Source organism: Eublepharis macularius, chromosome 3 (assembly GCF_028583425.1).
Source record: "Eublepharis macularius isolate TG4126 chromosome 3, MPM_Emac_v1.0, whole genome shotgun sequence".
Lineage (NCBI taxonomy): Eukaryota > Metazoa > Chordata > Lepidosauria > Squamata > Eublepharidae > Eublepharis > Eublepharis macularius.
The window spans coordinates 154,617,906-154,689,740 of record NC_072792.1 but is presented as its reverse complement, the minus strand read 5'-3'; the positions used below and the strand labels follow the sequence as shown (position 1 = coordinate 154,689,740).

Sequence of the window (71,835 nt, the reverse complement as noted above, 5' to 3'; positions counted from 1 at the left end):
CGCAGGGCGGCGCCGGCGGGCCCTGGGCCGGGTGGTGGTGGTGGGCGTGCGGGTGGTAATCCCCGGCCGGGCTGTAGGCCAGGCCGGCCGCGGCAGGTCCATGCACGGCGTTGGCCGCCACCCCGGGAGCCGCCGCCTGCCCGTAGCCGTTCCAGTCATCGCGGAGGGGCGCGCCGTAGGCTCCGGGCCAGGGCGAGCCGGGCGACTGCGCGTTGTCCAGCCCCAGGCCGGCGGGCACGTGGTAGGCGCCGTAGTCCGCGTACTGCGGGGCGCCCACGAAGTTCTGGGCGGCGGCCAGGTTCAGCCCCCCGGCGTGGCGCACCGAGCCCGGGTACATGGAGGGCCCCTCTTTGTCCAGCAGGTAGCTCACGTACATGGTGGCCGGAGGCGAGCGGCGCTTCTCTGCATGCTGCTGGGGGGGCGGGCGGCGAGCGGCTCCCCTCTCGGCCCGGGCCTGGGACCCCCTCGGGGCGCAGGAGAGCCGAGCCCCGGTGCGCCTCCTTCAGGGCTGCGGCTCCCTCGGCCGGCGGCGAGGCTGCGCTGGGCAGGATGAGCGAGCGCTCGGCAAGGCTGGCCTGGGAATGGCTGGGCCGGGCCCACCGCGAGAGGCAGGTGACGTGGAGGGAGGGGGAGAGGAGCAGAGAGGCGGGCGGGCGGGCAGCAGATCAAGAGAGCCAGCGAGGCTCGGGGGTAATATAGCTGCTACTAGCCCCCGAAGAGGATTTGCATTTAAAAAGATAAGGGAGAGGGCAGCGACCTGAGCACCGCCACATAGTCAAGTCTTTATTGTTTAAGAGCTTCCTTCTTCCATTGCAACCTGGTGCACTTTAACCTCCAATCACAGGTTCAAAGAACTGAGTCCGAAGGACTTGCAAAAGAGAAAGAAAGGGGGAGGGGGCGGAAAGAGGAGGGAGGGAGGGAGGGAGACCTGGGAACGCGCCGAGTGACAGCGGGAGTGCCAAGCAGCACCTCTGCGAACCACAACAACAAGAGCAACGGGGCAGGGAACACAAGCAAGGCCGCCTCTCCGCCCTGCGCCGAGGGAAGATGACCCCTTCCAAGGCCTTCCGACTGGTCACCAGGCTCCAGCCGGACTCTGTCTCTCCAGAGGCCTTTCCACCCCCAACTGAGCGCGGGGAGTCTCCTGGATTTCAAAGGGAGAGCTTTCTGCTCTGCCCCTGCTATCCTTCGGGCTTTAAAACCGTCCTGGAGGGCCCCCTCCTCCTCGGAAAAGCGCTTACTCAATAACTAATTCCCCGGCCTAATCCAGGCTGAGGGGGTGGTGGCAAAAAAGTGAATTCCGAATGTAGAGGGATTATCTAAATTTCTTTAGGGTTTGGGCGTGTGCCAAGAGAGACTCCCCCCCTTCCCTTATCAAGTCTGCTAAAGTGGACACATTTAGGAAAGCCCCTTGGAGCGCGGCCTCGGTCTTTGGTGGGGTGAAAGTTGAGGGGGGCTTCTCTCTCTCTCTCTCTCTCTCTCTCTCTTTCTCTCAGCTCAGCTCAGCTGGCAAGGTCGTGGAGGGAATGCCCGATAAATCAATCCCGCTTCCGTGTTCTCGGAACATCCATACTGGAGACCGAGGGAAAGAGTGGCCTTTATTTTATTTTTAAAACCCTCCGAAGCCACGGCCTCTTCGGGACGGAATCCATGGCGTCTCGAGTCAGCTGCGGTGAAGGGGTGCGGAAGCGAGAACAAGAGTACCAAGAGGGGAGGGGGTTCTCCCGATTCAGGCTCATCCCATTTAAACCCAAGGCCAGCTGCTGAGTGAGAATGGCCCCTGGACCCATTGGACTCTGCTTTGATGCCCACAATTTCAGCGATACGTGCAGGCGAGGAGAAGGTTACGGGGGATCAATGGTTTCAATGCGCCTGGAGAAGAGCCGGCCCGGCACCCGCGGAACAAGATTCCGCTCAAATCCTCTAATCTGGAAAAAAGGAGTGGTTCCTTCGGTGAGAAAAGATAAAAACTCGGGTCTCCGTGACACTGACCCGATCTCTTTTGTTAACCTTAGGGACTGAAGCGCTCCGGGCACTTTTCCAGCACGATCCAAATCGCAGCGCCTCTCCAGCAGACACGAAAATGTGGCTTTGATATGAGAATTCCCCTTTGGCCCTCCAGTGCGCCCCGCGCAGACACAACCCGCCCTTTGAAGCTGCCCCGGCCCCCTCCTCGCCCCCCGACCCCCGTCAGATTCACTGGTTGCTTTTGTGCTTTAACTTTTCACCTGGGGTCGGGAACAATGCAGGAGGCGCGGGATATTTGCATCTCTTTATACACACAGCAACCGAGTCTTTTGGCCCTGCAGATAAGCAGCGGCGGAAACTTTCCCATTCCAGCCTGGCTTGACAGAAGCGCCAGGCAGCCCCTGGTCCCTCGCAACCGCGGCAAGAAATTCAGTCTGGGTACAACCAGAGGCCGAAACAACCCGGGAGGCCTCTGGGGCTCTGAAGGAAAGCGCTCTAGAAATGCTCAGGGCACGATCCAGCCTCAGAGTCGGTTGCTGTTCTTTGCTGAGCAGGACCCAGTCAACTTGATAGGCATTTAATTTCGCACAAGCTTAACTTTACCTTTCGGCGTAAATGTGTCCCTTGCTGGGCCTGGATCATGGCCTCTTTTATTGCCACCTCAGCTCTTTGTGGAAAAGATACAGATATGACATTGTCTCAGAACCACAGATGTTACACGAATATTTTGCAGAGATGAGTCTTTATCCTCTAACCCTTTCCTCTGTCTGTCTGTCTGCCTGCCTGCCTGCCTGCCTGCCTGCCTGCCTGTCTGTCTGTCTCTCTCTCACACACACACACACACCACACAGAGCCCCATTGATTTCAATTGGATTCGCTTCCAGGCAAATGTGCTTAGCCATATCATTAAGACTTCAGTGACCTTTATGAGTTCAAAGAATATATCCATATCGATCTGTGTATACAGACACAACCGTTCCTATCTATATTGCATGCACACAATACAACACACACGCACTAGGCTATTAAGCGATCGACTTTATTAACCGACTAACTTTCAGCCGATTAATCAAATCCAATTAACCCCTCGAAATAAAGGATACGATCTCTCAATACAATTACAAGCCAACAAACAAACATGGAATGCAGATAAGAGAAGCCCTTTCTGCTTACTGCAAGCATCCCCCAGCGGTTGTAATAGGGCTGTTCTGGAGGAAATGAACGGTGAGGTGCAAGCAGGGTTTCCTGAATGGAGATCATAAAAAAGCCATGTTTTGCAGGGGGATAAAATATGAATAAATTGTTGGAAATTGTTGCGATCAGGCTTTGTAGCCCCAACTGAATCTGGATTGCATTGGGAAAGCGATTTGGTGTTCAGTTCTCCCTCCCCCCCACCCCTTTTAGATGTCCCCCAAATTAATTTTCGTTTGGGCAACCAGAATGCTTAAAGTTCGCTTTTGTCTACTATACGGGGGAAGCTACCGAATTTTCCAAAGCGATGGGAGCAGTTTGAAGGATCGATTAAATTTTAGGGGGTGAAGAAGGAAGATCAATCCATCTTCAGACCTATAAAAAGAGAGGAAGGTTGTGTGGGGAGACAGAGAAGTTAATTCAGCCAAGGAATATGCAATATGGTGATTATACTGACCAGCTTTATAGGGCAGCTGCTGTCGAGATAACCCTAAAATAATGCCTGTGGAGAGAAGTCAACGAGGAAAGCGCGATATAAATGCATAATAATAGCGGTTCAATGGTTCTTCCTACCCGGGGACCTGTAATCCTGAAAGTGTGGGAACAGAGACCCCTAACGGAACATTCTCAGCACCCCTAAATTGACTGGATTCCCAGGACCGGGGAAGGCAGGACAGTCGAAGTGAAATAAAAAGCTCCTAGTTATTTTCACAGCATTCCAGTTCCCCCAAATGGAAAGGATGGCAGAGATTAAATTATGTCTTCATAAAATGTAGCCATCTAGCGAATGCAAGGGCACTAACAGATGAATGCACTATATCTCTTAGGCGCCTCGTTCTGAACCGTTCCTTGAACTGTAGTTCGCTGGGCAGGAAGGGAGTCCGCCTTGAGTTTTTTTAAAGGTGGACTATAACTAATGGAAATAATTAAATAAACAAAGTGGCAGGTGGCTCTCTGGACCACAAAACAGTCGCCTGCCCCCCTTCAGGAAAGCGCCCGCTCTCCTGGCTTTCTGCAAACTATGCAAAACTGAATGACTGGAGTGGGGGGTGGGGGGTGGGGGGTGAGACAGGTAAGAGGGCTGTGCAAGCGAGGAAATTGTTTCACAGGCATGCCTTGGTAAAGAGACGAGAGACCGTAGACCATTTGCCAGTTCTGTAATGCATCCACTTTGTTTATGTCTTGGTTCAGCAGTGTTTTCAGCTCTGGATCAGATGTCTGTCTGTTTTCAAACTTCTGCAATCTGATTCCTTACCCTGTTGTCTTATTTATTGAATGTACCAGCCTTTGACTGAATTAACCTACACTGCGTAATCCTCCTTGAGTCTTCCTGACAAAGGCAGACTGTAAACAGAATAAATGTATAAATAAGTAAATACCATAAAACAGTCACCTGCCCCTTTCCCTTTTTTTCCTGACCACCTTTCCCTACTTTATGATAAACGAGGGACACATTTCAGCAACAGAAGCTATAAGCTGTCCCGGAAGTAGGAAAAAATGGTTGCCAACAACTTGGAGGGGGAAAATGCACTGACCCTTTAATGAAGGCAGGATGGGGCGATATTTACCAGGTGATGAGATTTACCTCCATGCTATGAAAAGCATTTGGACGCAGCGAGCCTCAATACGCCCCGCCCCCCTCTAGGGACCCACCAGCGAGCCTCACACACAGGCCAGGTTCTTTTCTCACAACACAACTTATTTTGAATTGCGACCTACAAACTAGGATAGTTGCGTGTCTACTTGTACCTCGAACTGAAATGCTACTGGACTTCTCATTGCACTTGTTTCCCCCTTGGAGCCAACCCCATTGAAAACAATGGGACACGGCTAAGCTCGGCCTGCCTGACCCCACTGCACTCTGCCGGACTTACTCTTTCTGGATAAACAACACGGGGTTCTGCCGATTGTTGTGTTTGGAAGGCGGGCGAGTTTGTTAGTCAGTCCGGCTGGGGGCGTGTGGTCTCCCAAGTAAGATTCTCAGAGATCATCTAAATGGAACCTCCATGCACAAAGGCAGCATACCCGTGAATATCAAATACCCCCTTTACAGGGGGTCTAACTCGGCACTCTTGGGAAACAAGCCTCCGGAGCTTGTTTGTCTCCCCCCCCCCTGGAAGGGGGACAGACTTTCGCCCAGGCTAGGACAGGCCCCCACTGAAAAGAATTTGCTTGCGAGGAAACCGCGTTGAGTTCACTAGGGTTGGCCTGCAAAATCCGCGTCCCGGGCCAAAGCGGTCTGGCGTCAAGGAAAGGCCTGTGGCTTGGGGCGGATCCCTCGGAAACGTCACCCCCCATCGAGATGAGCGACTGGCCGAGCGCGCGTCTGGGTTGGTGGTGAAAGGCGGCAGCTTCGGGGCTTTCTTTTCAACCGCCGCGTCAACACCTCCCCGCTCCCTGAGCGGCTTGAAGACCAAAAGCTTCCCCCAGCCTTACAAGGCAGAGGCCAGCAATCGCCTCTCTTGATAAGCGCCTGCAAAGCGGGCCTACGAGTATGTGCATGTGATGAAGCAATAAACGGGACAACGAGGCCATTAACCTGGCAGCGCTCCGGAGGCGTCGTCTTAAAACGGCCCCTGCACGCTTCAGGGCACCTGCGCGGGGGCCTCAGTGCCAGCCCATCCAGAGGCAAACGCGCGCTCCTCCCGCCCCGAACACGGGAGAAGGACTGGGGGTAATACAGAAGACAGCCCAGGGGAAGAGCGGGGCGGCTTTTGCGAGGCAGTGCTGTGCAGTGGTTACAGCATCAGACGAACATTGGCGGGTCGGGCTTCAAATCTCCCCCCCACACACACACACACGCCACGCCCTAGACCTAATCCGCCTCTCAGGCCTACTGGGCGACTAAGGGAAGGGATCCAACGGGGAGATACTGAAGAGTCTCAGGCAGGCTTCCTTCAGGAGAAATGGGGCTGAGCGAAGCGGCATGTTTTACCCGGGTCTGTGCCTTTTAAAAGGAAAAAAATGCCGAGGCTCAAGTCTTCCGCAACAGTGTGGAGAGCATAGAGAAAATGCATTCTGTCTGTGCATTTACTGGCGCTGGCAATGACAACAGATACCCGTCCAAGCCCTGGGACGACCCCCGTGGTTAACGAATGATCCCTTCCCAGTCCATTTTAGGTTGCCAGCTGCTCTGGAGAAAACTCTCCTGGCCCTTTAGTAGAGTGTCCAGATTTAGACAAACGGATCCAAAGCTCGATGAAGGCCTTGCTGACCCCAATGGCTCTGCTGAAGCCAGCCGGGTTTTGCCGGGAGGGGGCTTCCAGTCTTAAACAGACTTATTTGTTAGGAAGGACATCCCACTGAAATCCAGGAGTTTGTTTCTCGGCAAGCGCTTAAAATGCTCGGGACTCTGCAACTCCCTTCCCCGGCACATTCCCCGACGCCTTACTGGAACTTCGGTCTCGGAATGTCGAAAGATCTCGGGAGGGGCTGGCGCTTGTCAAGGAGCATAGAGACGTGCAGGCCTCTGTGTCGCAAGGGAGAACTACGGGAAGGGGTTGGGCAGCTCCCCACATCTCCTGACTCCTGAGCAAGTCAGCCCTTCGGGAACGATTTATTTACTGATGTTTATATCCCCCTTCCTTTCAGGCACTCAGGGAGAGACGCATCGTCCTCCCTCCTCCCTTTTACTCTTACAATAACTCTGAGGTGTAGAGGTGTGTAACTAGCCCAAGGTCACCCAAAGAGCTTTAGGACACAAGGGTCATTGGGGCTAGTCTCCCCGAGCAACACCTGAGCCAAGCTGGCGGCTCTCAGCCGCTTGGCTTCCTAGTAAACATACTTCGATAGAGCTGTCAGCTCGCGGCCCTGCCATAAGCACGTTTACTGACGTTTCATTTACTTTAATGGAACTGCCTGGCATGTTAAAAAAATTCTCAATCCGTCTGAATAGGTAATAACTGACAAAATAGACACGCAGCTCTTTCTTACGCATATTTGCCCGTAAAAACGTCCCAGATTGCTCAGGGAGGTTTACTTCCAAGTAAGCGTATCAGGGACTGAAGCCTTGCTCGGGAATGAGTCGCACTCAGTGGAACAATGGATTTACTGGTGGCTCCCAGCCCGATTCCAAAGCCCTTTCTTTGGAATTCGTTCCATGGAGGTCAAGTGATCCGCCGCCGACTGCAAGAAAGATGGGCCGTGGGGAGGTCTGGGAGGGATATAAAAAGCATTCGGGTAGTTCCAGAACAGCTGAAAGCCGAAGTTGGATACAGGCGAAGTTCAACAGCCACGGGAAAGGAGTCTGCCTGGGAACTGCGCGTAGCAGGCCAGGGAATGGGGGGGGGGGGCATTCCGGGCTGCAGATTTCTCTCGGCAACCTCCGGACAGAGAGGAGAAGGGCGGCACTGTCGGAGTTCTTTCCCTCGGATTCGTGAACGGCCCGGGTTTTTCCTGCGGCGGGGGAGCTCGGCCAAGAAGGAGGCCTGGCCCTGAGGCTCCCAGCCCTGACCTCGGCCAGCTCTGGAGAGAAGAACCCGCGTGGCTTCCCGGAAGGGGCGATTGCGCTGCAGGCAGCCCCCACCGCCGGTCCACTGGCTACGGCGGCCCTTCTCTGGTCCCGTCGCCACGGGATGACCGTGCGGAATCCGCGCTACCAAGACGCGTCGGGAAAGACCTGAACTGCTTAGCGCCCGCAGCTCCCCCCCCTTTCTGCCTGTATGGGGAAAGGCACGGAAGCCAGAGAGAGAGAGAGAGAGAGAGAGCCCTTTAATGCCGCCGGCACCCAGGTAACAGAGGGCTTGTGATAACTCCAAAGGTCCTGTTGTACTTCACGAAGCGATCCTCACCTGTAGTGGAGGGCAAAGGGCTCTCTGGAATAAAGCGGGCCGGGAGCGAAGAAAACTCCGGCCGAGAAGGATATTTTAAAAATCGTCGAGTATTTTGCATTGGTTTTCATTCATTCATATCCTGACCCCAATAAAAGCCGTGTTTACTTGGAAAACAGGTCTGCCGCTTCCGACCCAGTTTGTTTCCGAGAAAGAGTATTTAGGCTTGGGGAAGATCCCGAACACCTTCACTTGACTGTTAAACACCACCTGTTTCAACAGGGTTTATTTCCAGTACGGTTATACTTCAACGGACAAGCTGGAGGTGAAATCCGTCTATAGGCAACCCATTCCGCGAAGGTCAATGGTACTGAAACCTGACCCCCTCCCTCCCCAACCCTTTCACGGCACCAAACGGTGGGTAAGGCAAGCGCCCATGATATGAGGGGCACCGATATTCTTCGGGTTCAGTTTAAGCTAGTTTGTGGATCGAGGCGACATGTACCGTTGCATTCTCTACTTATCCTTGGAATATGGGGAAATTATGGCTTGGGCCAAATGGAGAGGCTGGTGGAAATGCGTATTGTACACACGTACTATATAATCGGAATGCTTTTTGTAAAATACGTTACGTACACATTTTTGTACATCGTACAGGCGACGTGATCAAGGCCTGCCAGATATCAAGTGTAGGTTTTGCGCTATCAATATATATGTTTTTATAGTTTATCTTTCGCTTCTATAAAAATCCTGCTTTCCGTCAAAGTTTGACAGGATTGCAACCTACCAAAACAGTAATGATAAAAATAAGTAGTTTAAACAGATTTAAAACATAAGGATGCAAGCTTTGCTCTAATCTGCTGGAAAGATGGAATCGTATGTGCGCTTACTTGGAACTAACTGTAACAGAGCTCCGCGGGACTTTCTTCCAAGTAAATAAGCACAGGACCAGACCACACGTCCTTTGTGCCTAAACAAATAATTTATGCTGCCATCCTCGACAGAGTCACGCCTTTCTAAGCCTCTCTGTCCTCAATGGACTTAGAAGGGTTTCGGCTGCAAGTTGCCCGGACCATAATTCATAACGTGCCTGTTTAGCTGATGAATGGCAGGCCAAGGGCAAATGTTAAGCGGGGGAGCGGAGAGGCCCGGCCGGGCTAATTGGAGGCTGCCTTCCAGGGTGTTTCTGTCATACAGAATTTATTTTTTAAGAAAACACCATTCTAATAGGGGCTGTTAGCCTTTGTTTGCCGATTCTCCCTCCTTCAAAGGCGCGCCTCTCTTTTGCCGTGATACGCACTTGTAGGCAGACGTGGTCAATTGATCGGCTAAAACACAGCTGATTCTCCAAGACGAATGAATAACGGCCAAGTATACAAATGACTGTGAATTATTTTGGCATAAATGTCTGTGTGGGCGGGAGGCGGTATTAATATGCGGTTATCTGTGAAACTGAATGTTAAACTGCTTGTGCAAAAGTGTTGCAAACCAACTGAAATCTTTGCCACGAGCTTGCACTTGGGCCTCAGTCAAATAAGAGTTAAGACCGTTTGGGATCCAGTGTTTGTGTTTCTTTGTGGATAACAAGCAACAAATCTCACCCTGTATGTGTCCACATGCTGCTGCAGACGGAAAAAATCGGCTGGGCAGAATTTCATTCACAATAGAGAATTAACTTTACTTGGAATTAAATTCATTAAAATCAACGGGGCATATTACAGTCATATAATATAATATAATATAATATAATATAATATAATATAATATAATATAATATAATATAATATAATATAATATAATATAATATAATATAATATAATATATATTAGTTCACGCACGCACACGTACTGGGGAGTAAGTCTAATTCAGTTTAGCGGAATTTACTTTAGGGAATACATGCGGAAGGTGGGGATAAAGTGACTATTGGACTGTACCGTCTCAAATTGAGCTGGGAACAATAACTCTAAAAAAGCAACATCTGCACTTGCAGTCTGAAGTGGTATAGCCCTCCCTCCGTCACCCCAAGATTCCTGGGGTAGGGCAGGCCTATCTTACATCAGTCGCCCGTGGAAATGTCTCTGCCCACTGAAAATTCCAGTGCAAACATAATGCAATTTCAGACTCTCAGGCTGCAGTCCTAAGTACACTTTCCTGGGAGTAAGCCCCATTTAATAAAACAAAGGGGGGGCTTACTTAGGAGCGCTTCCTCGAGTCTCATAACATCTGTGATATCCCATTTACATCCAAGTATCTCCTGCTGGTATCAGTGTAAAGTATCTCTGTAAGGTCTGCTTTCTGATTTAGAGAACATTGACTTCTCCAGCTTTGCCCCGATATTAGCAGGATCCCAATCAGGATCCCAAACCAGGTGTGTTTCTTTCATTTTCTTGCTATCCACCAGCCTATTAGGTGTCGTCGCCAGTTAAGAAGGAAACTTCCCTTTACGTAAATTCATTCCCCCAAATAAATTCCGTGCAGTGGTGACGTCAGCCAGGACCGGAGGGGATCTCAAAATGTAACCCAATTTATTTTATTTATTTACTTTATTTATATTCCATTTTTTCCACCCAATGGAGATCTGAAGAAGCTCACACAATTCTCCTCTAATTTATCCTCACAACGGTCCTGTGAGGTAGGTTAGGCTGAAAGTATGTGATTGGTCTAAGGTCACCCAACGATCTTCCACCTCAGAGCGGGGAATGGGTTGGAACCTGGTCCTCCCAGGTCCTAATCCGTCACTCTGCCCCCTACAGCACAGTGGCTCTCACCCAAGGGCTGTGATGGTTCGTCTGCTATTTCATGACAGCCTGACTTAGATTTCTTTCATAGGAACCAGAAAAATCTGAATCAGGTCGTTGGTCCATTGAGCTCGATATCGGCTGCTCCGAAGGGCAGGGGCTCTCTGGGCTCCGGGAGGAGATCGACCAATCCCCAAACATCACCGATGTGTTGCTTACTTGTTTCATTTATGGTCTTTCTCATTGAGACTCAAGGCGGACTACAGAAATGTATGGGGAGAGACCAGTATAATACCAACAATAAGCAATGCAAGAAAACGGAATTCAATTCCTTCCTTTAAAGAAATGAAGACATTATAATAATCTACTTAACGGGGTGGGGGGACTGTGTCAGTATCAACAACTGCTGGTACAGGCGCCTGCTTTTCTGTCCCCACCCCCAACGGCCTCCCTGGGGAGGTCAGGAGCGATCCCTTGCTTCTGCCATTCCACAAACTACATAAAACGGAGTCGTGCAGGAGGGCATTTCTATAAAGGTAAGAGGGCTATATTATAACTGAATGGTTCAGGAAAGGAATGGAACTGTGGACTGTTTGTTTGTTAGATTTTTATACCGCCTGTCCCTCCCACGAGGCCAGAAGCGGTTTACAACGGCGTGGACTGTGTTAACAATGCCTAGCTCCTGTCCTGTCTGTTTGCAGTGAAATAAAAAAAAATCATAGGCCATTCAAAACGACAGCCCTATTCCCAGTGTAAGACGTGTCCTGACGCACAATTCCGAATACAAGGCAAGTGCCCAGTCCCGCGGCCGAAGGGTTCTCGGTCTCTGTGGGACCCTCTAACACCTTCTACCCATTTCCTATTCATTACCTGCCCCCTTTGTGCTGAACTGACTTAACAGCCTGACCTGCTCTCTGTTTCGTGTTTTTGGTTGGTCCTTAGAAACCCTTAGAACTGTTTCCTCCAACACTGTCTGCACGGGCTATACTGTATTTAAGGGCATTTCTTGCATGTTCCTAACTGCTGCAAGGACTTAAAAAAAACTTTTTATTTTATGGCTGATATAAAATCGTATCTGAAATATCCGCAGCTTAATATAGATTTTTTTAAAGACTATTTCTCCAAAGTGATTAGGGAGGAGAATTCAGGCAGCCCCCGCCCCCATTTTGTGGAGCGCTGCTTGTGCCAAGCATTCGCCTGCCAATTCAAGCCAAGTGAACCACGTTGGGGGCTCCCCAGCAGAGGTCAAGGGCTGCCTACAGAGAGCGACTCCCTTCCAAAGCCATTGCTTTCAATGGACTTCGGAGGGTGTCGCTCTCTTAAGGGCTGAGCTGAGAATCTCTTCCATCGAAATAAAGGGCATTTTTAAAACGCTTCGGAACTGGAGGATGGCAGCAGTATCTTTTGCTGGAATGTTTCAAAAGTGCTTAACGGGGAGAGGGAGTGACCCTTCTTTTTCCTGCCTTTCTCCTTTAAGTCATAGATCCAGAGGAGTTAGCCGTGTTAGTCTGTAGTAGCAAAATAGTAGAGTCCAGTAGCACCTTTAAGACTAATCAACTTTATTGTAGCATAACCTTTCGAGATCCACAGCTCTCTTCGTCAGATGCATATGAGGAACAGAGCTGTGGCTCTCAAAAGCTTATGCTACAATAAAGTTGGTTAGTCTTAAAGGTGCTACTGGACTCTTTATTGTTTTCCTCCTTTATGTGTTTCACTATGACCCAATTTAAAAAGTACGATAAAAGCGAACAGCTCTGAAAAGAAGCCTCCTGCGGGCAGGGGGCCGGAGGAGCCTCGTGCGAAGTCAGAACTCCCCTCCCCCCCTCCAAACGGGGGGAGCCATTTGGGGTTCCCTGTTCTCGCTTCCCCGCGGCTTTTCGAAGGTAAGAAATTTGTTCTAGGGAGTCCAGTAAAACTCCTCTCGGGGCCTTTACACCCCTAACCGACTTCAGAGGGCTGTTGTGCCATTCAGAGGGAGGCTGCCACACACGAACTGCAGGCAAAAGCTCCCTCTTTTAGTGATTGATGTTGGTTAAGTCGAAGCACTTGCTCGTGCTACTAAAACGACAAAGAGGCCTCAGCCGAAACGGTCTCCGTCCCATTGATCTCAACGGGCAACGTCTCCGCAGGCGCTGGATAAAACATCTTTGAGATCAAAACGACCCCCGGGTGTTAGCATTGGGCAGATAACGCCCATTTATTCTAGAATTGCTTGAAAAGTAAACTTCTCATGTCTCTTGGGAGAAAGCTCCATTTGCATGGAGTCGCCCTTCCACGCCGAGGGTCAAGGACAGATCGCTCGGCCTCTGAAAGGGCAGTCCTGAGCGTTTACTTAGAAGCGGCTCTCCTTCTGTTGAATGGATTTACTCTCTTGTTTTACCTAAGGGGGTTTAGAACCACGAGGCTGCATTCAGGCAAAGCCGCGTCCTCTTGGGCCGGGATTGCAAGAAACTGTTTGTGGCCCCCGCCCTCTCTTCGCTCCCCACCTGCTGCAAGCCCCATTCATCCACACACCTATAAACCGCTTGCTCAAAAGCTAATGTTGCCCACAAGCGGCTTAGAAGAAAACAACAACCGTCAAACAAGTCATACCATTAAAAACTAAGCCGCTGCCAGACAAATTATGCACCGGCCGCAAAACAAAAAGCGTTAAAGCAACTGGAGCAGAGTGGAGTCTCGCTTTTCACCTGATGCATCCCAACAACATTTAGCCTTAGCCCGAGCGCAAGCAGTTTTACTCTAAAGACCACCTCACGCAAGACAACGGGCGTCAAGCCCAAGTAGGCAGGCAAGGATTTGTTCTCTTCAGGCGCTCGGAAGTTTTGCTTTGAGCGGATCTGGCGCCGAGGCAGGCGCGGCCTTTCGTGGCCGGGGCGCTTCGCTCTTTTGGGCTGCCTGTTAAGCCCGGCACCCTTGGGTTGCCCCTTGAAGACTGTCCAGTTTGGAGCCAGAAATGTCGGGGGGGGGGGTTTACAGGTAAGGAGAAGGGCCTGCAGCTGCGCTTGTGGGTCAGCTGGAGAGCGGGCGGCTGGTCAGGCCAGAGGGGCAGGCTCGTTGGGGCGCTTCTGACTCCGGAGCGACCTGCTGGCCGCTGCCGCCTCGGGTCTGCATAGGAAGGACGCTGACTCGGAAGAAACTCTTCTGCGCAACTCAGACGCCCCTTGTCTGGTTTGGCGGCTGCTCCGGAACCTTCCGGTCCTAGGAGGGAGCAGCTAACTCCCGCCGCTTCTCTTCGGAGCGAGCAGCGAGCGAGCCTGCCTTCCGCGGGGCTTCCCTTGCATGGCCTGCCTAGGCGGCTGGAATTCGGACTCCATTGCACAGGAGGGTTCCGACAGGCCTGGGGAGAAGGTCCCGTCCCTTTAGCAGGGGCTTCTGGTGTGGTCCACCAACAACGCCCCCGTCCCTGCTGGAGATGCAGAGGGAGCCTGGGCAGGCGCCCGAACCCAGGCAATGGCAAACCACCCGTAAAAAGTCTGCCAAGAAAACGTGCTGATGCGACGCCCCCCCCCCCCAATCCCCATGGGTCAGTATGGATTCGGTGCTTGCACAGGGGGACTGCCTTTATCTTTTTTATTGTGTGGGAAGGGGCAGTTGAAGCTTTCCCTGGCATAGAGGCAAATCTCCTGGGCCCATTAAGCCCATTCAATGGCCAGGACTTTTTTCCCGCCAGGCAGTTGGCAACCCTGCTTGCAGGGCAAGACAACCTGTCACCTGTATGCCAAGCGCCTTGAAACTAATCTTGAAACGCGCGGCATAAAATGCCAGGCTGGAAACCACAAGGCGAGTGGTAAGGCTGAACAAACCAGCTAGTCCGTCCAGACCCGCCGCGTCCCGAGCGTGTGGTAACCCGCGGCTCTTTTTAGGCACCGCAGAAACCGGGTCGAGGCGGTGGGGCTCACGGGCGCGCCCCGGCAAGGGCGGCTGCCCTGGACCTTGGGGTGCGCGTAGCCTCCGGTCCCTGCCCGCGGACGCCCTCGCCGGCTCTCGTGATCTCTGGGCGCCCCTTGCTTCGCACACGGCCGCCGTTGCTCTCCGTTCGCGGCTCCCGCCCGCCCCCGAGCCGAGGGGTCTGAAGTCCACCACCAACGCCCCGTCCCTCCCGGCGATGCCCAGGGCCGGCCCGCGAGCGGAGCATTCCGCAGAAGCCGGGCTGGGAGCGAGGCCCGCCCGCCAGGTCGCCCCCCTTCCTTTCGCGGTGGCGCATCTCCTCCGGGCTCGAACCAGGCGCTTGCCCCCAGCAGCTGGAATGTTTATGGCCGCTGCCTTCCGGAGCCTCCCGGGTTATGGTTGTCGGGACAACCCGAGCCTTTCCAGTTAATATAAAATGGGGCCCGCTAAGCTTTTGGCAAACTAACGCAGGCCAAAGCAAGAAGGGGGGGGGATGAAGGTGGCAGACGCCGAGCCCAAGAGGCACTTTCTGCAACCAGCCTTTCCCCTTGAAAAGAGGCGGGGAGAGGACCCCACTCTTTTCACCCCGCTTGGTGCTGAGAGTTGCACTTCTCGAGCATGAAAAAAGACACAGAGAATGAATGTTCTGGAGACATTCATCGATTGCCATCCTTCGCGCCAGACTGGGTGGAGGTTCGCCAGAGCCCGAACCGGAGCATTTTCTCGAAGCAGTGAAAAAGGTTGCTAGTGACTGGGTGGAAGGAAAGTCACAGCGTTTAAGAGGCCGTTGCCATCGCTTTCTTTTGAAGCCTTTCGTTTCATTTCTAGCCACTGTGAAACGTGTTCTGAGTCCCAGGTCTTTATAAGCGCCGCTAGCGAAACCAATCACCGGGAGCGGGCTTTGGGTCGACCCCCTCAATGAACGTCCAAGAAGCAAGTCACACTGGCGCCCCTAAGCCGCCGCCCCACTGCTGGACATACGAGAGAGGGGCTTATAATTCTGAAAGGTTGGGGAGGGGAGAGGAAGAGGAACCCCCGCGGAGGAGCTCGGGCTCCCCCCAGTCTTACCAACCTGGCTGTTAAATGGTTCAGGACGGAAGAAGTACAATTTATTCATATGACCTCTGGAACGCACCGGCACAAGATACAGCTGGGCTCCTTTTTAAAAAAAGAGATCGGCCGGATGCCTGAAGCCTCCCATTTGTTGTCTGGCATAAGGGAAACGCCCCTGTAGTACGCCGCAGGGGGCAAACCACGCAGCCCAGGTTCCCTCTGGAGAGGGAGAAATTCGCGGGCCCTGCACTGAAAGGGCGCTTCGCAGTTTACTGTTCCGGCCTTTCGAGGCATTCTCGAAGGAGAGGCGGATCGTCCACACCTGCAGCGACGCCGCTGGGAAGGTGGGGGGGGGAGGGGAGGGGAGGAGGAGGCCTTTCTCCCTCGGGCGGTTTCTTTCCCCTGCTTTCCTGTCCACGAAAGAGATGGAAAACGGGGTTGGATTCGTGCTTGGGGTGCGGAAGGAGGAGAACTTCCGAAGCCGCCCGAATCCGTCCCTTGCCAGGGGCCGCAGTTTTGCTCCTGGCTGCTATTTAGCTACTATTTATAAACCGTTTTATGGGACGTGAAGCGCTTTCGAGGTTCTTTCGGGATTGCACAGAAAACACCTCTCAGGGCAAACTCCGGCCAGCTTCTCATTTTCTGCTGCAAATATTTTCGCCCTAAGGAGGTATCTGGCACACACGGGCGCCGATACACGCAGCCACCCCCGTTGTGAAATTGAAATACCTACTCAGGGGAAAGGGCAATGGAGCAAGGGAAGCCTTGCGCCTGAGAGCAGCAGGGGTTGCGCTGGGAATGCCGATTCCCTCTGCCGGGGTAGTAGCCTCTTCATGGACATCTGGAGCAAGCCCCAATATTTTCAAAATATTTCAAAATAAGGCAAGTTTCTAGCCCTCGTGGAGGAAGAATAATGTTTTGCATTTAGAAGGGTTGCCACTTTTTGATGTCCTTGTAACCTTTCCTCCTCCAGCACAAACAGACCAGTGCACGTGCATAAATTGCAGCCTTAATCAAACTAAAGGAGGTCACACTTGTTTTGAAAAGAATTTCTAGTCTTTTGGGTTGAAGAAAAATTGTTTATTTTTGTAATACTTGCCCTTTCCGGATAGCTTTGCAAGTCCTCCTTCTATTCCCAATATTCACTCATCCAGACAGGCATAAGTTCCTCTGGATCAAATCAGTTTCAGGTGGGTCTGCACTCTTGGTCTGCAGTAGAAGAGCAAGATTCGTGTCCAATCGCACCTTATAGACCAACCAGATTTTCAAGGTATGAGCTTTTGAGAATCAGAGCTCCCTTTTGAGGAAGCCTTGATCCTGGAAAGCCCATACCCTGGAAATCTAGTTGGTCTTTAAGGTGCTACTGGATCTGAACCTGCATCAAATCAGAATGCCTTTTTGTATTTATAGCACTCCCAACTGCAAGATGCTTGGTTCTTACTGAGATAAATTGTGAATAGCCATCTGGTTAATATTTTAACAACTGGAAATGGTTGTTAAGGATGTCGGTTCGCAGTCCTCACCACTGCAGGACAATCCCTTGAAACCCCAGCTGTCTGCAGCTCTGCCTAGCTCTACTGCATATCAATCATGGGTGGACGGAAGCGCAAGATCCCTAAAGTGATACCTTCAGCTCAGTGGCCAGAAGAAAAGGCAACAGAAGAGGGTGGAAGGTGGATCCCAGGGCTGTTCCACAGATGGTGATGTGGCCAGGCCAAACATAAGCCTATATCTCAGTGTTTGCTGCAAGAGTGACGGGGATCTCTGTAGGAGAGAGCAAGATTATCTCCTGTGAGGAGTTCCTCCAGTCTCTCCAGGAGCTCACACTGGAATAACTGGATCACTCAAGCTATAATAGGATATATGCAGAGCTAGGCCGTTGCAAACAACAACAACAACTCCAAGCCAAAAAAGGAGGTTATTCTAAGAGCATTTGTTGTGTTTGCTTCTTAATATCTCATAATGAATAGCGTCCTCCATACAAGACAATTACTTTCCAGAGAGAGAGAGAGAGAGAGAGAGAGAGAGAGAGAGAGAGAGAGAGAGAGAGAGAGAGAGAGACTCTGTGCATTTACCAGGCATTAGATAAGCCAATTTAATAAAAAGAGTCACCCAGGGCCAAGTGGTCTTGTGATGGAGATGTTCCTGAGAAGTAATCAGAGGTGATCTTAAACATGGCTGAGGGGCAACTGAAGAGTGTGTGTGTGTGAAGAGAAAGCAGGGGGTTCTTAGTTTGCAGACACACATCCACACATTGTGTTGTAGTACCTTGAAAAATGAGATTATGTGGCTTTCGAACCCGAGTCCAGGCGCGGAAAGGATCAAGGCAGCCCAGCTCTTGTCTCAGGCATCAGGGCCCTCCACTCACCCAGCCTGGGAGTCCTCTCCACCAGTCATGTTGTTTCTTCACCCCTGGGTGCTTAGCAGAAGGGAGCTCGGCAGGGTCTTGCAGGAGCTGTCTTCCCCTCCCCCTTCCCTCAAGGGCTTTGTTTGCAAGTTGGATTTTTTAAAAAAAAATCTCTGTGAATGCTTTTGGTGGCCAAGAAGGAGGAGGGGGAAAGGCAGGGACCCTGTGGGAGAGCGACCTGTGGAATTTATGGCTCCCCTTAAGCACAGGCCCGATAAGAAGTTAAAAAGCGTCTTGGGCCTTTTCAAGCTGGTTAGCCCCAAGGCTTTGATGTAGATTACATTGCAGAATAAACCAATACTTTTGTCCTGGAGATGATACTGGGCTTGTTGGAAGACATGCCTCTGGGAATGCAGGGCCAGTGGATCCAGAAAGAGCACTGAGTGGGCCAGGGGAGGCTTGTGGTTGGCACAGCGGGCACAAATTAGACTGTGCACATGTGTGGGGATAAGTCTGTGTGTCACCTCCTTAATTTGTTTTTCCCAAACTCATAGACTAGCATGCTGTGATGAGAGAGAGGGAGGGAGAAGAAAGGATGGGCTAGTATCTCCCCTTCCTCTGGCTCAAGCAATCTGCAATGCATTTTTAGCCCCTAGTTTCTCCAGGGAGCACCAGGCAAGGTATTCCTAGTTCCCCGGTCACTCTTAGTCTTATGTTTGCACCACATGGACTCTCCAGGATCCGCCCTCCTCCAAATATCCATCCTACAAGAAGAGAGATGCCACCATAATTCTGTTCATATCTGATGCTCTTTGGTACTGTTTATGGGCATGTGTGGACATGATTAATGGGAGGCAGCAAGAGAATGAGAGACTTTTTTAAATGAATCAAATCTTCTTGGTAATACAGCTTTCTTTAAGGGCTGCTTTATAGTAGCAGACCATGATTGCAACTCAATACTGTGGACACTGACTGGTAGCAGCTACCCAAGATCCCAGGGCGTCTTTCTCAGACCCCTTAAAATGTGTTTTGAAATGGAAATGGTGTGGATTTGACTGAGCACCTTATCCGTGAGCATGGTGTGATCTATCACTGGGTAATGTATTACATAACAGATGATGAGGAAAATACTTCAAAAAATTGTTCAAAACTTGCTGTAAGACCACAAGCTAAACATGGTGGCTATGATCCCCCCAAACCCTTAAATGTGCTTAAATCCCATGGACAGAGCTGTTCTCATAGAATGGAATCCGTTGGAGATGCCAAGGAGAGCTCTGTGCTAATTTTTTTGAGTAGTATTTATTAATAAACCCATCCACGTGTGTGGTTTGCTGCCTGCCCATTTCCAAGGCCTCATTGCTGGATTCCATAGTCTCAGTTTTTGAGCAGCATGAGTGTAGAATTTAGAGTGTTGAACTAGGATCTAGGAGACCCAGGTTCAAATCCCCACTCTGCCTAGGAAGCTTGCTGCGTAATTATGGGCCAGTCACACACTCTCAGACGAACTTGCCTCACAGGGTTGTTGTGAGGATAAAATAAGAGAAGGTGAAAATGTTGTAAGCCACTTTGGAGTCCTTGTTGGGAGAAAAGTGGGGTATAAATGAAGCAAATAAATAATATCTGAAAGTGATTTGCCAATGAGGAGATTATTATTTCACTTCATTGGCTACCTGCCCTTTAATATTTGTATTGAAAGCTCATCATCATTCTCAAATTATAAAACTGGGAACCGAGGCCTTGTCTTGTCCCAGGTTGCAAAGAGGGGAGACTTGAACTCATCTCTCTCTCCAGCCTAGCAATAGGGTATTAAACAATCGTATCCCTTCCTAGTTTAATAAATTGGGAGATGGGAATTAGTAGATGAAAAACAAACTGCATAAATGAGTCTGTTTTTGAAAGCTAATTTGTTACTGACACAAATGCCCTGCTACTCCTCTGTGCTCCATCTCTAGTCAAAGGCCTGTAGCTAAAAGGAAATTAGAGAGCCATCTCGACCCCCCCCCACCCTCAGCATAGCTTAGTCCCTCCAAAAAGATGTTCCAGGTTGTTTTGTTCAATTTATGGCACCTCTGGCCTAACCTCATTTCCCAGGAAGTTGTATTGATTTCAACCAAGCCTACTTTGAAAGCCAGCCATGGGGGGGGGGGGATTACAACTTCAGAGCTGAGCTGCCCACAGAGCAACTCGGAGGAAGGATTGTAGCCCTGTGATATTCATCCCCAAATGATCTATCCTGCACAAATCCATGAGCTTTACTCATATTTTTCCTGGCTAAAAATCTCAGTTTGTGGAACACCAATCTCTCAAACACTCCTTTCTGGAGCCCATTGCAGGGATTTCACTCTCTGGGGGGGGGGTCTTCCAAACCCACTTCCGCCCTGTCTCACTTCCCCAAGGCAAGGAAACTGACATGATGCAAGTTTATTTGATTAAAATATTGGTGTCCCACTTTTCCTTGCGATTCAGGGCGTGTTTTACACTTGACCATTATAACATTATCATTTAAAACAATAGATTTTAACCCCCACCCGATACCCCTTCCCTTTGCAGCATACAAACATTTCCAGTGACAAATTGGTGCCCTTTCAACATGAGATCTCCATGGAAGTACATGCCAGTCTGCTATTTGATCCCTGCAAAGATGTGTGTTTTAAAGGTGGCAGGGGTAGTGCAGACTATATCCCAGAGAATCCCAAAGAGCCTAATCAGGGGCTTATTGCTGCACAGCCATTCCATAGAGTGTTCCTTCTTGCATCAGCTTTGAGTTTCCCTGTGTCTCATTCCATCTGCATGTATGCTCACCAAATAACATGCATCTGAAGAAGAAAGGGCTTGTTCAGAAGTCAGACAAACTGGTTCTGAGTGCTACTGAGTAGATTGGGTTGGCAAGAAAATGTAAGTTATCCAATATTTAACTTTATATTCTTCCTGTTGTGGAGGGACCATTTGGATCCTCTGCCTCAGGTGTCAAAAGGTTGTGGAACAGCTCTGTGCTATTCATGGAACATGCTGATCTTCTTGTAGATCGCTGTTAGTCCAGGCAGCAGGTCAGGAGCGACTGTTTCCAGCAGTGGAGTGCAGAGCCCACCAATACAGTGACTGCAGCACCTTTGTTCAGACTTGATTATGAACACCTACACAACTCATTGCCTGAGGAATAAAACTCATTTTGACATGACTAGGCAGAGAATCTTTGCAAAAAACCCCCTATTTATTTTGTATATGCCTCATCTTTCTCCCAAAGTAAGGATTCAAAGTGGTTTATGTTGGTCTCCTGCTCTCCATTTTTTCCTCACAGCAGCCCTGTGAGGTAGGTTAGGCTAAGAGTGTGTAACTGGCTCAAGGTCAGCCAGTGAGTTGCCATGGCAGAATGGGGGTTCAAACCTGGCTCTCCTAGATTGTAGCCTGACACTCTAACCACTGCACCATACTGGCTCTTACATTATGGGTACATAAACAAGCTGGCCAGTCATGGTCTAGCAATGAATAGGGACTCACTGAAATGCTACCCCAACTGGAAACCACCACCTACTACTCCCCCACCCCATATATACTTAACACTGCAACACTGTCTTAGAGGAAAGATGGTGACCAGGTTCAGTTATTTTCTAGTCAGCTGGGTGGTAAAGAATGACACAAAGTTCCTGGCCTTCTGTGTTTTGCTCCATTCAAGACATATTAAATTTTATCTCCAAAACTCAAGAAGCATCATCATCATATTTATTTATTTATTTATTTATTTATTTATTTATTTATTTATTTATTTATTTATTTATTTATTTATTTAATGCATTTCTAGACTGCTCTCCCCATCTGATGGGCTCAAGGTGGTGTAACAGCATACAACTTGCAACACACAGTCTAAAAACAATAAAACATTATAAATAAACATTAAAACACTATTCCATATACAATAAAATTCCATATACAATAAAATTGGCAGATATAAATATTAAAATACAGCATTTTAGGTGCAGGGCTTGGCTCTTACATCATGCCCTCCGCCACACTTATGAGCTCCTGCATGGGTGGTGGACGGTCTTCAGTGGTATGGCCGGCGAGAGGACAGCCTAGCCCCCACCAAATGCCTGGCGGAACATCTCTGTCTTGCAGGCCCAGTGGAAAGATAACAAATCCCGCCGGGCCCTAGTTTCCTCAGACAGAGAGTTCCACCAGGTCGTAGCCAGGACCGAAAAGGCCCTGGCTCTGGTAGAGGCCAGTGCATGTGGGCACTAGGAAACATATCAGAGGAGCCACTGGGCCTATGGACACCATACTGGGGGTTGCAGCTCTCAGGTGCAAAGGGGCTTGTCATCTCTGTGCTGTTCACATTTCTTAAAGCACCACTGGAGCTACATTCCTGTGGTAATATCCTGTACCACCAAGATTTGCATGTGACTGCTTGAACTATGTGGGCAAGGTCAGCTGCTTCCCACCCAATAATTCCTTTCTCATGACTATTGGAGATCCTGCACCTCTTTCTTGCACTTATGCTGATGATGCTACTCATGAGTCCCAAATCTCTTTTCAGTGTTCTAACTGCCCTTGGGTCCTGCTCCTGGTAAATCATTGTCAGCGTTTTGCCTTTTGAGAGGATCTGGGGGTGCCTGGTTCAAAAAACATCATGCTCAGCTGTTGCTTCATTTGTCTGAATTGTGATGACAACCTTATAAGTACAAATACAGCTGTTCTTAGATTTAGTATTCTATAAAATATTCTTACATTTTTAATCTAGAGAAATTGTTGTAGTTAGTGGCCTGGAGTAGATGGAATACCAATAGAGCTATTTCAAGCTACAGAAATGGAGTCCATCAAAATCTTAACAAGAATCTGTCGACAAATATGGAAAACAAAACAATGGCCCACACACTGGAAACAGTCTACATTCCAATTCCAAAAAAGGGGATACCAAAGAGTGCAGCAACTATTGGCCAATCGCGTTAATTTCCCATGCAAGCAAAGTGATGCTCAAAATTCTACAGCAAAGACTCTTACCATATATGGTATATCAAGCTGGATTCAGAAAAGGAAGCAGCACCAGAGATCACATTGCAAATGTACAATGGCTAATGGAACATACCAGGGAATTTCAGAAGAAAATCAGCCTGTGTTTTATAGATTACAGGAAAGCTTTTGATTGAGCGGATCATGAAAAACTATGGAGAGTGTTAAAGGAAATGGGGGGTGCCTCAACATCTGATTGTTTTGATGCGTAACCTGTACTCTTGACTCAATCAAAGAAACCATGTCCTCCAGTTTGTGTGATCTGAGCAAGTCTGTTAATGATAGAACATTTTGGAGGTCTTTCATTCATAGGGTCACCATAGGTCAGAGGCGATTTGACAGCACATAACACACACAGTGGCCCGGACCACCATATAAAGAATAAAGAGGGCTTCAGGAAAGAGGAAGGTGACCCTTTCTACCATTATGCCAAAAGGACATCTCACCTATATTGGGCGAGGTGACTTTGGATGACTTCAGTTGTTTCCAAGTTTACAATTGTTTACGAGTTTACAAGAAAGCTCTGTTCCAGCATACCTCAGATAGTGGAAGCATGTAAAGGTGTAAATGATCTGATTACAAACAGGGAACAGGCAGTCCTTAAGATGGTTAAGAACAGAACAAGGAAAGGATTGGCCTTGCTAGAAACAGAAACATACTGTAGTAGAGCATTTAGTGCTCAAATCTCTTTCCCTTCTACCTTCTGTCTTGCTTTTTAGGTTGTTGTAGAAAACAAACTATCTGGCAATGAGCACAACATAGGTGGAGTGAGCAAATAAAGTCATACAAAGAGGACAAAAATCCCATTGGCCAAGATCAAGATGAGCATGAATGCATGCTAGGCAGGTGCAGCCAAATGTCTTCAGTTTCTCTTTTTCAGGAGGTATCCACAAGGAACACCCAAATTTGCAAGGTCAAGACCATTTGGGATTAGATTGGGGCATGATAGCTATTGGTGACTCCAGTGTTTCCGTGCTATTTCACTCTTTGTGTAAAGTTCTTGCTCTAATGTCTTTGAAACTTGGGAAGATTCAAAGAGAAGTTTGGGTGCTAATGGACACATTTTAAAAAGGAAACTTGGGGCTGGGGGCTGGTCAGTATATTAGCGGAACATGCATCTCTTGAGATTCCAAAAAATGTGCTCAGCAAAAAAGGCGCAGGGTCTCTCCCCCCCCCCCCCGTTATGTTATCAGTATTCTTCTGTCTCCTTTCTCCCCTTCCCGCATACTCTGGCCACAGACACAGAGCTCAGTCCTTAAGATATCAGAGCAGTGGCAACAGGCTTTATCACCGCCTGCATTAAACAGACACCCTCAAAACGCAGACCCTTTCCTTTCCCAACCACACGTTTCTATGTGTCATTTTTCTCCCTCCCCCCATACACTTTCTTCACAGCGACTGGCGAGCAGCTTTGAAACACTTGAAAATAGCCCCAGAAGTCAAGGGTAGTTCTTTGGAACCTCTGGAGGAACCAGGCGGCGCAGGCGCAAGGATTTGTGGGAAAGTTCTTTGCTGATGTTTTGCTTACTGTTTGCCAACCACTTGGACGGAGGGAAAAAAAGGCCTGTCCTTTTAACAGAAACTTAATATGTGGAAATAGGCAGGTGAAGATTTCATGGCACAGATGTAAATAACATCACCGTTAAGCCTCTTTGAAAGGAACAAGATATTTTTTTCTCCAGCCCTGTTAGTAACCCTGCTGGAGCTAAAGCAGAGGCAAAATTGCACACAGATTTCAAAGTGGATAACAGTTAATGATGTAAATGAGAAATTCTGTGCTGCCCTAAAGGATTTTTAAAAAGTTAAATCTTGTTAATGAATTTTAAGGTACCACCTTGCTAAATTCAATTTTTATGCTTCCCTAAAAGCCCCAAATTGACTGTTACCTTGAATTAGAAATGTTGAAAAACTTTGAACTAAAGTTGTCTGTCTTTGGGTGTGTGTGTATTCTAAATGTATTTGACTTAGGAACATTTGTTTGAGAATCCCCCCACCTCCCCCCTGGGGTGGGGTTTTTTGCTCTTCTTGGAATGCAAAGGTATACACAAATATTTATTTTGTACCACCCTGAAAAAAATGCGCAGCTATGAAAATATGATCTTATAGCACCATCTAGTGTTTGAAATTGTAAAATCAAATGAGGTGTATACTAAGGTCAAGACGCGGAATATTATATTAATTTCATGTCCGCATGGTTCAAACAACTGATACTCATTGGAGGAGGACTTGGATAGGACATCTGCTGTTCTGCACACTAGCAGAGAACACAAGGAATCAGAAGACCTCTGCAACTTGGGGGAACAACTGCGCTGCGTAAAGGCTGGGACGGGAGGCTGTGTTGGAAGTTACACCAGGAACCCAGAAGCTGTGGAAGAAGGGCCACATTGAGAAATAAATGAATGGTGGTGGGACAGCACCTTAGTGCCAAACTACAAGTCATACTGAGGATCTATGATCCGATTCCTAGATGTGTGCAAAAGCAGCCATGGGTCCCCAGTATAGATGGGGTTCATAGAGAGTTGTCCCAAATGGAAACTCTCTCCTGGGATCTCTTGAACCCTGTAGGAGTAAAAGACAGGTACCAAATTTTTCCTGCTATAAGAAAGGATGATTGAGTGATGAAGCTTAATGTGTAGTATCAGAAAGCAAATACACGTGGCTGTATTTATTATCTGACCACTAGGTGCAGCAAACAGCCATTACAGAAATCTGTGTACGTAGCTGTATCAATTGCCTCCTCATAGGGTGGGATGCTGCAGCGTACTAGTTTTCTACATGGTTGCAGCCAATCAACAAAGGGCTTTCTCCGGTTATATCTGTGTGTACCATCAAGTCATAACTGACTTATGGCAACTCCATCAAGTGGTTTGCAAGGCAAGTGAGGAGCAGAGGTGGTTTGCCATTGCCTTCCTCTGCAGAGTCTTCCTTGGTGGTTTCCCATGCAAGTACCAACCCCGCTTATCTTCCAAAATCTGATGAGATCTGGCTATATCATGCCTCCTTCCCACCTGACCAGCAACATGTTTATATGGTCATTTTATATGATTGTACATATAATTCTGCTAAGAAGCTTCTTTTTCCACTGATGAAGATGATTTCTTGCCAAAATGCATGTGGCGGTCAGTTGTACAATGATTTAGTATGCCGTTATCTTAAATAGTTGGTTTTCTTAATATATTTAATATATTTTATGGTATTTTAGTCCCATTTATTAAATTTATATCCTTTCTCACTGGTTCATTACTTGCTTTTCTCAACTTTTTGGTAACGCAATCTCTCCATCTCTAGCCCAGCGCTCTAACCACTAGTCCACACTGAATCTGTAGGTATGCCAATCCAGAGACAGCAAAAAAGGCAGTATCAAGGGGATGAGATTGCAAGAGAGAGAGAATGACTAAATATACATTGTGTGTGCATGTGTGTGTGGTGGGGAGGGGTGTCCTGGTTACCATAACAGTTTCCCCAAGGAGTGAAGTATGTAAGCCTCCAGGAACAAGAGCAACGTGATTTGGATAACCTGCACATATGTAACAGAAATACTTTTCAGTGGACATCCTCCTGTACTGATAGAATCAAGAGAACATTTAAAGACATATTTATTTATTTATTCATAGAAAATTGATACTGCTTTTCTACAAAGGTGCACAAAGCTTATCCCCCTTTTAAAAAAACACAATATATAAAAGTATCAATTATGTAAATAAAATCAACAATTGCTCATTGTCAGGACGTGTTAACTACAAAGCTTTAAAATAACAACAGCAATAAATCATCATCATCATCATCATCATCTAAGTATACCTAGCACTGAAACTGAAATAATGACAGAAAGATTTCAGGTCACGTATGTATGCAACCCCTGCTGAAAACAAGAATGTTTGGATATGGGATATCAAGCCAATTCATAGATGATGGCTTGGATCCCGTCGAAAATGTCAACGAATGGAAGCGACAGGCAATTGTTGCTGATTCTCCCCTGTGGTTGCAGACTGTCAATTCATGCTGTGTGTGTGTGTGTGTGTGTGTGTGTGGGAGTCCCCTGTCCTCCAGGAATAGAATTTATGGGGTCATTTTGGGTAGCAACAAATCCCTTCTGTCAGCAGAGGTTTACTATGGGATCCAACCCATTATTTTATTAAAGCTCTGACAGAAGATTCCCCATCATTCTGACATATTATTGATTTGCCTATGGTATTCTAAACACAATATGGGAATACATTCAAACAGATCCCTGCCCACAGGCTCACAATCTCAGAAAGAAAAACATGAACCCAAAGGAGAGGGGACTAGGAAGGAAAGAATGGTGATGAGATCAGCAAAGATCTACAGAAACATCACTGTAGGACTCTGTTTTAAAGAGAGAGAGAGAGCATTGCTTGAATTCCTGCTTCATCCAGCTAGCAGCTGTGGTGAGAGGGGTGCTGAGCTGCACACCATAAAGGCGGTTATAGCAAAAGCCCTTCATGGCAATCTGCTGCCACATAAAGTTTAGGACAGTGATAAGCTTCCTGTTGAGGAACAGAGTTGAATGATCTCTGGCTATTGGGAAACATCCTTCGCATGGTATGACTGAGAAAGAGAGTGAGAGAGCACTTCGGATAAGTCTGCTTTCTAACCTCAGTAAGAATAATAATCAGAACTGAGCTGAAATTTTGCTCATGTTCAGCACTTCCCTGGATCCCCCATTTTCCAGGGTGGCTTACTGGGAAATGTAAAATATAACATTAAAAATCAGAAAGCAGAACGCAAAAGTTCATCACCAGATCCCGTCGTTTTACTACTTTAGACTTATCTCTTTTCATGATCAGCAAATAACTGCGGCTTGTGAAAAACGCTTCTCTCCTCAGTAACCAAAGCGGCAAAATGCTAGCTAGCTTCATCACAAGAGTAAATACTATTTGACTGGACAAGAGAAATTCAATGGCAGTAGCAGCTAATTTCTTCCCTTTTGATTTGTTCAGCTTATATTTTTTAAAAGATAAAATAACAATCTGAATTATTTCTCCCTTGCAGCATCTTCATTCAGAGATGGAATGGTGATTTGAAGGCGATCAGCTCCCCTGCTTTTGGAACCAAATGCCTGTTCAGAATTATCCATCTTCTTCATTTGACATGCCTGTATTTTAGGATGGGAATATGACGTCAGGAAGCATTCACTGGACCAATCATTGCCAACACCATCACTGCAGCTTCCTGGTGTCTGATGGGCTTTTCAAATCTCATTTATCCTCCCCCAAATACTGAGATGCATCAAGAGCACTGGAAAAGTTAGAAATCCAGTGTGGTGTAGCAGTTAGTGTGTTGAACTAGGATCTGGGGCACCCAGCTTCAAAGCTTCAGGCTGCCATGGGAACTTGCCTGGGTGATCCTGCCCGGGAGACCTTGGACCAGCCGCACACTCTTAGCCGAATCTACTTTGTGGGGTTGTTGTGAGGTTAAAATGAGACAGGAAAATGAGGTAAGCCAATTTGAGTTACCCTTGGGGTCTCAAATAAACAAATGATTTAGTTGCTCTAAGTCTTGATCAGCAAGTAGATTTCTTGAAGGTTTACTTTATGAATGGAGTCAGAAGAAGGAAGTGGAAAGATATGAAAATGCCACAATTCCTATTCATTAAAGAAACATTCTTGGCATTCCTGTTGCCAGAGACACAGGCTTTCCCCTTCTTTACTGTCAATTAGAGGGTCCAGTAGTGTGTCTCAGGGGTCCAGATTTAGACTAGAAATGCTTAGTTGTTGATGCAACTGGACCAATCTAATTCAGCCAGTCCAGAGGCTTCTTGTTGCTTGCCTAGCAATATGACTAACATTAGGTATTCCCAGGGCTTTTTTCAGCGGGAACATGGTGGAACGGAGTTCAGGCACCTCTTAAAAATGGTCACAAGGCTGGTGGCCCCGCCCCCTGATCTCCAGATAGAGGGGAGTTTAGATTGCCCTCCGCGTTAGGGCAATCTAAACTCCCCTCTGTCTGGAGATCAGAGGGCGGGGCCACTGGCCATGTGACCATTTTCGCAGAGGGCAAAAAACTCCCCCCTTGTTCCAGCTGACCCAAAGTGGCATCATTGTGCGGACTTGAGTTCCACCACTGAGTTCCACCACCTCTTTTCCCAGAAAAAAAGCCCTGGGCATTCCTGTTCCTTGCTGGATTTAAAGAAAACTCTGAGGCCTTAGCAGACATACTGCTGAGAAATGCACCAGGTGAGGTTCTGACTCTGCATCTCCATGATACTAAGCAAAGATGTGAACCCAAAGCCAAGGCCAACAGAATAAATACTGCCCTACTCAAGAATTCCACAGTGGTCCAGCAGCAACCATTCCTTATTTAGCAGGGATGGGTGTGGGGTGGGTGCAACAAACCTTACATGCAATTTCCTGGAAAAAGGAGTAGATTTACATAATAACAAGTAATGCCCCAGGAGCTTATTACAGGAAGGACCAGGGCTACAGGGAGGGGGCTGGGAATGATGGGGAAGGGGAAAGAGGCCTATGCATCTGTAGTGCTCAAAAGGGATGTCACATGGACACGAACTGCAGTTTGGGAAAGGCGATAGGTAACCAAGATCTTGTTATCAGCCCTGGAAGGGACCTGGAGAAATTTCCTCCTGAAGATAAAGCCTCTTTCCTCCCAGTTAAAGAACAAACCCAACTTCAGTCAACACGTTTAGGATATAACATTGGTGCCCTTTCTCCCCGGTTAAAGGCAAAGGGCAATCTGAAAGATGTGGTCTGCCTGAAAGGTGGACAAAACATTCTTCCACATCTACAGGATGCTACACTGAGAACCCTCAAGGACACCTCCTTAAGCATCAGGATCTCTATGCTTTCTGTGCACAGCTGGAGAAGATGCCAGAATCCTGCCATGCTGGAGTTTCCCCTGGAGGAAGAGAGACGACATTTCCCCAAAGGATTGAGTCAACACACAGCAGGGGACATCGTTCAGGCTCCTTTGCCATGTGTGCTATTAAAAGATTTTCAACATAGAAATGCAAAGGGAGCGGAGGCTTGTTTGCATGGTTACTTACTGCTCCTTCTGCATCAGCCAGCTGGCACGCCAGAAGGGAAAGCAGCTGCGAAAAGGACGGTCTTTTTCTGGAGTCCAAAGCCCAGCAGGAACACAGTATGAAATATCTGCAAAGACAGCAACAGAAAATTGCCTGGAGAAAATGATGGAACTCTTTCCTATTTTTTTCCGTGCAAAAGCTAGGCAACTTGAATATGAACATGCCCCATAACACAGGGCGTGCTAAGGCCCCCAAGAGGTGCTTATAAAAGATTATTCCATTGTACAATGCAGTTATTTAAAAAATCCAGAGAAAAGATCCGCGAACTTCAGGGCTGCCAGTCAGTTTTAACATTATAACTGCTCTCCAACCCCATCTCTATTTTAGATGTGATTGGGGCAGACCCACATCTGGAGATATGGGTCTGCAATCATCATTTGCTATGTAAAATGTCCAAATGATTGAGCCTCCCCAAAGGCAGATATATTTGCGGGTGGGGGATACCCAACTATGGCTGTATCAAGCTAAATTACTCGGATGTCAGTATGACTCATATGGGCTTAGTGGGAACATATCTCATTGGATTATTTGAAATTAACCTAAAATGCTTGGCTTCGTACAGTTGGCTGTTACAGCTGTAGCTAGCTTTCCTCACTAGGTAGGGCTGCCACTTTCTCCATTTCTAGAGAAATCTGATTTCCTTTCCATGAACAGATAATTCTATAAGTATCTCTGTATGCTTTTTAAAAGCTACGGATTGCTAATATCAAAACATGTAAAATAGAAATTGCACACATTTATTTAAACAAACAGGAATGTCTTTATCTCTCCCCTCTATAAGCGCCCTATTGTGCTTACAGTCGTAGTTACTAAGGGGACTTTTTTCAGGATCACTTAAGCATCACAGGAGAGATCTTGAAATATTCACTGGGTATCTGGGGCAGTACTGGGAGGGCAGAAGTATGGGTTAAGTGGATGGAGTTCTGGACCACTATCACTAGGTGGGGGGAGTATCAGTTAACACACACATATTTTTTTAAATCCAGAAAAGTTCCTAAGCTAAAAAGACTTGCATTGTTCTTTAAATGCAAGTTGCAGTGTCACACATGTCAAAACCCTAGTTTCAAAGCATTCTTGGGTGGCACAAGCGCTCTATGTGTGATGGGGTATCTACTGGCACACCTTGAGGGTTGTGTGCCTGGTATAAGGAGAGCTTGAGGCTTACAGCTCTTTCCTATCTGGTTCTGACAGAGCAGCTCAGGGTTTAAATTGTGCTGGTGCTCAGTCCTGGCATCGGTTTTCACTACTGGGATTTAAGCTGGAAAAGACAGTCTAGGCGAAGGCTGGCCTTGAATCCAGAGACTATTTCTCTCACCGCTGAGTTAATAGCTTCCATGCATGGCAGGGATTAGGGAAAGGGTTTTCAGGTCATACACGCTGTGTTTCTGGGTAGCCTGCAGCCCCAGCATCTCTTTTTCTGTTTTGCCTCTTTAATGAAAAGATGGCATTGCAAGCCATTGTGGATGCCTACGGGATGCCAGTAAATGAGTTTACTGTATGGCTAATCTTCAAGAGATTAAAAAATTAAATTTGACAGCGAAGTTTGAGTTGAAGGACAAAGTTCATACAGCCAACAACAAACGAAGAACAAAGGAGGATTTATTATGGAAAGGACCCTGATCTTCCAGAAAGAGCTTTTACCTGGGTGAAGTTGGAAGAGGATATCAAGGCAGTGCAGGAGAGGTGCCTTCCCAGCTGCCATTTCCACGTGACCTTTCTTCTAGCTGAATTTCCCCTGTGCTATTTTGTTTTGCTTTGCTGTTCACAGCCATGCCTTACCAGGGCCATTTCTACCCCAAGATTCACAGAATAAACCTTAGTTCATACAGCCAGCATGAAGCAGTGGTTGGAGTGGCAGATTAGGACCTGAGACAACCCGGTTCGAATCCCTGTTCTTCCACAGACCATCTTGGGTGATCTTCTCTGAGACTCATCAGGACTGTTGTGCAAATGGAGTGGAGGAGGGGAAATCAATGTGAAAGGCCACTTCCCATTAGGGAGAAAATCAGTATATGGGAGAAATTGACAGTATAGTACTATGCAGAATTACTTTACTCTAAACCCCTTCAGTTTGAATAATTTATATGTTCGGTTGTTCCCAAAAGCCAATTGCTCACACACATTTTCACGCAGCTTTCCTAAGGCTCCCCCTCCTGTTACTTGTCCAAACTCCTTATCTGCTGTTCGCCACTTTCCTTAAGGGCACAAAACATACATTTAGTGACTTGCAGATGTGACGTGTCTCCTTGTGTCCCTTATGGCTGTATGATACAGAGCTTATTAAAGGCAAAGGCAGGCAAACTACAGTTGATATAAAAAAATTGTATATATGTTTCATAGTGTGTCTCATGTTTATGGATTTTCTATACTACCCCCCTCAGTCTGCCAAATTTTTATTGTTAAAACATGCTCAGCTAACAAAAAAAAGCACCATAGGTCTCCATGGTCTGTGCCGTCTCTGTATTCCTCATGCATCATGCTTGCATGACCTGCTATTTCTCGACAGGAAAGGCAGGCGAACCATTCAGATTGGAAGCAATTTGCACATCCCATTCTTGCACTGCCTCATGGGAGTTGTAGTTTATTTACCAAGATACGACCTTCACGTGACCTTTTAGCATAGGCGGCAATTCATGCAGGAAAAACTGTAGAAGTGGCTATTGCACAGACACAAAACATGTCGAGATAGTCTTCCCTTTGAATTTTGAGCAAAAACATTGGGATGACCTGGCAACGGGCTCATTTCACATATAAACAAGCAATTCAGTTATGATGCCTGAATATCCATCATTTTCATCCTGAAGTTCATAGAATCCATACTTATAATGCAATGTTGTTTGCCGTTTAATCGTGAATAACCCCCCAAGCTTACATTTCTTCTGTAGCATAAAATGGACAGTCCATCTTAAATCCATTTTTAATAAGCTTATAGAAGTTTGCATCAACTTGCATTCCAGGATAGGGATTCACACCTAAAGAAAAGAGATTCTGAAGTAAGGGACTAACTTTGAAAAATGGAGCATCAACCAGGATCCCACACAACTCCTTTCCTGTGGCCTCTTTGGAAACGATGCCCTTCCTAGGACTGGGCCTCCGTTGCCCGTCAAATTGGCCTGCTGCCTGCTTTGACACCTTTTTGGAACCAGAGGGATTCCGTTGAGTCCCATTATGCTTTTAATCGCATCAGGAAGAGAGGCTGCCACTTGCTGCATTTACTGCTTGTGGTTTCATGGTTATATTAGTTAGAGTAAAACATTATTGCTTTTTATTTAATTATTTACACTGATGACAGTGCATTGCTTTAATTCTTTATTATAATATGCCCCAGTGATTCTGTATCAGATGGAAGGGAATGGTATAAATGTTTCAGTAAGCAAAACAAAGTCAAGTATTGTTTTAGGCTGTTCAGTACTTAGCTGATTAACTGTCTCAATTGCCTTATATAATGGAAAGATAGGATTTTAAAACTTTGAAATAAAAAATCTAGTTCTTCTACTCTTGTAAATATATAACTTATAAATATGTAGTCCCTAATAGCTGATATAGACAACATTATCCAAAACATACCGAGGGAGAATATTTCCCACAGTAAGATTCCGTAAGACCAAACATCACTCTTAATTGTGTATATCCCTTCAAATAAGCTTTCAGGCGACATCCATTTGACAGGTAAGCGAGCCTAGATGCAAGGAGAAGAGGGGGGAGGGAAAGACTCATCTGTGCATTAAAAGTTGTATACATTAGAGGAGGGGAAAAGTCACATAAACTATGGCTGCATTCAGGCATACTGGGCAAACAGCAGTTTGTTATACCAAGAAACTTTGGCAGTCCTCATCATAACTAGTACACTCCTCCTCTCTATTCGCCTGGCACATGGCTCAAGAATGGAAGGCTTTTGTATTCCCAATCAAGCAAATCCCAATTAATTGGGGTACGGCTGCAGCTCAGTGGTAGATCATCTGCTTTGCATGCAGTAGATCCCAGGTTCAAATCCCAGCATCTTCCGTTAAAAGGATCAGGTAGTAGGAGGTGATGAGAAAGATCCTGACCTGAGAGACTCTGCTCGTCAGAGGAGACCAATTGTCTGACTTAGGATATGTAAACTTTATGTATTCAATCACAGTCTGTCATTTCATCTGATTCAGATGAATTATGGTTTGTTCTCTTGCCTACAAACCAGGTTTCAATCATTGTTTAATCCTGATTTGGAATCCGTTTTTGTAGGCAACAGGACAAGCCATGGTTTATCATTTCTCTGAGTTTGAATAAGACAAAAATATAGTTTATTGGCATACAGAAGTCTTGGATTCCCAAGTTTTGTGTCAAGGAAAGAGAATAGAAGAGCAGTGCAAGCACAAAGAAAAACTTCCAAGTTTAATTTGTGCAACGACAATCTTTTTGTTATTACATCTGAGAGCAGCAGATATCAATTCATATGCATGAGTTCGATTTTTGTCAAATAGAAGACATGCATTTGCCAAATGGTGAGTTTCTGGGATGGGATGTGGAAGAGGTGGTATTTGAGGGGAAGGCAGAAAAAGAGGAAGGCAGAAAAATAGTTAGCAGTGTAGAAACAAAGTACAAAAAGTTCTCATGTTGTGTAGCTGGGGATGCTTTTATTGTGTAACAACACAGGGTTGATTCAAAGTTAGCCAAATTTCTTATATAAAAATGTTGCCCAGTTGTGGCTCTCAGTACAAACATATAGCGTGAAATTCATGTATATGTGAACATTGCATATGAAAAGCTACATGCAGGACAGGCAGTATTTCTAACTGGAATGGCTTTCCATATAGAAGACAGGTCGTGTGTGAAGGCCTTCACAGGCAGAGAGAAAGAAGAAGAAACTGTTGGAGTAAGCGATGTTTTAGGTACAAAGAAAAAGAAAAGAAGATCCTGCAGGGGGCAGCAAGCTCTAGAGAGACAGGATCGTAGTAGCAGCATTTCTTTCTTAAGGACCTTTCCCCCTTCTCTCTCTGCAGAATGCTCATCATAGGGCCAAACTACAAGTGATGCCTGACACAGGTTGGACACTTGTCAGGTTCTCTCAAGTTTTGATGGGAAATGTAGGCACTGGCAGCTTGGCGGAATGTTGGACAAGTGACAGTTGAAAAGTCCATTGGACAGCCTGCAAGACCAGGATGCCTACATTTCCCATCAAAACTTGAGGGAAGCTGACAAGCGTCCAACCTGTGTCATTCATCACTTGTAGCTTGGCCCATAGGCTGTCCTCCCAAAACTCTCTACTCTCTCAAACTAGCTAGGCAGCTAGACTTATCTCTCCACTTTCTGATCCACTTTTGTTCGTCTTAATAACAAAGCTGTTAATCTGAAATCAGTTTGATTGTCATGAGTGCTGCAAAGGCACTGCCAACAAAAACAGCCTTAAGTGTGCCATCTCAGTAAGGAAAATCTGTGGCTAAAGAGACTGGACTGGACTGTTTTTCTCAGTGTGCAAAGCAACTGCTTGGCAAGATGTACGTATTGCTGTTGCTATGTTATCAAACTAAATGATGCAAATAAACAGTGCAAAAGATCTAAAAAAGAAGAAACTTACATTGCCTCTGACAACATAATTCGAGTCATTCACGATATCCCTGGCAAGTCCAAAGTCACAGATTTTCGCCACTTTCCCATATGTGACTAGTATATTCCTGGCTGCTAGATCTCTGTGAACACACTGCCAAGGCAGGATCAGATTAGCTTCACACTATATCTAACAACCAAGAACGTTGCTTAATTCTTGAATCATCTTACAACAGGCATATTTCTCTGCTAATAAGATACATGGGGTGCAGTAATTTCCAAAGCAACAAAAACTGTTTATGCAGTGTCAGAGTTAATTGCTGTGAAATAATGGTATTGGATTGTGATGGTAAATAAAGTCTGAGCTTAGAGTTAGAACTTTTTGAATATTACAGATTTTAAAAAGTACAGGAATGCTCTCTACTAAGTGGATTTCTTAAAAAACATTAATCTTTAGATGAGCTTGTTTTTAAAGAGTTGCATCCGTGTTTCTGGACCCAACTCAGTTACCCCAATGCCACACAACAGCTGTGGGGAGTGGCTTTTAAAAACTAAAGGAGAGCCCATTTGGAGCTCCTTTTGCACCAGGGACATAACTCCTCACCAGGGCTTTTTTTCTGGGAAAAGAGGTGGTGGAACTCAGTGGGTTGCCCTTGGAGAAAATAATCACATGGCTGGTGGCCCCGCCCCCTGATCTCCAGACAGAGAGGAGTGTAGATTGCCCTCCGTGCCGCTGAGCGGCGCGAAGGGCAATCTAAACTCCCCTCTGTCTGGAGATCAGGGGGCGGGGCCACCAGCCATGTGACCATTTTCAAGAGGTTCCAGAACTCCGTTCCACCGCATTCCTGCTGAAAAAAAGCCCTGCTCCTCACTATCCCTGAAGTCAAGCCAAAAGGCATGGAATCAGCTTGTATGTGGCCGTTCACATATCTCATGCTTGGTCAGTGTGGCCCTGTTTTTTTTAGTCTGTACCATGCCAAAATGAATCGGGATCATGAGTGCTTGTGTTATCATCACCAATGTGTCACTGCACCACCCCTTCTCCCCCACCCCCCGCATGATATGAGTCAATGCAGTGCAGGAACGCTGGCTCAACCTATTTCCTGGATTTCACTCTCACTACCCCTCTCTTTGTTGATCCTGATGGGCTGATTTGACTGTGCTCTTCTTTTTCCTTTTAAGGAACTCCACGTGAGAATTGCCTATTGGCCAGCCAAAACAGTGGAAACAATAGAGGAAGTGGGGGAGGGGGAATTCGCACAGGTGCTTGAATCACTCGCTCAAGCAAAGAAATGTTCTTTCTCAGAAACAAATAGAAATAATATTTTTTAAAGGAATTTTGTTTTGAAGTGATCATCTCATTGGAGCAGGAATGTATCGCTGGCAAAGCTCCATTCCTGGCTCCTTCTCTGTTGCCCCCAAACACCTGTCTCTCCACCACAGGATAAAAAGAGAATCTAAAACTCAATATTAAAATCTTTATTTCTGATATGCAGATATTTAGCCCCCTACACAATATTCCCACCTGTGCCAAAGTAAAAAGAATAAAAAGAGAACTTCACCTGCATGCTTTCAAACCTGAGATTCATCAATCCTGCTCTGAACTTTAATTTTTTAAAAAAGAGGAAAGAGGGGAAGGGAGAAGGATGGAAAGGTGGGGAGAGGGAGTGTCTGGATAGATCAGAGTAGCCAATCAAAATGCAGTGGACTGGCAGGAGGTGGGAAAGGTGGGGAAGAGGGTTGAACACCAAAAAAAACAGAATAAAGAGTGTGCATGGGGGAAGAGCAGACCACAAAATGGATTTTTTTAAAAAAGTTGAGGTATAAGCACTCCCAGGAAAGCTGTGGAAAAGCCACACAGTGGCCATAGCGACTACTAATAGCAGCAAATCAGGCACAGATGGTCACCAAAAAAAGCTGCAGTATGTGAATTGAACCACCAAAACTGTAGAAGGAGTTTGGGATTGGAAGGCTGTCATGGGGGGAGGAAGAGCTCCTGCCTTCCCCTCCCCTGAGCCCTTTTCCCACACCAAGACAGCGCTAGGGAGATATTTTCCCATTTTTGCTGTTCCATGTGGAGTATTCTGTGCACACAGAACAGCAAAAATCAGGAAATATCCCGCCCCCACCCCAGCTCTGGTTTGACACGGAAAATGTCTTGGCAGGGAGCCAGGAACCCTTTCCTTCCCCTGTGACAGTCTTTTATGCCCAAACAGGCTCTCCTTTAAAAAAAAAAATAAAACCATCCTTCTACAGTTCTTTAAAAATAAACATGTCTATTTTGGCCCTCACTGGGTAGGCAAACCTGAAAGTAATAAATCCTGCAAAGGAGGAACTGAAACATACCAAGGACTTCTTTGATAAAGGTTTTATAGACTGGGGAAAAGGTGTCAAGTGCAGCAATACTTGCAGCCCCTTATTATAGAGTCTACTGGGTCTTTGCAAAGCTTGCACTTTTAAGGCTGTAGCTTGGGACTACAGGAAGACTAAAGGCTCCCTGCTATGTCCTCTGACCTGCCTTTGGAAAGTGGAGCTCTTTATACCTCCACAAATGTTTGTTTGATCTCTTAGGTTGAGGGGAAACATATTTCTTGCCTACTAGCAAGTGCCTAACCATGCAGTCCTAAGCAGTTACACCCTTCTAAGCCAAAGGTGTAGATCTTAGGATTGTACTGTAAGAAAGCGATCCCAAGCTGGTTGACTTAGAATCCCACGCAGGTATGTTCAATAGGTTTTATTCCTGGGAAAGAGTTCTTCAGATTCCACCATTATTTATTTTGAGTTTTTTTGTTGACTTGACATGGACCTTCTTGAGGAAAGGTAGTGATCTTATGGGATTTAGATCTCTGCGTACATAAAAGGAACTCTGCTAAATCAGACCAAGGATCTATCTGGTCTAACATCCGCGGTGCCTAGACTCCTGTTTCCGGACAGCTGATATGTGCAGTACCAAGGAAACAGCCCTTTGTTGCCATTGCCTGCCAGCCACCAGTGTTTAGCGCCATAATGCCTTTGAAGATGGAGGTTTCCTGCTCAATGGCACCATGGCTCCAATCCTCCATGAATCTATCTTTTCCGCTGTCTGCTGTGAATCAGTTTCATTGGGTGTCCATGAGCTCTAGCACTGGGAAAGAGAGAAAAATTCTCATTTCTCTGCTTTTTCCATATCATGTCTAATTCTATAAACCTCTATCATGAACATTCTGAAAAGCATTGTCTTTTCTTTTTTTGCTTATTTGTTTGTTTGTTTGTTTATATCATTTATAGTCTGCCTTTCTCACTGAGACTCATGGTGGATTACATAGTATAATAGTGAATTATGCATCATATCTAGGGCCAAGTGGGAAAAGGAGAGCCCACTGACTGCCTTTTTGTTCAGGGCCCCCCTTGTGCATGTGTATCACAGGAAGCTTACTGATTTTGATTCCAAAAACTCCATTCCTTTAGCAACTTGATAGGAGAAGCAGAGTAGGTCCTCCAAAGTCAATACATTGAGATCGTCTTCATCATCCATTCTCCTGTTCATATATTTAATTTCTTCTATTAAAAAAAAGATGAATGCAAGAGTTTTATCCCTCTAGGGCTTGGGCCACTGTTACTAGAATTAGTCTCCAAATTACTACCTTATTTCTGACTGTTCTTTCAAAAAATTGTAAACCACAGTATTTGCCATAAATTCTCAAAGCTAATGTCTTGATTATGAGATCTGTGTTGAATGTCTCACCCTCCCCAGAAAACAGTGAAATGCCAGGTGGTTTAGAGGCCAAATCCAAGTCTTGTACATGCACATTTCCGAAGTCATCCACTCCATCTATTGGTCTATATGACCCATTTTTTAATATATTTCCATTTCTGAAAAAAGAAAAGATGATTTTAGAAGAATGGCTACAGTGAAGAAAACAAAGTGAACATTGCTTCCTACTGGAACAATTAGCTAGTAATCAAATCTATGACAACAAATAATTTTTAAAAATAAAAGTTTGCTTAGAGATACACTTAACAAGAATTTTCTTACTCATATCACTCGGACTTGGAATGCACCATATCGTTCATTGGTTTGAAACAACAAAGCCTGCCAAAGAGATCTTGTGTGATGCTTTCAGCCCAGTGAAATAAAGCCAACTAATCTGTCATGGCTTTCGTATGGAAACATGCTCTTAAAATACAATAATGTCACTCTAATAACTTGGTTCTTTGAACTATTGTCAGGTGTCATGGGCCTCAGCTTAGGAGTTCAGAATTCACGTGCTTGCATCTTGCTCTCTGACCAATCTGGGCCTGCTAGCTAAAAGTGAACTGCAGGCAGTTCCATCTGGAAACTTTGACAGCAGCTGAGAATTCTCCTAACCTGGAAGTTCAGGTGCTATTCAAGGACCAGTCTAATGTCAGTGATATAAAACCTTTTAGGTTTTGTCAGATTGCTAGGCAATCTGGAAGGGAGAGGCACTCTCAAATCCCCCATACACATCCAGATTACTCATTATTATTCATTTTTGGCCAACCTGATGCCCGCTCCATTTTAGTCCATCTGATTCTGCCTATCTATGAATTTATATTGATTGTGCACAATCACACAAACACTTCTGGTGTTTCATTAGGGTTTGTGGAACTAATTCCTTCATTTTATGCAATGCAGAAGGGACAGATGCTGACCAGTATCTTTGAGTTCCAAATATTGTGCTTAGAATCAGTATCACAATGATGCAGTGGCTTGGGTTATATTTCAGCAATAGCCACCAGTTGAGAGGTGGAAATTAATGTACATGCCAAATCTGCCAAGCATAGGATGCTGTTGTAGCACATTAACACAAGACCTTTCTTGTCTCTCTGTTCTTGCCTTCTAACTGCATCCAGAAGTGCTGTAAAGGCTCAAGTGATTGCCAATATAGGCACTATTCCTTTGGCATTGCCTGGCAGTGACTGCCCTGCCTGCAGCAAATACAATGGGCGTGCCAGCTCCATTGGGGCAGCCCCTTGAGCAACTACCTTGACATAATCTTAGCAGACTGGGGGAGTCTCACCACACGTGACAAAATATACTCGAATTACATGGGTTAATTCGAGTGTATTTTGTAATTTGAGTGCAATTCAAGTGTATTTTGTCTCGTGTGGTTTGACCCAGAGGGGTGGCTTCTGGGTGAGCTGTGCACTTCACAGCAGGCAGGATAAGTTATCCATATGAAAACTGTTCACTTGCTGGTTGCAGTCATTTTTAGAACATGCTGTGCATTTTTGCAGCTATACTAAGCGAAGGGATAGGAGAGTTTTCCAGATAAAGAACTCTGAGCCTTTTCAAGTGCAACTAAGAAAAGACATGGTTCCAGAATCTGTGTTGCTGCCAGGTTGGCCAAAGGAATGTGTATATTGCAGACCTACCATAATGAAGGATTGTGGCTTGGTGGCAGAGCAACTGCTTTGCACGTACAGGGTTCCAGCACTCCAGTTAATAAGGTGGTAGGTGATGGAAAGACTGCCACTGGAGGCCCTCTGCCAGTCAGATAAATAATGCTGACCTTGGTAGACCAGTGGTCTGTGTCAGTATAAGGCAGCTTCATGTGTTGTGTTCAAGACTACTGAGCAGGGGGACTCTAATTTGGTTTGATTCCCCACCCCTACACTTGAAGCCAGCTGAGTGACCTGGGGTCAGTCACAGCTTCTTGGGGCTCTCTCAGCCCCACCCACCTCACAGGGTGATTGTTGTGGGGATAATAATAACATACTTTGTAAACCGCTCTGAGTGGGTGTTAAGTTGTCCTGAAGGGCGGTATATAAATCGAATGTTATTATTACTGCGTGGCAGTCTCTGGGAGTTGGAGCCAGCTGTGAGGGGGCATTACTTTAAACACTCACAGGGAGAATAAAACCTCTTTGACTGAATTAAAGCACTGTATTCATGATTAAATCCCAGTGCGGATTCTGTGTTCAATCTTCACAGTACCTTTGCTAATCTCAATATCTTTAACAAAGATATAGAGGTTTGCTTATTTGTTTGATCCAGGTTCAAAGTGAAACCCTGTATTTCCTAGCCAATAAACAGTCAATATATCAATTCAAACTTTTATTTAAAATTAATCTGATCACTCTAGATCTGATTAAACAAAACATTACATAGGCACACAGAACACTGGCCTACCCATAGAAATCAATCCTATATAAGCATACATGTAATTCCTATTCTACCTTTTTGTCTTTTAGGGGGGGGAAAGGTTAAGTTCCAGAGCTTCTTACCCAGAGCTTTGCCAGAAAGGGGGAAAGCAGATTTCGCTGAATTCTAGAGCAGCAGGGGGAAATGCATGTTTGCAGATTTACATAAGAACCTGAAAGAAAACTTTCAGGCTTACTGTGCCAAAACATCCTTAAAAGTGATTTAAAGTCAAAATCTGCAACAACTCATAACCCAGAGAAATTGAAAAGACTTCAAAACAGGTTCACCTTTATGATTCTGTACTGCGATAGACAACAAAGGGAGCTGGGCTCATATGAATTCATGAAGCTGCCTTAGAGGTCTTTTACATCACCTACAAATTGATTCTTTTAACTGGACATGACGGGGTTCACACTTGAGACTGTCTGCATGCTAAGCTGCGGCTCTGAGCCACAGCCCCTCCCTTTGCACACTGCATATTGTCGTGCTAGAATTACATAGAGTGGTTGGACAGGAAACAAAGTTGTCGTCAAGATGAGAGCCAGTTTGGTGTAGTGGTTAAGAGCGTGGGACTCTAATCTGGAGAACCGGGTTTGAGTCCTCACTCCTCCACTTGAAGCCAGCTGGGTGACCTTGGGTCAGTCACAGCTTCTAGCTCTCTCAGGGCCAAGCTACAAGTGACGAATGACACTTGCCTGGCAAGTGAACAGACTCACGTGTATTCCTCCCTGTTCACTTGCCAGTGGAGCGCAAGTGAATGGCAAGTGAACAGGGAGGAATACACGTGAGTCTGTTCACTTGCCAGGCAAGTGTCATTCGTCACTTGTAGCTTGGCCCTAAGCGCCCCCCCCCTCACCGGGTGTTTTGTTGTGGGGATAATAATGGCATACTTTGTAAACAACCACTCTGAGTGGGTGTTAAGTCATCCTGAAGGGCGGTATATAAATCAAATGTTGTTGTTGTTGTAATGGTTATGTGTATTACCACATGTCTTTACAGGCTAGAATTCACTTGCGCGCACGCACACACACATGCACACACACAGACACTGCCCCCTCACTCTGCTTGACATTGCATACCTTCCCCCAAGCCGCAGCAGCCTGAGCAGTTACCTTGGATGGCCTGGGAAGTTGTGGTAAAAGCTGAAATTATGCTGTTTGAAGATATCGGTCAATGACTTGTGGAATCTTTCTCTCTTGCTCCGCAAATAGTTCAAAAGATCTCCATAGCAACAGTATTCAAAAATCAAATATATGGGTCCTGGAAAATGTTTTTAGCAAATAAACAAATAAACAGCTCCTCCTACTAGACATGAAATAGAAAAAGGCAGCAAACTTTGCAGGGGGGATGCAGCAGAAAGGCACTTCCTTGCAGACTGCTCAGAGGATTGCCTTTGTTCTTTCGCTCCTTGCAAGTTTGCTTTTCCCAGGAGAGGAGCCACAGAGTGATCACCCCCCACCATGACTTCCTATGCTCTCCGTTCCTTATACCAGACCATTGAGGTCTCCAGCTTAACAACAGTCTACAGAGGGGATTGCCAAATTGCAGCAAACCAAAAGTAAGTCTCTCAGGTGGGTAGGATGCCAGGACGTAGGGGGAAAGACCAGGGACCAAGAGAAGAGACATCAGGAAGCTTGATGGCAAACTTAGGTTTGCTTCTGGACAACATGAGAAATAACAAACATACCCCAATAATGACAAATATCCAGAAATGCTGAAATTAAAAAATCATAAACTTCTTCCTTGTTAACTGATGGGGGATTCTTGCATTTTATGTTGTGGAGGGGGAAAGTAGAGTAGAGCTGCGTTGCAAATTGGTCCCCCCCCCCAAAATAAAGCAAATTTAGAATTTGTTCCAGCTTCTAAAAAGTTTCAGAACTGCTCATCTACAGAAGAGTCGCCTGTAAAGACAGCTCCTCAGCACAGTTCAGCAAAGTGTCCCTTACCTGATAGGGTACAAGCTCCTAGCAGATTCACAATGTTTTCATGACCTCCAATGTGAGTCATCATTTTGAGTTCTGACATGAGAGCATCTTTTTCAGAAGAGCCGTATTTTTCTGTAAATGCAACAATGTGATTTGTAACACACTGGGGGCCTGCATTTGCACCGTTTTTAATCATTTAGGTGCTTAAATGTACAGAGGTAAATTATGCTCAGCACCATAAAGTGGATTCCGGATAAGCTCTTGGGTAAGTGTATTGCAGCATTACTATAGATCCAGAGGAGTTAGCCATGTTAGTCTGTAGTCGCAAAATAGTAAAGAATCCAGGAGCGTCTTTAAGACTAGCCACCTTTATTGTAGCATAAGCTTTCGAGAACCACAGCTCTCTTCGTCAGATGCATGGGAAGACCTGTGGTTCTCCATGCATCTGACAGAGAACTGTGGTTCTCGAAAGCTTATGCTACAGTAAAGATAGTTAGTCTTAAAGGTGCTACTGGACTCTTTACTATTTTGCAGCATTACTATTGAACTAGTTGCAGCATTACTATTGAACTCTTTGAACTAGTTGACACTTTTAAGCTACCTGCAGGGGGCAGCCCCATGTAAAGAGCACTGAACTTTTGAGAAGTATGGGGCACATAGCTTAAGACCAGGGTGCCTTGAAGCCCAAAGGGAGTGCTTTGTGCCACCATGGCAGTTTGCCAGAAGAGGCAGCTTCTGGCCGTTTTCACGTCTTACTGGCTGCAGAAAATCGTGCAAAACTCCTGGAATGACAGCGTCCTCCTGGCGTGATTTCCCATCATTTCTGACGTTCTTGCGCTATGAACCATCATGACAAGAGATGGCGCCAGGAAGATGCTATTGTTCCAGGAGTTTTGAGCGATTTTCCACGGCCGGTAAGACATATGAAAATGGCCTCTGTCCTGCCGTCCATGGTTCTTCTTTCTGTACGGAAGGTTGAGGTGCTGGATGATTTCCTACACAATCCCCTGACTATTGTACTGCTGTTACTTCATACTGCCTCCCAGCTTGGTTGTAGATGGCCCTCCATTTCCCCATCTTTGCTCGGACTATCTTGGACTATCCTGACACTGATTTGAATACAAGCTCCACCCCCTCAGCATGCTATATCTAACCCACAGTTTTTGCAGTAGAAATGGACCATCCTATCCTTGCAACATACCCTTCAGCATTTTGACAGCAACTTGGACTGACTCTTCTGACTCCCTGATTCCATAGGCTGTAGCATTCACCACTTTCCCAAAGGCCCCAGAACCAAGAACTTGTCCTACAAGGAAAAAAAAGAGAAGGATTTTCCTTTCTTTTTCAGTTTGGGGAGGTGGTTATGAATTTAATGGTCAATGTTATGATGCTCACAGCAGGTTCTCACCAAATTCCAGATTTTCTCTGGGAAATTCCCACTTGAGTTCGTATTCTCTCTCACTGAAATCAACATAGATGTATTCATTTTTGGATGGGTCAACCACCTGTATAATCTGCATTTGACTTGTGTATCTAAATTGCTACCAGAAATGGGAAATTGTGAGTGGCTGGAAAAAGGAAGCATGACGGAACAAATGAACGTGTAAAAGACAGATGTTGGCTCAACCTTTACCTTTTTGTAGTTGTGGGAAAAGAGTAGGAGTGCCATTGCGATGAATGAAAGAAAGAATCCAATTGTTGCGTATAATGCAATATAATTTGGCAGGGGAAAGGCCTCTGCAATTTGAAAAGAGGCAAATTATTGAACATAAAATCACCACGTCAATGTAAAGTCAAAGACAAGATTACTTTGTGCATCTGAGGAAACAAGTTGAAGCTTACATAAAGTTTGTGCCACAATGCATCTGTTCGTCCTTAGGATGCTTTGTGGAAGAGAAAAAGTGTATTTGTTTATTCATTCATTTTTTACATAATAAGGCACCAGCTGAGCTCAGGCTTCACATTAACATGCTTCCAACAAGACTCCAATAAAGCCCTCCATGCAGTTTATAATAACAAATATAAAAATATCACAGCTGTTCATTAAAAAACTCCTAAAAGAAAATTAAAAACAAGCCATCATCAGTAACAATAGATGAAGCGTGTTTAAGTTTGCTGTGTTGCCTCTATTTTGGTTTATAGGCCAGGTGTTCCCAGTTAATAGAGATCTAGAAGAAGCGGATCTGGGTTTGGATATCACTTCTTTCATCAATTCGTGTGCCTTTTACCAGGCCATTGGCCTGTATCTAACCACTCAGTTCTGAAAACTTGAGGGCACTTTTTTAATTTGGGGGGGGGGGGGAGGAATGCTATCTGCCAGTTTCACCTTCCTGATGCAGCCCGCTGTGCATCATTAGACATCATTAGATAAAGGCCACTTTATTGCACTGTCACCGTTTTTTGTAAAATGAAAATAAACCTTAAGGTTCCTGGGAAAGAGCAAAGTAAAATAAGGTGGGGCGGGGGGGAGAGGTGAGATGCAGAACAATCAATCCAGGTATGAAGTTAATGTCTAGCGAATGTTAGAAGCAAAGAATGTAATTAGGACTAACTTGTTCATCTCTAAAATCCAGTCATTTGTCTTAAATAAAGTCATGCTAGCAGAAATATATGCTTGGTTCAAAACTCCATACAGACAGGTCTCTTTTTGAGCTCAGAATCCAATATATTTTACATTGCAAGCGAAACACGGTCACAGTTCTCTGTAAACAAATGGTGCAAAATCCTGCTCTAAATGCACAACAATACCTTTGGGTTTAAGGAAGTGGGTTTTGCACGAGAAACCGACAGAATTGTTTGCACAACACTCGATAAAAAATCCTGCGTGCGCCTCCGTTGTAAGTAAAATGCTGTTTGTATTCCAGGTGCCAAAGTTTTTTCCTTCACGCTTGTAATCTGAAATTCCATCTGTGACTTGCGTACAGCTGAGGGGGAAAAGAATCTATTTATGTTTTCTACTATTTACTCAAACTTCCGGAAACAGAAGGGCATGGCCAAGGGCAGAAGTTTTGTCTTGTGTTTCATAATATTCTTTATTGAGACGCATATGTGAATGGAATAGTTGCTCACTTTAACTTTTGTTCATGAATAATTTTTATTTCTGATGCATATTGTGGACTAGAACCATGAGTGGTAGAAATTAGAGCCCCGGGCTCATTCTGCATGACTCTCCTATAACATTCATGCCAGTGAAGGGATATGTGAAATTCTTCAGAGCTACTTAAAAAAAACGTGTAAGGGAACTCTACATCACCAAATGCCTGGAAATACATGGTGGACACATGCAAAAGAGCTTGCATATATTCACTGCATGTTTGCAGATGTGCCTGTCTGTTCAATGGCAAACACGGGTGTATCACAAGGGAGCCACATAAAAGTGTGAAATGTCATTTCGGCACACTACTGGGACTAGGGTTGTTTGATAGAGTCTTAACCAATTGTTAATAAAAGTTGGTGTGTCCTAGTGTCTAAGAAACAGAACTATAAATCAGGAAATCCCGGATGTGTGTTTCCTGCAAGGTCCTATCCTTTTGCGCGCACACTGCCCCCTCCCCCCCGGCATATGGGGATAATTATTGGACTACATTATAATGATGTTTTAAGGAATGTAAAATGTACTGAAAACTCAAAGAAGCATTAAGTATCGTATTAAGTATACTGGATACAGTATATTATTAATTATTATAATGATTACTTAACAACACGTGATGAAAATGATACAATGACATAGTATTATTTATTACTATTAAATAAATATTAAATAGTAATATTACTATTACTATTAAAATATTAAGTAAGTAATATATTTAAGCATATTAATACTTAAGGAGGAAAAATAAACACAAGTACATGTCAGAGAACTGGGGTCCCTGCCCACTTTTACAGTAATGATTAATATACTACAATAGTTTCAGCTGGGAAGCCATGTTGGTCTGTAGTAGAAGAGCAAATTTCAGGTCCAGGAGCACCTTAAAGACCAGCTAGATTTCCGAGGTTCAATACTCCTCCCACTCTCTGCCCGGATTATAAGGACCCCTTCCTTTTCCTATTCCTTGTTTGGTGTAGTGGTTAAGAGTGCAGGACTCTAATCTGGAGAGCCAGGTTTGATTCCCCACTCCTCCACTTGAAGCCAGCTGGGTGACCTTGGGTCAGTCACAGCTTCTAGGAGCTCTCAGGGTGTTTGTTGTGGGGATAATAGTAACATACTTTGTAAACCGCTCTGAGTGGGTGTTAAGTTGTCCTGAAGGGCGGTATATAAATCTAATGTTGTTGTTATTCCTTTTCCCATTCCTTGTATAGGATGAAGGAAGCTCTGACTCTTGAAAGCTCATCCTCTAGAAATCTAGTGGGACCCATTTCTTGCTCTTCTATATCAATATTGAGTATTAAAAGTGGCCAGGAAGCCCCATACTCTTACCTGCCCGTGACACTCAGGACCGACAGAACCACTCTGAGCTGAACGGAATAGATGAGGAAGACAGTATGACACTAGATGAACCATTGGTCTGGCCCGGTATGTTCTGATCTGCGTGACAATAGGTGTGTGTGTGTGTGTGTGTGTGTGTGTGTGTGTATGGTGCCATCGTAGCATCCAACTTACAGTGATCCCATATGGGGTTATCAAGGCAAGAGACATTAAAGGTGGTTTGCCACTGCCTGCCTCTGCACAGCAACCCTGGGCTTCCTTGGTGGTCTCCCATCCAAGTACTAATCAAGGCTGACCCTGCTTAGCTTCTGAAATCTGATGAGGTCAGGCTAGACTGGGCTATCCAGGTCAGGGCTTGCCAATTTGAGGATGGGAGGTTAAGTGGAAATCTAAACATACGTCTGTGTGTGAATGAATCACATCAGAGCATTTTGCATCCTTTCAGAGGTACAGGCACAAACACTAATAGACTGAGCTAGGCAGAGCTTGATTTACTTTACATGCTCTTCAGAACACATCCTCCAGACCCAAAAGGCTGCAGGAAAGCTCTCAGCTGTGCAGGACATTTGATTGGGCAATGACAGAGCGGATACTTCTGGTTTCCCTGCAAAACATAGGAAGAAAGTACAAATGCCTTAGAACAAGTCTTCTCAGACTTGGCCAGAACAAACGTTCCCAAATTTCTAGCTAAGCATATCTAGAATTGCAACTTAAGGAAAAAAATTAAGACAGCATTTCAGTATTTATTCTTGCCTCAGGCTGGATGCAGCCAGGGGCCAAATGAAACTCAGGTTTATGCCATGTCACATCAAAATGTGGTTCTGCTCTATGTCAAATCAGATCACTCATCTTACCTGTATAGTCTGCCTACCCTAACTTATCGGTCTGGGACCTTAAGCAAAGAGCTTTTGCAGTCCTGCTACATGATGTTATTTAACTGGAGATGTCAGATCTGGGACCTCCTGCAGGTAAAGCTTATGTTCTGCTTATGAGTAACAGGACTTCCTAAAAATGAAGCTCTATATCCCCTGTTTTCCTGGTGCTGGATTACTCCCTGAACAAATAATAGCTGCCCCAAACCAAAAAGTTGTTGGTTTTGAAAAGTTGCTGCCTACGTCTGTAAGACATCATATAAACTTATGGAACAGTCTTGTACAAAATAATCACAGGTGAATCTATCCCAGAATTATCTACTCTAACTGGTAGGGGCTCTCAGGACTCTCAGTTGAGTCTCTGTGAGCTCCTCTAACTGGAGGTGCTGGAGATGCCCTGGGGTGTTGCGCATGCGTGAGCTCGAGAGTGTAGATTTCTCTGGCACTGTCTTTTGTATTTCAGGCTTTCTCCACTGTGATCTACATATTTTAACTTTAGATGTCAGTATTTCACATATATAAAAAGTCCAAAAGGCACTGTGAAAAATAATAGCCTATGGCAGTTCTGTAGATAATGCAAAGGATAGAATGTGTTGGAAACGTGAGAAAAGCACCCAAGTAGCATGTTGGCAAAGTCTGCTTTCATTTGCCTTTTTTACTCACTTTTCACATATAGTGTTAATGTTCTCTCCACATGTGCACCGTCATTTTCTGCATAGAAAACATACTCTCCTGGTTGGTATTTATGATCACAGAAGGTTGAAGTGATGCTGTTTCATAAAGGAAGGAAGGAAGGATCATTCAAGCATGTCTTCAGAGGCACCCAGGCTTTGTTTTTAAAGCTAACCAGGAAGCTATCAAAGAATCAGAACCCAAAATAGTATCATGGCCAAGATACTGAATTCTTCCATTAGTACCTTAAAAACAACACTTCTTTTGAGAGGTACTCTTTGAAAGTATTTCATCAACTAATGGAGGGCATTCCATGCAAGTCTTTCCAGCTTGCATAAATGACCAGCAGCAGTAGACTTTTAAGGGAATCAACACAGTGGCTGGTATATGAAGCATTTTTAAAATAATGGAGGCAGTTTGAAAGTATCCAGACCATTTCATTCCAAAGATATTGCTTTCTGCCCTGAGGCAAACTCTAAAAAATTGGTTCTGAAAATTTTCAGCATGGGTCAATTTGAACCAGAGAAAACTGCCTTTAATGGGGACCTATTGGTTAGTATCTGTGCTGTTACCAACATGCCTCCATTTCTATCCCAGAGAAGTTTTGTAACTAACAAAACTTCTACACACACACAAACACACATACACAGAGAGAGAGAGAGTTTAATCTTTTTAAAGAAATAAGGTGAACAGTTTTCTTAAAGCCTAAGAAGAAGGGCAAGACTAATTACTATGTCAGCATTTGACTTGCTGGAATGTATGTGTGTAAGGCAAATTGTGAAGCCAGATTGAACTGGCTCTGGGCAAATAACTTAAGGAACTTTAAGAGAGAGGGTCAGGATCACATCATCTCTCTTCCTTGCATTTCTGCAGTGTAGGGATTACGCAGAAAGACCATACAGATGATACGCTCATAGGCTGAGTTCAGAAGGTTGGATGAACATGTGGTAGTTTGGGTGAATGAACCAGAGAGAGAAAGAGAGAGTGTATCTGGACAAAAACTCCATCTGTGAGCAGGATCTTTTTGCTGCTGATAATGTACAAGGACTGATAGGCTAGCATTTGAAAACTTAACACCGAATTGTCCCTATCCTGAGACTTTTCAGTTGTCCCTATTCTGAGACTTTCAGTACTGCCACTGAAGAATGTATCATTTATAAAAAGCTGCATTATACTTTCTTAGGAGGAGAAGAAATGTGTATACTATCTTCCAGATAAGATGTGAAAATGGATTTTTCTGCAGTTCATTTGGATCCTATGAGAGGGTCCCCTTTGCAGTGATTAATCATTTGCAGCAGGGATCATGAGATCTATGTGAACAAAAAACAAGAGGAATGTGGGCTGCATCGGGCAAGATCAAGCACAAAAGCGTATAGGATCCAACCCTGTGTTTTTAGATGAGTGTGCATATACAAATGTACAGTATAAATGTCATGAACAGGTTATCAAGCCAGGCTAAATTTGGCTCCAATTTCATCAAAAATTACATTACTTCAATATCACTGAATAAAAACCTTAAGGAAGATATTACATTTTTAAAAAAGAATACTAAAATAAATGTGAAGAGAGATTTTGCATTTTAGTTGCATAACAGTGAAATCCTAAGCAGGTTTACTCCAGCCTAAGCCCATTGATTTCATTGATTTTCATTGTAAACGGCCTCCAAAGGATAACAGCAATTTATTTTAAATCCTGCTGTCAAAAGCAATTCCAGGATAAATAAAAGGTTAAGAAGAAGGTGGGAAACAAAATGATATTAAGAGAAGGGATTTCAGTTTCATGAGACTGTTTCGTTCTGGAGGATCAATCTCATTTGTGCTGAAAACAAAGGAAGGCTTAAACACTGGAATCGATATGCAATGCCTTTGGTTTGCTCTGAAGAAGTGAAAGTCAGGTTGAACACAGAGACATGTTCTATTTTATAAAGAGGGAACAGAAAACTGAAAAGCACTAAGAACATGTTGAAGAAAAAGGGAAGTTGCAGGTGCGGTTTTAAATCAAAGGCCAGAGAAGGGAGAGGAAAGTTCCAGTGGAAATTTACTTTTTACTTGGAATACCACAAAACAAGGTGGTTTCTTGAGCAAAGGAGGACTGGTGTGTGCGTGTGTGTGTGTGTGTGTGTGTGTGTAACTCTTCCCTTCATGATCAAATTGTTCCCTCCGTCGTTTTTCTCCCTAACCAATAAAAGATACAGATCCTGTGTATTCCTGCATAGTTCTACCTTAAGTAAACAGAGATGTACACAGAAAGAGCAGAGACAAAAACAAAAAAGGATTTGAAAGGAGCAAAGCAGAAGTAATAGGTGATATTCTTACTCATACATAAAACAAGGCTGTAAAAACTGCTGGCCACCCTCAGTGTTGATGCATACATCTTCAACATATATGTATTTTAAAATCCTAGCTATTTCTATCCATTCTATGCATAGGTATGAATGGAGCCATGTTTGTTAACCTGTCTGGTTAACAGGCAAAGCAGTTCATTCAAAACACAAAGAGTTTAGCACAAACCTATGCAACATCACACCCTTTCAGCTGAATCAAGTCTACAAGCCACGCAGAATGTCCATCCAAGGCCTCGACCAGCCTGGTTGCCTGCCTGGAACTTCCTGGCATGTGTGCAGGACAGCAACAGGTGGGGTGTTCAAGCGAGAGGGAAGTCTAGACGGTTTTATTTAGGGCTGCTTTTTAATTCACTTTGTTTTTACGTTTATTGGCAGTCCTAAAGTGTGTTTTCAAGCAGTTTTATTCATTTTATGACTGTGTTTTTAGACTGTTTTATCAATTTTATGGCAGTTGTTTTATTTATATTGTAAGCTGCCTTCAGTTCTGCAAGGTTGAAAGGTGGCTAATAAATGTTTTGAATGAATGCATGCATGAGACTGTGGCTCGGACCCTGGGTCAGTGGCAAGGCATCTGCTTTTTGTAGAGTGAGCAAATTATAACAGTTAAGAGTATTAAACTGGAATCTAGGAGACCCAGGTTCGAATCCCCATTCTGGGTGACCTTGGGCCAGCCACTCTCCCTCAGCCTAACCTATTTCAAGGTCATGTGGATAAAATAGAGGACAGCGAGAGCGATATTTCGGGTCCCCAGTAGGGAGAAAAGCAGAGTATAACTATCGAAATAAATAAATAGATGGAGGCAGGTTTAAAAGATGTAGACAGAAGGCTATCGCACTATTCAAACTGATCTGGATCAATACGTATGCTCGTGATACAAAGGTGGAACACTTGGAAAAGCAAAGCCCTTTTTTTAGTGGAAGAAGCACTGGAACCATTCTTTAAATAAATGCCATGCTTTCAGTGTACGAAAACCCACAAGCCAGCACAGAAGCATGATGTACTTTCAAGGTTCGATGTGCATGAATGAACTTACTAGCTTCCTATTATGCTTAAATAAGCAAAGTCAACACTTCTCTCACTATACCTGTGTTTGCAAAGTCATAGAGATTATTGGGTACACTACATGTAATAATCTGGCTGAGATTCACAAGAACTAAACAATTATATCAGGGGGGGCTTTTAATAAGCATATTATGGCAGGATAAAGGACAGGAGACTTGTGAGGAAGAAAAGTCATGTGCGGGCTACATGCTCATGGTGAATTTATGTTTGTTTGTTTATTTACAAAATTGATAACCTTTCTCAAGCATTAATGTAATTGCATTAACCAAAGACCATGACAATATGGATACAAAACAAATGGAGAACAATAATTAATATGTTTACTCAGAAGTAAATCTCACAGGTATCAATGAGACTTAGGCTGCCACCTAAGAACTCTATGCATTCATAATCATAACATTAACAAATGGGGAGGGGAAATTGATTACCTGTAAAGATCTGTATAGGTTTGATTACAAGTAAACGACTTCTGAGAAAAGATCCAAATACATCTGATTGGTGGATAGGCTTTAAGTTTAACTTCAAGGCAAATATTTTCCTTCGTATCAACTTTGAATACTTCCTGTGGATCCACGATATTGATAAACCCCTTATCTGTTCAAAAATATATCAGAGAAGTCAATATTTTAACTAAAGAATGCTGAAATTATGCACACTTTTATTTCCTTATTATAGTTCATCTATTGAAGGGTTGCCAAGATTGCCTTCTGAAACGCAAATATCCGAATGCAAAAAGAGCCCTGGAGGAATCAGAGGGAGGGCCCATCTAGTCTGTAGCAATGGAATTACAAGGGAGTCCAGGGGCCCCTTAAAAACTAACAACATTTATTCCACTCCGGCATAAGTGTCCATGGATTCAAGCTCACTCTACCTTGTCTGGCATCCTACTCCCTATCCTATTTACCCAGATGCTTCTTGGAAGACTCTCACAACAGGGAATTCTCCTAATTTTTCCCTACCTACTGGTATTCTGCAGTATACTACCACTGAAGACCAAGGAGCCATTTATCATCATTAGTAACTGTTGATAGAACCATCCTCCGTGTACTTCTCAAACTCTCTAACCCTCTTTGAAGCCAGGAATCACCATCATCGTCTGAGGTAGAAACGGCATATGTTAATTATGCATTATGTGAAGATGTCTATTGTCTATCCTGAATCAACTGTCATTTGATTTAATTAGATGGAATTCTCTAGCGTTGTGAGAGGGGGGAATCATTTTCTGTACAAATCTTTGTTAATTTTACATAGTCTCAGGGCTTTTTTTCAGCGGGAACGTGGTGGAACGGAGTTCTGGCACCTCTTGAAAATGGTCACATGGCCAGTGGCCCCACCCTCTGATCTACAGACAGAGGGGAGTTTAGAGCGGCGTGGAGGGCAATCTAAACTCCCCTCTGTCTGGAGATCAGGGGGCAGGGCCACCGGCCATGTGACCATTTTCGCCGAGGGTGATTTAAACTTTAAAAAACTCCACCCTTGTTCCAGCTGACCCAAAGTGACATCATTGTGTGGTCCTGAGTTCCACCACTGAGTTCTACCACCTCTTTGCCCAGAAAAAAAGCCCTGGTCTCTCATATAACACACACACACAAAGTCCAAAACTCTTCAGCTTTTTCTCCAAAGTAAGGCAGTTAAGCCCCTTCTGCACTGGGGACATAACTCCTCACTATCCCTGAAGTCAAGCCAAAAGGCATTGAATCAACTTGTCTGGGCCCTTTTGCACCTCTCATGTTTGGTCCACGTGCCCCCCTTTTTGTTATATTTGGGCAGCTCTATTCAGGCTGGTTCTCAGGTTGAGAACTGGGGGTCGGGAGCGGCAACTTTTTAAAAACTTTCTATTCGCAATAGGTGTAGATGGAAATGGGGTGAAATTGACTGGCCCCCTCTATATAGCTAGGAGGTAAAATTGATGGTCAGTCAATTTCAGTCATATACCTCTCTGCAAAAAAAATGAAAAGGGAACTTCCCCCTCCATGCTTTCAAACCAGCTATTCATCAATCCTGCACTGGACTTAACATTAAAAAAAAGGAAAGAGAGGATGGGGGAGATGGAAAGGAGGAGAGAGGGAGTGGCTGGATAGATGAGAGTAGCCAATCACAACGAAATGGGCTGGTAGGGGACAGGAGAGGGGGGAAGAGGGGAGAACACTGAAAAATGGAATATAGAGTGTGCACGGGGAAATAGCAGACCACAAAACGGATTTTTTTTTTAAAAGTCGTGTATATGCACTCACAGAAAAGCCAGAGAAAAACTGCATAATGGCTGGAGTGAATACTCACGTCACGACAGCAAATCTGGTGCAGACGGTCAGGAAAAAAACACTGCAGTATGGGAACTGAACCAGCAAAAGAGACCTGTGCATACTCAGCTTTAATTTTAAATATTACAATTTATCATTAACGTATCACTCTGTAACACAGTTCCATCTTGAATGAAATGAAATCATGCCCTCAAGTCATAAGAAGGCCCGAAATAAAATATACAGCGGATTCTGACTTGCAAGTATTTTGGAATATACACACTTCTCATGATGAGATGTCATCAAGGGAAATGTGATACAAGAGAGCGTTTGGGGCATACTACAATGTAGGTATGGGTGGTGGCAATTCTGAGCTGCACTGAGCAGCCACTGATGAATGGCAACTTAGGGCAGGGGATATAAACATGCTACCATTTGCTACCAAGCAGAAACAGGTGAGCAGACGGATGGGTAGTATGCTTGCAGAACAGCAGAAGGCACAAACACCACCATCACATGTCTGGATGGTAACTGTTTACACAAACTGTAGTTTACCATAGAGAGGAAAAATAACATCATCAGCTGTTTAAAAAAAAGCATGCAGTATTTGAAGACTTGTGATTTCCATCAAAATATCACTTTCTAGAAAATTAATAATCTGTTTCAAAGAATTTGTCCCTGACAAAAGGATGTATGGCTCTTCCCTTTCAGATGAAAGTTCAGGCACTAACAGGTAAAAGATGTAACAGAACTGTATGGGATTTGTAGATCCTTTACTCTGGGAGATACGTTTGCCGGCAAAGTACGGGGGATATTATGCTCCAATTTCAACTTCCTTCAAAGGGAAAACATGATTTCCATTCAGAATGGCACCCGAACTATGTACATGAACATGTCAGCATACTGTAGCTGGCATTTGACTTACCTAAAACTGTAACTAAGGCAGTTCCCTTTGCGTGTATTGTGGACGAGCAGGTATAATTTCCATGACTGTGCTGCCCCACTGACGAAGCGAACGCATACTGAGTTTTAATCATTTGTGCAGTTTTGATGTCTTTTCCTTCAGGTGTTAGGTTCTAATTTTTAAATAAAGGTTAGCATTTAATAAATCATCAAGGCTTTGAATAAGTGTTTATGAGGAAAAGAATCAGTCATTACCTTGTCTAACAGCTTGTTTTCAAAATCCCATATGAATCTAAACTGAAAATTGCTGTAAAGGGCTCGACATCTTAAGAAAAGCGGATCTCCAACTTTAAGAAAGAATTCCTGTAAATAGCTTTCTTTTGTTAAATTTAAATCTGCAATATGAAAATACATCCAATTAAATAAGCAAACCAATAAAAAAGCTTACTGAAATAACAATCAACAATAGGAATGATTACTTAATGCCTTCAATTAGCACGTTCCATAAGCACAAAAGACTTCTCTATATACCCAAGTAGCTTATTATTCAAATGTAGACTACAAAAGGGTCCTCAACTTTGAGAGTCAATGAGTACTTTTGAGAAAAGGTAGTGGCATCGTGCTAAACAACTACAAAGGATGATACAGTTAATAAAGAGTTAATGTTTGGAGGAGAGAATACCTATTTCCTGGTGTCTGGGAAGAAGATGGTTGCTGTAATTGTTGCAGCTAGAGTCTCTAAGCCCAAGTTGCATGATATACAAATAAACTTGTGTTCCTTTACATAAATGGCATAAATGATATAAATAAATACATTCAAGTAGTTGGGATTAGTTATTTGGAGACTTGGAGGTAGGGTTCCCAGGTCCCTATACCCTCCTGGCTGGAGGGGGGGGGACCCAGGACTTACTGGGAGTCAATTCTGTGTGCTCCTGGCAAGGCGTGATGACATCACTTCCAGGAAGTGATGCCATTGTTCTGGCTATTGGCTTGCTCTCGTGCTTCACGCAAGGCTAATCCTGCCCGTTTGGGGCCAAAATTGGCCCCAGAAAAGCTTAGGAGCACACCTGCAGCTGGTGTGTGCTTTTTCAGGTTGTCTGCTGGTGGTGGGCAATCACTGGTGGGGGGGTTTCCACCTCTCACCAATCACCAGTGATTGGTGGGCAACAGGGCTAACCCCTGGGAGTTTCCCCACCACTGGTGGGTGACTGGGAAGCCTACCTGGAGGATCATTATATAACAGGCATAACAAAATAGCTGCTGGGGGGGGCGCAGTTTACAAAAAATTACCTATGGTATAGATTTCAGTGCATACAGTATTCAAATAATTAGTCGCACAGCACCATACATGTGGTTCAAACAGCAACTTATTTTTTGTCAAGTGAAGTTGTACTTCCTGTGTTTTGTGGCACCTATAAAACAAAATCAGGAATTAATATATGTATCTCAAGAGGACCAAAGACTATACTACTGATATTATCAGATTAGTTTTGAACTAAGGAAATGATAAGTACATTTGTTTTAATCAAATGTCCCTAGAAGCACCTTGAGTCAACAGGGCCAGATCTAGGGTTGCTGGCGCCCAGGGCAACCCTCGTCTGACCCCCCCCCCTCACGCGCACAGCACACGCGTGCTCCCGGCGCTGTGTGATGACATCATTTTGGTGACATCATCATGTAGGGTGGAGCAGGGGAGGCAGCATGCGGGGCTGGGAAGCCACTCGTGCCATTCACCTCCTTGCAGGCGAATGGCACGGGCGGCCTCGCAGCCCCCTGTGCTGCCTTTCACCTGCTCCAGAGGATAGAGGGCAGCCAGCTTGCCATGCCCCCCCTGTCCTGGAGGGCAGGCAAAAGGCAGCGCGGGGGGCTGCGAGGCTGCCCGCGCCATTCGCTTGCTCCACAGGACAGGGGGTGCCCGGCTGCTCCCTGTCCTGCGGGGCAGGCGAATGGCACGGGTGGCCGTGCTGCCTTTTGCCTGCTCTGCAGGACAGGGGCGAAAGGTGCGGGCGGCCGCACTGCCTTTTGCCTACCCTGCAGGACAGGGGACACGTGGCAAGCCGGCCGCGCCCTGTCCTGTTGGGCAGGCGAAAGGCAGCGCGGGGGGCTGCAAGGCTGCCCATGCTGCCGCCAGTGTGCTCCGGCAGCTGGCAGCTGCTCCTGGTGCCCCCTCCCTGGCGGCGCCGGGGCAGACTACTCCCCCTGCCCCCCCCTGATCCGGCCCTGTGAGTCAAACAAGTGAGGAAATGCTTTTGGTCTATGGGTCCCCAGTATACATCTTTGACTACCTAGAATCACAGGCAGGACTGCCAAGAGCCACCCTAGAGCCTTAGTCCTAAATTCTCTTAGAGCCCCCACTTGACAAATATTGTATGAAAACAAATCACATGACTTCACCAGCTCAGTGGGCTCCAGGGCAATGTTCCCTCTAAGATGTACAGTGTTGTGAGCCAAAAATCTACTTCATGAGCTGAAACAATAACTTGTATTAAAGTTGTGAGTGCACCTCATTTTTTAAAAAATATATATTTCAATCTACAAACATACAAACTACAAACTAATGTGTATTGTTTCTTGCTTAGAAACAACAGTCATTCATACATGGTTTCTAAATATCAAACAGGATGAGGCAAGAACAGTTTTCAAGGTGACTCAAATCCAGAATATTCACATGCTGCCAGAAATGGACAGGCACTTTGGTATCCCTAGGAGAAACCCTAGGGTCACCAACTTACCACCCTCAAAGTGTGGCCTGGAGTAATCGTGGAATTACATATGAGCAATTTGCACAGTCATTTTGAAAAAGAAACTTTATGTGCACTGGATCTTCAAGCAATTTCCCAATCTGCCCAAGACAATCTTGTGAAGAAAATGCCTAGTTCTGACTTATACAGAAGCCATATTTCTTAGAACTTTGGTCAAGGGGCCTCCTGTTAAATGGTTAAATATATACCTTAATGGTGTATATTTATGGCTGAGTGGTGCCCAGAAATAACATTACTTTAAGCAGAGGTGGATTACCAGTCAAGTGGCAAAAAACCCCCTACAGTTTGTTCATGTTGGCTAAGTTCATAGTTTCCCAAAGCCCCCCTTTAGAGCAAACATTTTCACTGACAAAGATTCAATGCAGCGACCTTGAAATTATACAAATATTATATGAATATTATTACACATATTTATTCATGCCTAGATGTTTATTGTCCGATAAGTGCAACCTTATTTAGTAACTTGCATGGCTGAATTAATCATCACAAATACAATTTTGTCCTACTGGACTAGGCTCCTCATTCAGTTATTAGGTCATAAAAACACGCGTGATGATTTGATTTTCACAAAAAAATTAAAAATTACCTCATCTTCTTTGCATTTCAGCATCAAACATTCATAGTGGCCACTTGGCCACTAGCCTGCTGCCATCTCCTCCTCCTCTGGCTTCCAGTGCTGGGACAGAGGGACTGCTTGGTGGCCCGGCTGGGAGGCCACGAGGGCAGGTGAATGCCTGCTTGCCACCGCCACCTCCACCTCCAGTTCCTGATGCTGGGACGGAGGGACTGCTTGGGGACCGGCTGAGAGGCCGAGAGTGAGGGTGGGCGACCGCCTGCTCACTGCCGCCTTCTCCAGTTCCCGGCACCGGGACGGAGGGACTGCTTGGGGGCCGGCTGAGAGGCCGCGAGTGCGGGTGGGCGACCGCCTTCTCACTGCCGCCTTCTCCAGTTCCCGGCACCGGGACGGAGGGACTGCTTGGGGGCCGGCTGAGAGGCTGCGAGTGCGGGTGGGTGAGCGCCTGCTCACTGCCGCCTTCTCCAGTTCCCGGCACCGGGATGGAGGGACTGTTTGGGGGCCGGCTGAGAGGCCGCGAGTGCGGGTGGGTGAGCACCTGCTCACTGCCGCCTTCTCCAGTTCCCAGCACCGGGACGGGGGGACTGTTTGGGGGCTGGCTGAGAGGCTGCGAGTGCGGGTGGGCGAGCGTCTGCTCACTGCCGCCTTCTCCAGTTCCTGGCACCGGGATGGAGGGACTGCTTGGGGGCCGGCTGAGAGGCCGCAAGTGCGGGTGGGCGAGCGCCTGCTCACTGCTGCCTTCTCCAGTTCCCAGCACCGGGATGGAGGGACTGTTTGGGGGCTGGCTGAGAGGCTGCGAGTGCGGGTGGACAAGCGCCTGCTCACTGCCGCCTTCTCCAGTTCCCGGCACAGGGACGGAGGGACTGTTTGGGGGCCGGCTGAGAGGCCGCGAGTGCGGGTGGGTGAGCACCTGCTCACTGCCGCCTTCTCCAGTTCCCAGCGCCGGGACGGGGGGACTGTTTGGGGGCTGGTTGAGAGGCCACGAGTGCGGGTGGGCGAGCGCCTGCTCACTGCCGCCTTCTCCAGTTCCCGGCACCGGGATGGAGGGACTGTTTGGGGGCTGGCTGAGAGGCCACGAGGGTGCCTGCCCACTGCTGCTACCACCTCCTCCGGCTTCCAGCGCCGGGGCAGAGGGACCATGCGGCGGGTGTGGTGCAGAGGGAATTCCCCCGTGCCAGGGCCAGAGCTACACCAGGCCCTCTGGATGGACCTGCCAAAGGGCAGCGAAAAGGGAAAGTGGGAACCAGGGCAACCCTCTCCTGGCTCTCTTAACGCCCCCCCCCCCGCACACACAGTTCATATTTGTTCACAGGTTCAAACTGGGTTCCCAACTCCAGGGTGGGAAATTCCTGGAGAGTTGGGAGTGGAGTTTTGGGAGGGTGGGCTTTGGAGAGGGGAGGGCCTTCAGTGGTGTATAATGTCATAGTGTCCATCCTGTAAACCAGCCATTTTATCCTGGTCTCTGGAGATAAGTTGTAATTCCTAGAGAAATCTAGGCTCCACCTGGAGGCTGGCAACTCTGTTCAAGTAGGAGTCCAGTGGCATAACAAGATTGTCAAGTGTAAGCTTTCAAGGGTCAAAGCTTCCTTCTTCAGACACTATATCTGAAGAAGGGAGCTTTGACTCTTGAAAGCTTACACTCTGACAATCTTGTTGGTCTCTGAGGTGGCTCTGGACTGAAATCCTGCCATTCTACTGTAGGTCAACACAGCTACCTAGGTTCAAGTATTGCAGATCCCAGTGTGCATTTGGCAAATGTGACTCATCATTCTACACATGTGTTTTAATGAGAGAGAATTCAAAATATGTGATGATTCCGACTGTATTCTGAAGTGGCATGGACCACAGTGAAGTCTACCAAATTATACTGCTGAAGGTGTAGTGAACCAGAATTGCTGTTGCAAGGGGTCGCAGACCGGCTAAGATACTTTTCTTTGACTTTATTTAGTCTGCAAGGCAGCTGACATAAAGATATAAAATGATTCAAGACAAAAATACAAAATTGGGGAAAAAATAAGGGAGGTGACAAGTAAAATGGTGCATTACAGTCTTCAGCTGACATTAAATGATTTTTCAAATGAAACAGTTTTAATTTTGCATGGGAATGAATACAAAGTTGATGCTACATAAGGACACTATTCCACAGCCGAGGCATCACCACTGAAAAGCCCCTGTCCCTGGTAGCCATCTGCCTAACCTCTAAAGACGAGACAACCTGGAAGAAGGCCTCTGCTTATTATCTCAGTATACAGTCAGACCCACAAGACTTTATAGATCAATGTAAGCACTTAGAACAGTACCCAGAGACAAATAGGAATGCAAAGGGGCCACTGGACTTGAATCTTGCTGTTCTGCTGCAGACCAACACAGTGACCCACCTGAAAACAGCAATGCAGGCGGGTGTATAGACAGCGGGGTGGACACATCCCAGTTAATAATCAGGTTGCCAGCCACATTCTGAACCAGGTGGTTTTTAAATAGTATTGAAAAGCAGCCCCATTAATCCCAGTAATCTAATCTGGAGGGTATGGTAACTAATTGCAGATGAGGTACCACCCTCTATGGAAACAGACAATAACTATTCATAAACAACTGAAACATTAAATCAGCAGTGCTATTAACTCCCAAAAGCTCTGTGTGATGTGTATGTGGTTGTAGCTAGGGATAATCAGGGAATTAGGCAGTTCCTGGGGCTGCTTTTGCTACACTATCATGACCCTCATCTGGCACAAGGGTAGCCTCTACCGAGAACTGCCCCCCTGCCAGAAGCAGTCCCACCACACTGAGTAAGAGTCTCCTTTGTGATGGAACAAGATGTACTGGGACATTTTCTGCTGGTCATGCTCCCTTCCATGGACATGCCTCCACCATTCCTAAAACAGACATAGGTCCCTCCTAAGCCAAATCGTACAAGTGCCTGGAAAAGTAAAACAAGTGTTCAAACTAAAGGAGTTTTTAAAAGAGTGGCTTCCAAAGTGTTCAGAACCAGATTCCAACATTTTAAATCTGCATAGGCTATATTTTCTATAAGCACTTGCTAAAACGTGGGTGTCCCCACTATGCTTGCCCATTTTGATTTCACTCGGGAGATGGGTAGGTTGGAACTGCAGGGGATATGTGTGCCTTACTACGGCAGGGGGGGGGGTGAAATCTTCCACTCACACAGCAAGGAAATCACTCACAAATAGGTTTTGCATGCCATCCTCGTTCAGCTGAAAGATGCTCAAAAGCCCAAGCAAAATAAGCATATGGGCCAAAAAACCCCAGGCAACATACCTTTCATTAGGTGTACTGCAAAAGCGCCATTCAATAACTGGTTGAGGGTTGCCTTCTGATATGCAGCTTACAGTTTTTGAACCTTCATTTTTTATAAAATAGGGCTTTCTTGGACTGCCTGTGGAAAAGAAGTTGTGCATGGCCTATTATTTATCTGTGAATGCATGCAGTTGTGTTTGGCATTATAGATGTCCACAAGACTATTAACCATCTTTCCATGTAAGTAAGTGTTCACACCAGCTGTATTTTGATTTCTGACAAACTGAAATCATTGCAGGAGTTTCTACAACATGGCCATGGATGTGAATTAAACTGCAGAGTCACTTGTCATTGGGCATGTACCCTGCTCGTCATCACTGTCCCTCCCATCAGAACCTAAAGGTGGACATTCCAGAAGGGTAGCTGTGTTAGTCTGTACATAGCAGCAAAATAAAACTGGGGCCTATTGGCAGTATAAAGACCAACCAAACTTGCTTAATCTTTAAGGTGCCTCTGGATGCCTCTTTTAAAAGTGGACAGTGATGATCCACTTTGGTACATTTACATCTCATCTTCCAGTTTTTTTCAGCAGAGTATTATTTATCCACATGACAACTGAATCAAGCAGGTGAAGTTGAGAGAAATTTGTTGCCCAGTACCTTGAGTAATATTCTATTTATCTAGAAGGAGGGAAATGCTTGTGGTAAATCTCATGATGATCGCCACTAAGATAGCTTAGGACCAAGGTCAGAAAACGTTACTACGTAGCCCTTTAAGGTCTTAGAGCTGAGAGAAATGGATAAACTGGCAGATAAGATTTATCCAGGAAGGAAATTCTGAATATCTTCAAAACAAAATTTAACGTACTCAGAAAAAAAATCAGCCTGTGAGAAGGAAAGATTTGAGCACACCTTGAACTTCATAAATTGAAGGAAAGATATCTTTGAAAAATCAGATCTGCCACTTTATATAATTGAGGATAACCAATAAATCCTCCTGCCCAACTAGCTGACTCCCTTGCTATTTCTAAGACCAAGCAAACACAGGTGCATATTTAAATTCCTTGTCCCCTCCACTGCTAACATTAAGGAGCAAAATCAAAAAGAGTCCAGTAGCACCTTTAAGACTAACCAATTTTATTTTAGCATAAGCTTTCGAGAATCAAGTTCTCTTCGTCAGATGCCTGATACGAAGAGAACTTGATTCTCGAAAGCTTATGCTAAAATAAAATTGGTTAGTCTTAAAGGTGCTACTGGACTCTTTTTGATTTTGCTACCACAGACTAACACGGCTAACTTCTCTGCATTAAGGAGCAAGATGTGACAGAATATAAATTGATAATTTAAAAAAAAAACCCGACCCCTTAGAAAATTCTGATCAAAGTAGTTCAAAGCATTTCACTGCAAAAGATGAAATACTCATACTTGAAATGAGTGTTGTGAGGAAAACCACACCCATTACCGGAACAGAAAGACAAGGAGGATGGTGAGAAAAATAGGAAACACCAAAGGAGGTACAGCAGGATTTGAGTTCAGTGGCACCTAGAGACCAAAAAGATTTTCAGAGTGTAAACTTTTGAGAGTCAAAGCTCCCTTCTTCAGACATCAAAGGAGGTAGAGTCTACTATGTTTGATCACTTTGAGGATGGCACATGTATATATTCCTACCCTACCATGCTAATACATTTACTTATTTATTTAGAAAAATTTTGTTTCATTTCTTCAGGAAACAGGCCCTTCAAGTTGCTAGCAGTCTGACCCTCTGGCTCCATGAATACTTACTTCTTATAATAAATGTAAATGTTACTGTGTAGTTACAGGTTTTGGTTCTAATTGACAGCATATGCTCTCCAGTTTCTCTCTCTCTGATCTTTGGAAACATCACTGAAATAACATGCCTGTAAGACAGGAAATAAAGCTTCCAGTTTAAGAAGTTCATGTGAAGAAATGGAAAACAGTCCATAACGGTAAGCAAAGCAAAAGCAAGCATAACTTGTGGTCGAGTTGACTAAGTTAACCACCATATTAATTATTCTACAGGTCTTAGCCAGCATAGGGTCTTTTTACTGATGCAATTTTCTGGAATGTTCTCCATGCGTTGTCTGTTAGATGCTTCTGCAGTCACACGGAACTCTCAATGTGGTGACCTTTATCTCATCCTGAGAGGAGGAAAGGAGATCATACTTCTAGAAGCAGAAATATTTGAGAAACTTGTAGCCAGGATCAGATAAATCTCATTCTTACTGTTTTTCTGGTTAAGTGTTTTTACAATAAATTGATAGCTTGTATTATAGGCATTTTAAGAATTATATTTTGGATTATTATTTTTGCGGGCTGTTTATGAGAACCTCAGTTAAAAAGTTAATTACAAATATAATTAATTTACAAATACATGTAAAGTAATCTGAGTATTAAAATATAATTCCATCTATACACTTGCTTACCTGTTATCCAAATCCAGGAAGGAGCTACAGTTCTTCTGACCCTGACTAAAAGTCCAAAGACAAATGATGCTCTCTGAAGTATTTATTGTTACTTTTATTTCGACTTTTTCAAGCACACCGACATCTACAACTTTTGCTGCTTGATAGACATTCTCGGTGCTTTCAGAATTCATGTAACATCCGAGATCTTCAACATTGCCTTGGATCTGCATTGCAGGGAAAAGGGACATGCTTTACCTATAAGGAGATATTTTCTTTCTAGGTGTTAACAAACTCATAGATGTTAAAGACCTCATTTTAAAATCTTCCATTCATGACTCCTTCACCAAACAGTTCATGGAGTTTCACCTACCAAAGTACAAAAGAGTTAAATAAGAATTCTGTGTTCTAATACAACTAGATGTCAAGTTATTCCTCTCACTTGAGAGGGCTCATAATTCACTGAAAGAACAAAAATCTTGCATGCACATCTCATGCATACCATGTTTAATCTGTGAGTTCTTAGTTTACACACACACACACACACACACACACACACACACACACACACACACACACACACACACACACACACACACACACACACGAAGCGGCCGTATAATGAGTCAGACCATTGGTTCTGTCAAGATCAGCACTGCCTGTTCTGATGGGCTGCAGCTCCTTAGTGTCACCTAGATAATGTGCTTTACTTTCTACAGTGGAATAAGCAACATGTTGGTTTAGAAACTTACTGGGTTGGATCCAATCAGGTGAAACAGGGAGGAGAGGGTTCCCTTTGACCACCAACGGGGCTATGTTGGGGATCATGGACAAAAACCATGTGGCACAAGGTCTGGTAGTAAGGAGGGAAACTGGATGAGATTGAATGAAAAAGCTGGCTGGATCCATCCCACTCTGGAGACTAGAAGAACAAGTCTTAGTGGCGTTACTGGCTCCAAACTGGGAAATTCTTGGATATTTGGGGATGAAGCCTGGGAAAGGTGGGGGTTGGGAAGGTCCCTCAGAGGGGTATAATGTCATAGACTTCACCCTCCGAAGTGGCCATTTTCTCCAGAGGAACTGATCACTGTCATCTGTAGATCAATTGTAATTCCGGGAGAGCTCCAGGCCCCACCTGGAGGCTTGGAGATTAACAAAAGAGAGAGGTGCGGAACGAATCAGCAATCAAACTATATAAACCGCACCCTACTAACTAAGTTATATGAATATAACAACCGTTTAATAAAGAACTCTCATAAAGTTAATTAATACAAGCATAATACAAATTCACATCATCTGAGGATAATCATCCATCATAACCCAATTTCAATATATAATTTCTTGTCGTGCTGTGAAAGGCTCAAATATAGTAAAGGTAACTGCTGACGGGTTGCCAGCAGGAACTCCTGTGAAATGTGCTACTAAAGGTGCCTCCTCAACATTCCTCCATATTCAGGAATTTCAGGAATATGGGACATAGAGATACTGATTTTGTATATACTGTATTATATGTAAGCCATAATAAGGAACCCACGGTTGCCCAACGGGACCTTCTGCGACAAGAAGCTTGGTGGACTTTTAAATTACAATCTATGGAACCTAGAGGACTGAACAATACATTGGACTTGGCTGCTTTTTTATGAGGATATGACCAGAAGCACTAGCACTTTAAATAATACAATTGACTGAGAGCAATTTGATGATTGTAAGTGATATATAACATCTGAGACGCGTTTAGGAGATTGCTGACACCACTGAGCGGATTGCCACTTTGCACTTTAACGTTTTGAAAAATGTATTGAGCTGCTACTAGTAAGTATTTGCAATAGTAATTTTAGCAGGGTATATTGATAGGTATTAGAAATGGGCCGTCGTCACACGGGCTTTTATTTAGCGCTAAAATGGCGCTATTTCCCAGCAAACACCCACCTTATTCCAACACTGTAGCGATTTTCTCTCTTCTGCTTTGTGCTTGATAGTCGCGCTATTTTGTGCCTCAGTGTGAATGCCTCACATCGATGTATTTCGCCTCGCAACGTCCTATGCCCTCCCTTCAATCCCAGAATCCATTTCTTCCTGCGACTCCCCTTTTTTAATTTTATTATGTCCTTATAACGCCATAACGACATAACACAATGCAAACTTTCTGCTAAAGTAAAAATGACTCAATCGCCATGGCAGAGCCTTCAGCGATGGGGATCACATCAGACAGGGAGTTTTCTGCGGGCAAAGGGCTATTTATATAATTTCAAAGCTGGAAAAACAAAAGGGTCATAATGTTTTGCTCTAACGGAATGCTTATATGCTGTTATTCCGTTATATCAGAATTAAACGCCAGAATAATAAAAAAAGGGGGGGGAGCTGCTTCTGTGCGGTTAGAGAGAACAACAGAGTGCTTCTGTGTGGACAGCTGGTGGCGCGAAGAGCCGTTAGGTGACCCAAAGAAACGTTACTGTGCCGATAACAGGTAGGACGCTATATGCTGTAAATTTAACGGAAGAGATGCCCGTGTGACGACGGCCATGGTTTGAGAGTGTATTTATGTGGCTTTTTTATCTTACAGTATTTATTGAAATACCATCCATCAAAACTGTTTGTGAGTATGTAGTAGTGTAATTATATGGGTATTATTGTGCATTGTATATGAATTCTAAAAATTATTTTTGTATGTATTTTACAGAAGTAACTGCTTTGATAAAGGGATTCCGGAACGGGAGTTCCTGCTGGCAACCCGTCAGCAGTTACCTTTACTATATTTGAGCCTTTCACAGCACGACAAGAAATTATATATTGAAATTGGGTTATGATGGATGATTATCCTCAGATGATGTGAATTTGTATTATGCTTGTATTAATTAACTTTATGAGAGTTCTTTATTAAACGGTTGTTATATTCATATAACTTAGTTAGTAGTGTGCGGTTTATATAGTTTGGTTCCCACCTGGAGGCTGGCAACCCTAAATCTTATGAATTTTCTTTGTTTTAATGAACTACAAATAAATTTCATGGGCAAAAATCACAGAAAGCTTTTAAAAGAAGGCCTGTAACAGTACTGCCCAGGCGGGCTGACTGGTCCTTTGCATGGCTGGTAATAATTCAGTGGCATATCAAGTGTGTCAGTCCGTCCTTCCCAGGGCCATCCTAAGCAGCATTACATCCTCCTAAACCCATTGATTTTGGTGGACTTAGAAGGGGGTGGCTATGCTTAGAATGGCACCATAAATTAATCTGAGCATGCATCAGAGAATTTGGAATCAGCAGGTTAAATTGGGAAGGGGATAAGGTAGGTCTGTTAATTGTTATTAGCTATGATCGCTCAATGGAAATTAATTTTCAGAGGTTGTATATTATACCTGAAATAACCAAAAGTGGAGGATAAAATCAGGGAATGATTATTGTGTGCTGGTTGTGAGGTTCAAGATTGCCGGATACTCTTTCACTTTTCTCTGACCTCATGTAACCCAGATTGTTGCATTATTTTCTTAAATTTCTTCCTTCCTAAAATAGATACTAGAATCAAAATATTGCATGGTTTTAGGGGAACAGGACCAGTAAATAATAGTACAGTCCTAAGTAGAGATATGCCATTCTAAGCCCGTTGACATCAATGAACTTAGAAGGGTGTAATGCTTCTTACGATGGCAGTGTTACTCATCTCAGGATGAGAACAAAGATTAAGAACACAGTACATCTGCTGTAGTCAGCTCTCAGTAAAGTTACCATTCAAGTTGGTTCTACAGAAAGCAGGTCTCAACATGAAATAGGCCCAACAAGAAAGAGCGGAGAAACCAGCTTTGCAACCAGAGATTAAAGTCAAGATCAGAAGCTCAGGTTGTGTACCGCAAAGAACTGATGTCAACTTCAGCTGTACAAGAGCTGCCAGTTGTTTGGTCAGGAGAACTGTCAGAAGGAGAAATGAAATTATGCACAAAAGGGCATACAGTTCATTAAGGACAAGCATTGCCAACTTCCCACCAGCAAAATCTTGTGCCAGTAGAAGAATTATGGCAGGTCAGAAGTCATCAGAATTCCCCCCTCTCTGCCCCTCAAGCATGTAAATGCAGTGATGGAAAAATCGTTACCTATTGAGTTTCTGTTTGTCACACTGCTGTTAAAATGCAAAAACCGAGCCAGAAAACAGTTGGCAGCTCTGAGGAATCAATGAACAGGACTGTCAAAAGAGCCAAAGATATGGGGTGGCAGTGAGGGGAGAAAAACAGCAGAGATTGTGGGGAATCTGAAACGCTCAGAGATATTTCCTGGAAGTTCAACCTTTCAGTCCCCACCCCCACCAAGTAAAGTAAGTCTCTAACACTTTTATATACAGACATATAAAGAAAAACAACTTACCAATATTTTATCCAATAGATCAGTAAAAGGAGGGCAGTTAAAGGGGGGGGGAAATCTATGTAAACCTCCCATAACCCCATCCAGCACTTCCCTTCCGCTCAGTCAAGTTCATCAAGTGGAGAGGAAGGGATGGTAGAGACATGGGGTCCACTGACAGACCCACCTCCTATTCTTCTTCATGCCTCTCAGTGTTGCTTGTGTAACTGCTGCTCCAAGACTGATTTCTTTGGGGGCAAGGATGGATTAAGAGTATACAGGCAGAATACTAACTTCTTGTCACTATTCATATAAAGCTGAGATTTATGTATTGTTTATCCACATTTTATCCTTTTACCTCAGGAAATGCTGGAGATTCTGATAATCTTGAAGTATCACTCTTTGAGGTGATTAAAAAGCATGTAACCTTTGATGTGTTCTGGCTTATCGCAGCAGGGGAAGCCGCTGTAAGAAGAAGAGCTATAAAACACAGAGAAACATACTGTCGTCAGGGAAATGAGGATAACAGTGGCCATATATTTGAGGGGGGCAGTGTTAAATATCACACGTTATATTATGATACATATGTGCTTACTTGCAATTTCTACTTTGTATACTTACTAAATAATGTTGTTGTGACTATAAAGAATTGACTTCTTTTATAATATAGTGCAAGGTCATCAATTTTTTCATGTTTGTTTAAAACTATCAACAATATCAGTCACCAATGATGGCTATTCAGAGAGCCAAGGCTTCCTAGTCTGTTAACAATGCAATCTTAGAACAGTAATATCATTCTAAGCCTCCAGTAATAATAACAATAATAATATTCGATTTATATACCGCCCTTCAGGACAACTTAATGCCCACTCAGAGAGGTTTACAAAGTATGTCATTATTATCCCCACAACAAAACACCCTGTGAGGTGGGTGGGGTTGAGAGAGCTCCTAGAAGCTGTGACTGACCCAAGGTCACCCAGTTGGCTTCAAGTGGAGGAGAGGGGAATCAAACCCAGTTCTCCAAATTAGAGTCCCACGCTCGTCTTAACTGCGACACCAAACTGGCTCTCAGTAGGCTTAGAAGGGAGTACCTCTGCTCAGTTAGGACTGCAATATAAAGCCCTAGAAGTGCATCATAGCAGATATGTACTATTTGTTAACAAGACCTGCTGCTCCTGACCAAACTCAAATTGAGCTAAAACTGATTTGCCCCTCTTTCCAAATTCTCAGAATTCTCTTCTGCACGTTCTGGTGGAATTTGGCTATTAAAATATCTGCTCTTCAGTGGCAGCATGATCTGACATTGAAGGATTATGCAGTAGCTATCAGAATGGGAGGATGTGGCATGTGACAATACATGATACCTGATGTACAGTGGCTATCAACAACTGATGTTGTCAGACATGCAGCATTCAAATTTCGACAGTGTCTATCAGCAGACTCACAGTAGTAACCAGTATTTTGCAGCAGATTGGCAATCATATTGAACTGTTCATTTGGACCAGCAATTTTTTTAACTCTGTGATGGCAAACGTTGATTTTGAAAATGGAATATTGAAGAATCTCGGCACTTATACCTGACTTTTGCAATCGGAAAATTCATCATATTTTCATATTTTGCTTCAGCTCTAATCTAGGCCCATTTTATTCACCATTATTCTTTGTCTATACCTTAGACCAGACTATGCTGTAGCTCAGAGAACACATACTTGGTATGCACCAGAGTATCAGGATGAATCCTTAGTGTTCCAAGTCCAGAAAAGAATCTCAGCAGGGCTGGGAAAGTTTTGGAGAGTTGAAAGAAACAGTACTGGACTGTATGAACCAATGCTCTGACTTGGAACAGAAGGCAACAGAGAAAGCTTTAGGGAGGACAGAGCCTTGGCAGTCTGAACATAGACGGAGAAGGGTGTAACTCTGTTAAGGACAGTAGACTCACCAGACTGTGCTCAGACCTCCAAGACCTGTTCCATTTTGCTTTCCCTTTGCTTATGGCCTTCTTGTGTACTGATCAGCATGTGATACAGTAGGCAGATTGTTAGTTTGGGCTGGAGTAGAATTAGATTCAACTTTCCATTCAGCTATGAAACAAATTGAGCATGTTGAGATTGATGTGGTGAATGTCAATCAAGGCAGAAATGTATCATTACTTGCCCTCAAGCACTGGGATACAGAAGGAAAATAATCTTTTATCATGTGATTCAACAGTCCCTTTTTACTCCCTCATCAAACCCCGAGGATTTGATGTTCACTTGCTTCCATGATGTATCCATTTGTACTCTAATTTGGTACCTGAAATTCATTTAATTCCTTCACATTGACACATTCTCTGGGATGGTCCCCAGTCATTCCACTTTCAAGC

General features: G+C 44.9%; 2 protein-coding genes across 2 annotated transcripts in view; both read right to left on the bottom strand.

Annotated features, from left to right (window-relative positions):
• Positions 1-380, bottom strand: part of CDX2 (caudal type homeobox 2) — a 22,272-nt gene extending 21,892 nt beyond the window's left edge. Inside the window, exon 1 of the mRNA XM_054974092.1 lies at positions 1-380. This exon is cut by the window's left edge and continues 126 nt beyond it. Coding sequence (XP_054830067.1) covers positions 1-376 — 376 coding nt within the window. The 5' untranslated portion in view covers positions 377-380.
• Positions 381-26,609: 26,229 nt separating this feature from the next.
• Positions 26,610-70,955, bottom strand: FLT3 (fms related receptor tyrosine kinase 3). The gene is made up of 24 exons (XM_054974442.1): positions 70,838-70,955; positions 69,832-69,953; positions 65,168-65,373; positions 64,506-64,621; positions 62,746-62,863; positions 57,424-57,545; positions 56,389-56,528; positions 56,156-56,306; positions 53,419-53,584; positions 49,576-49,682; positions 48,536-48,644; positions 46,363-46,538; positions 45,248-45,351; positions 45,023-45,155; positions 44,816-44,920; positions 43,636-43,746; positions 42,802-42,949; positions 39,269-39,396; positions 38,960-39,084; positions 35,576-35,698; positions 33,586-33,697; positions 32,891-32,990; positions 29,980-30,085; positions 26,610-28,074 (listed from the first exon to the last, which is right to left on the bottom strand). Exons 1-24 carry the CDS (start codon positions 70,953-70,955, stop codon positions 27,955-27,957), a joined length of 3,066 nt encoding a protein of 1,021 aa, XP_054830417.1. The 3' UTR covers positions 26,610-27,954.
• Between the last annotated feature and the right edge of the window lie 880 nt (positions 70,956-71,835).

Bases quoted from the DNA above. Each gene is read 5' to 3' on its own strand.
- FLT3 (XM_054974442.1), bottom strand. From the start codon at position 70,955: ATGATTGCCAATCTGCTGCAAAATACTGGTTACTACTGTGAGTCTGCT. The intron at 57,546-62,745 runs GTATGTTGCCTG...TTTGTTTTATAG, and splicing joins TGCAGTACACCTAATGAAAG to GTGCCACAAAACACAGGAAG. The intron at 56,529-57,423 runs GTAATTTTTTGT...TTCATATTGCAG, and splicing joins CACTGAAATCTATACCATAG to ATTTAAATTTAACAAAAGAA.